The sequence below is a fragment of the Hyperolius riggenbachi genome, chromosome 2 (assembly GCF_040937935.1).
Source record: "Hyperolius riggenbachi isolate aHypRig1 chromosome 2, aHypRig1.pri, whole genome shotgun sequence".
Classification (NCBI taxonomy): Eukaryota; Metazoa; Chordata; class Amphibia; order Anura; family Hyperoliidae; genus Hyperolius; species Hyperolius riggenbachi.
The window spans coordinates 322,147,127-322,219,215 of record NC_090647.1 but is presented as its reverse complement, the minus strand read 5'-3'; the positions used below and the strand labels follow the sequence as shown (position 1 = coordinate 322,219,215).

The 72,089-nt window shown below is 45.2% G+C and overlaps 1 protein-coding gene across 3 annotated transcripts; it reads right to left on the bottom strand.

Annotated features, from left to right (window-relative positions):
* Positions 1–22,603: 22,603 nt before the first annotated feature.
* DHDDS (dehydrodolichyl diphosphate synthase subunit) lies at positions 22,604–65,125 on the bottom strand. 3 transcript variants are annotated; one of them, XM_068269230.1, is made up of 9 exons: positions 65,047–65,125; positions 60,998–61,073; positions 53,334–53,450; positions 49,562–49,704; positions 46,549–46,665; positions 41,313–41,414; positions 27,377–27,491; positions 23,633–23,740; positions 22,604–23,541 (listed from the first exon to the last, which is right to left on the bottom strand). In XM_068269230.1, the coding sequence occupies exons 2-9, from the start codon at positions 61,058–61,060 to the stop codon at positions 23,311–23,313; spliced, it is 996 nt and encodes a 331-aa protein (XP_068125331.1). In that variant the 5' UTR covers positions 61,061–61,073; positions 65,047–65,125; the 3' UTR covers positions 22,604–23,310. The 3 variants fall into 3 exon arrangements, with proteins under 3 accessions (XP_068125331.1, XP_068125333.1, XP_068125332.1); XM_068269232.1 differs by lacking the exon at positions 65,047–65,125 and adding an exon at positions 64,970–64,989; XM_068269231.1 differs by lacking the exon at positions 65,047–65,125 and adding an exon at positions 62,084–62,139.
* Positions 65,126–72,089: the final 6,964 nt, after the last annotated feature.

Below are 72,089 nucleotides of genomic sequence, written 5' to 3'. Positions count from 1 at the left end.
TTCATGTCTTTTTTGATGAATATAATAAAAAGTAAAAATCGGGCAGCAATCAAATAGCACCAAAAGAAAGCTTTATTAGTGACAAGAAAAGGAGCCAAAATTCATTTAGGTGGTAGGTTGTATGAGCGAGCAATAAACCGTGAAAGCTGCAGTGGTCTGAATGGAAAAAAAGGGTCTGGTCCTTAAAGAGAAACTCCAACCTAGAATTGAACTTTATCCCAATCAGTAGCTGATAACCCCTTTTACATTAGAAATATGATGCTTTTCACAAACAGACCATCAGGGGGCGCTGTATGACTGATTTTGTGCTGAAACCCCTCCCACAAGAAGCTCTGAGTACCGGGGTACTCTGGGCAAACTGCCACAATGTAACAATGTTCAAAGACAGGAATTAGCTGTTTACAGCTGTCTCTAACAGCCAAAACAGCTAGGAGCAGCTACATAACCTGCCCACAGTAAAAATGTCACCATGTAATAAATGTCAGAAAGTAAATCGGGGAGAGGAAAGATTTTACAATGAGCAAACACTGACTAAATCATTTATACATAATTATTGTAAAAATGAAGCACTTTTTTTACTACATTATTTTCACTGGAGTTCCTCTTTAAAAAGGGGTTCTTTCGTGAAAAAAGTAGGCAGTTAAAAAAATGTGACAGATGACAGGTTTTGGGCCAATCCATCTTTTTAAGGGGGATTCTCAGGGCTTTCTTTGTATTCAACAGCATTTCCTGAACAACAGTTGCAAAATCTAACTGACATAATAGTGTGCAAGTCATTAGGGAGCCCGGTTGGTATCTTGCTATTTTGGCAGTTAAACTGTTGTTTAGGAAATGCTGTTGAAAACAAAGAAAGCCCTGAGAATCCCCCTTAAAAAGATGGACGGGCCCAAAACCTGTCATCGGTCACATTTTTTAACTGCCTACTTTTTTCGCGAAAGAACCCCTTTAAGGCGGGTAAAGCCTACGGTCCTCAAGTGGTTAAGAAGGGCAAAAAAACAGATCCAGGAAATTATAGACCTGTAAGCGTAACATCAGTTGTATGCAAACTATTTGAGGGGTTACTAAGAGATACTATACATGACTTCATAGTAGAAAATAATCTCATTTCTCAGCATCAACATGGGTTTACTAAAGACAGGTCCTGTTTGACTAACATGCCCAGCTTTTAAGAGGTAGTGAATGCTAATATGGATATTGGGAATGCTGTAGATGTGATATACTTGGACTTTGCAAAGGCCTTCGACACTGTTCCACACAAAAGTCTGGTGCAAAAGTTGAGGATGCAAGGACTGGGGAAGAGTCTGTGTGCATGGATAGGGAACTGGCTAATGGACAGAAGACAAAGAGTTGTAGTCAATGGATCATACTCAAAATGGGTGACTGTAAGCAGTGGTGTCCCACAGGGGTCTGTACTGGGTCCAGTGCTCTTCAATTCCTTTATTAATGACCTAGTACAGGGGTCCCCAACCTTTTCCGGCCCAGGGACCGCCTTCTGACCAAATGGGGGGGGGGGTTTGGGTGCGGCAGCATGGCTAGTATAGTTGCCCCAGTATGGCTAGTATAGTTACCCCAGTATAGTGCCCAGCATGGCTAGTATAGTGCCCAGCATGGCTAGTATAGTGCCCCAGCATGGCTAGTATAGTGCCCAGCATGGCTAGTATAGTGCTCAGCATGGCTAGTATAGTGCTCAGCATGGCTAGTATAGTGCCCCAGGATGGGTAGTATAGTGCCCAGCATGGCTAGTATAGTTGCCCCAGTATGGCTAGTATAGTTACCCCAGTATAGTGCCCCAGCATGGCTAGTATAGTGCCCCAGCATGGCTAGTATAGTGCCCCAGCATGGCTAGTATAGTGCCCCAGCATGGCTAGTATAGTGCCCCAGCATGGCTAGTATAGTGCCCAGCATGGCTAGTATAGTGCTCAGCATGGCTAGTATAGTGCCCCAGGATGGGTAGTATAGTTGCCCCAGTATGGCTAGTATAGTTACCCCAGTATAGTGCCCAGCATGGCTAGTATAGTGCCCAGTATAGCTAGTATAGTGCGCTAGTATAGTGCCCCAGCATGGCTAGTATAGTGCCCAGCATGGCTAGTATAGTGCCCCAGGATGGGTAGTATAGTGCCCAGCGTGGCTAGTATAGTGCCCCAGCGTGGCTAGTATAGTGCCCCAGCGTGGCTAGTACAGTGCCCCAGCGTGGCTAGTACAGTGCCCCAGCGTGGCTAGTACAGTGCCCCAGCGTGGCTAGTACAGTGCCCCAGCGTGGCTAGTACAGTGCCCCAGCGTGGCTAGTACAGTGCCCCAGCGTGGCTAGTACAGTGCCCCAGCGTGGCTAGTACAGTGCCCCAGCGTGGCTAGTATAGTGCCCAGCGTGGCTAGTATAGTGCCCAGCATGGCTAGTAAAGTGCCCAGTATAGGTAGGTGGTGCCCCCGCGGCCGCCGCTTCTGTTACCTTATGAGCGGGGGGCCGCTACCGGATTCCCCCAGGCGCCGCTCTCCTTCAGTATCTCCGATAACAGCAGCGCGTCTTGTGGAGGCGGGGCAGCGGCTTCCTGTAGCGGCGATATGCTACGCCGCTACCATGGCAACCGCTGCCCCGCCTCATTCCCTCCTCCGCAAGATGCGCTGTTGTTATCGGAGATACTGAAGGAGAGCGGCGCCTGGGGGAATCCGTAAGCGGCCGCCCGCTCATAAGCCAACAGGAGCGGCGGCCGCGGGGGAGAGGGGCGAGAGGACTGACCTGCCGCGGCCCAGCTGGAAACTGCCAACAGACCGGCAGTGGGCCGCGGCCCGGTGGTTGGGGACCCCTGACCTAGTAGATACAGTAGTAAGCAATGTTGCCATTTTTGCAGATGACACAAAATTCTACAGAATCATTAACTCACAGGAAGATGGGGACATATTGCAACAAGATCTGGATAGGATGGCTATATGGGCACATAAATGGCAGATGAAATTCAATGTTGAAAAATGTAAAGTCATGCATTTTGGTCGTACCAATGGTCTAGCACAATACAAAATGAATGGGATACAGTTGGGGACATCAAACTTGGAGAAGGACTTAGGAGTACTCATCGACAACAAGTTAAATAATCGTACTCAATGCCAAGCCGCTGCAGCTAAAGCTAACAAAATTTTGGGATGCATTAAAGGGAAATAAAAACTCGAGATGCTAGCATAATATTGCCCGTTTAACTCTCTAGTAAGGCCACATCTGGAATATGGAATTCAGTTCTGGGCATCACATTACAAAAAAAGATATTGCAGTTTTAAAGCAGGTGCTGAGACGAGCAACAAAATTGATACGGGTCTCAATTGCCAAGAAAGGTTAGATAAACTGGGTTTATTTAGTCTAGAGAAAATATGCCTTAGAGGGGATCTAATTAACATGTATAAATACATCAGAGGGCAATATAAAAGCTTGGCGGATGAGCTTTTTGTCCCTAGGCCTTCTCAAAGGACTAAAGGACATGATCTGCGCATGGAGAAAAAAAACGTTTTAGCCATTTATTTACAGTAAGAGTGATTAAGATGTGGAATGCATTGCCACAGGAAGTCGTTATGGCAAACTCTTTACCTGCATTTAAAGGGGGCTTAGATGCTTTCCTTGCGTTGAAAGACATCCATGGCTACAATTACTAGGAATGCCCAATGATGTTGATCCAGGGATTTTATCCGATTGCCATCTGGAGTCGGGAAGGAATTTTTCCCCTTTTGGACCATGCCTTGTAAGGGTTTTTCGCCTTCCTCTGGATCAACAGGGATATGTGAGGGAGCAGGCTGGTGTTGTACTTTGTTCTCTGGTTGAACTCTATGGATGTATGTCTTTTTTCAACCAAAGTAACTACAGTATTTAACTATGTAACATTGTTATTAAAAAAGTTATCTTTCCACATCAACGTGTTGGCTGTTTTACATGACTCAGAGAGCGTGTAAGCTTAACCTCTCTGGCGGTAATACCGAGTGTAGCTCAGGCCAGCCACTGGTAGCACGATGCAGAGTATAGCACACAGCGGGTGCTTTTACCCACCTCCCGGGGGATCCAGACGTCGGTAGCTGTTCTGCTTCCTGTCCTCAGAGGCTCTGAATCACACTGATGACATAGCGATCATCAAACTCAGTTACAGCACCGCCTGGAGGACGGAGGTAAAGTTGCAGCGCTGGAGCCCAGGGAGGTGAGTGAGAGCAGAGGCTGCTGCAGAGACCCTGGCGGCATGATTTTTTCCACCAACAGTGTACCGCTAGGTATGCTATTAACATGACCCGTGGTACTGGAGTTCCACAAGCATTGCTGGGGGGGAAATTTGTGCTCAACAGAGCAGGAGTGCGCAGGGCAGACAATGCATCCGCCAGCCTGATCTCTGGCTGAGGTGTGGGATAGCATTGGGGTCGCCGCACATACGGTAGGTTCATCTTGCGTGTGCATGAGGCTTTTGCCTGGCTGAGTGACAGTAATCGCTTCAGATCAAGAGATGGAACTCTTTAAAGCCAACTGCTTTATTTGCAATTTACAGATTTTAAAATGGGGCAATTCAAAATAAGAAGTTTAATAATAATCTCAATACTAAAATGGGTTGTTTAGCTCTACTAATAATGTAATCAGATGCAATGTGCAGATCATCATTCGGATACATTATTTATATTTATAGGATGATTAAACTAAGCACACATCTGTATTTGATCTAAGTTAAAGATATTAATATTGACCATTAGTAATGCATCCCTTCTCTTAGCTTATGGTAGCCATACATCTAGCGATGCATGGGCAGATTTGACCAAGAGACAAATCTCTCTCTAATCGAATCTGATAAGAGTGAGATCTGTCAGTTGCCCATACACCATAGGCCGATTCCCGATCAATTTCATGCTGAAATCGATCCAGAATCAGCCTTGTGCGCCGCATCTGCTTCCCAACGCTGTCCCCCCTTATTATAAATGTCCCCCTGGGGATCAGTGAAAGGTATACATTACCTGTCCACGGACTCCGTTTGTTCTGCATACACGCACGCCCCACGTGGTTTCCTAGTAAGGGCGTGTGTGTGTGTGACATCACACGCGTGCCCTTACTAGGAAACCACGTGGGTTGCACGTGTGTGGACAGCGGAGTGTGCCCGGAGTGACAAGCAGAGGCCACGGATAGGTAATGTATACATTTCACTGAGCCCCAGGGGGACATTTATCATAAGTGGGGGGACAGCGCCGGTGGTTTTACCACAAAATTGCACGCTGTTCCAGCTGTGCACCCGATAGAGCAAGTCGGCCTAACATCTTGCAGCATGCGCGATCGACAATGCGACCAATTTTCATCCCGAAATTGGTCGCATTGTCAGTCGGGTATGCACTTGGCGGCATCAGTTTTCATCCAATTCAATTATAATAATCAAATTGGATGGTCAATCGGCTGCCAAGTCGCCTGATGTATGGCCACCTATACAGTCCTAGCCAAAACTAGTTATGTTTCGATTGGCATAAAGTGGGCTAGGTTCTGCCTTATTCCTGTCTCTATTGGGATGAATTCTCCTTTCGGTTCCAGTGTGGCAGATCAAGTAATTTTTTTCTTTTTAATTAATTGAGCCTTTGCTTAATTTTAGTGATGTACCTCTTAGGCCTCATTTCCACAAGAATATTAAATTTTGCATGTGTTTTTCAATCCTTGAAAGTTGGCGTTATTGTATGCTAATCTTTACGCAAATTTTAACATGCATCTAGTTACATCTTTACATGGGAAATGGAACTGTCCACATTTTTTTCAGAACAGCCTTCAAAAAACGCACTTAGTGAAAAATATTCCATTAAACGTTTATTGTTTTCAGTACTAATACAAATTCTTGCAATGCGAATTCACACTTGGTATAAATGAATCCTTTTTAGGGACATTTGCCATGTTCCCTCAGAAGACTCAAACAAAATCGCCTTTGTCTCCTGGACAGGAGGTGAAGTGTAAGAAATTTTGAACCATGGAGGACACAGTGAGCAACAGAAACCTAACAAAGGTTCTAATCCTTCCCAGTAATGAGCACATATGCAGATATCTGGTTAAAGTGAACCCGAGGTGAAATTAAAAACTGATGAGATTAACAATTGTATTTATCCTCCTACTTCTAATTATTTTTATTTTAGTTTATTTTTTTTAAGCTATCCCATGGTTTTATTTTATATTTAAACATTTAGGGCTCGTTTCCACTACACGCGGTGCGATCACCGCACCGCAGGTAAACTGAAGTCAGTGTTAGTCAATGGAACCGTCTCCATTGAAGCGAATTTTCGATCGCAATGCGGCTAAAATTTATGGATAGCATGTTGCAATTCCCATCTGGGTCCCATAGAGTCTGTATTAAGCAGCAGAGCACCACATTGCAGCGTGAAAGGAAGTGCCTCTGGGTGTGTGTAGTGCGATGATCACCACACGGCGGCAATGTGGCCAGTGGAAACAGGTACTCACAAAGTAGATTGAATGTTTTGTTGTCTCTGCTCAGTGACAGCCTATTAAGTGTCCCTAAATGAAAATGCATGATCTATTGACCTTTTACTATCAGTGATGTTTACTATATTCCCTACAAGGTACCGACAAGCTGTCACTTCCACACCTAAAAAGTAACTCTTTCAGGCACCAAAATAAAACAAGTAAAACAGCCTGGTTATTATGCGCAGAAAACATAAGTTCAATCCCGTTTTTATGAGAGTTGAATAACATTAAAGTCTTAAAGGGAACCCAAGGTGAGAGGGATATGGAGGATGCCATATTTATTTCCTTGTACACAATATTAGTTGCCTGGTAGCCCTGTTGATCTTCTGGTATACGTAGTGTCTGAGTCAAAACCCTAAAACAAGCATGTGGATAATGCAGTAAAATCTGAGTCAGCTGAGTCAGAGTACCTGATCTGCTGCATGCTTGTTCATGGTCTATGGCTAACAGTATTAGAGACATAGGATACGGAGGACAACCAGGCAACTAGTATGGTTTAGGAGGAAATCAATATGGCAGCTTCCATTTCTTTCTTCTTAACCTCAGGTTCTCTTTAACAGTCTCAGGCACATGAGAGCAGCTTTTAAAAATGTATATCTTAACCTTTAAATATAAAATAAGACTAAAGAATTTCAGAAAAGTCCTATTTAGTATTAAAGGGACCCTGAGCAGTGAAAAAAACCAAAAATTGGACTTACCTGCCACTTGTAGCCTGTAAGGTCCCCTGGCGGCTCCTGTAATCGGCGACTTCTTGTGAAGTGTGCACGCCCTGCCGTGTGGCTGCCGCATCATCCTGACGTTGTAATCATGACATCATCACAACTTTAAAGATTGAATTGCGTAAGTGCAGGACGCTTACGGCGAGTAAATAGCACATCGCGGGGGGTTGCGCATTAGGGGCGTTCACCAGAAATCGCTGATTACTGGAGCAGCTTGCAAGACCATGGAAGAGCAGAAGAGGATGCTGGGGGACCTCACGGGCTACAGGGCGCTGGGGGGAGCACCAGGTAAGTCCAAATTTTGTTTTTGGTTTTTACTGCTCAGGGTCACTTTAAGACTATACTGTATATACAATTGTTAACTTTGGTTTATTTTCACTTCAGGCTTGCCATAAAGCAGGATGGAAATAAGCATAGAAGTACATGTTGCCTTTCTGTATTTAGGAGCTTCATAATTAACATGTTAAACAACCACATTTGAATGTACCCATAGACATGATAGTTTGACCAAGGACAAACATGATCCACGGTTATTTTTTAGCCATACATACATGGCAAATCTCTGGCAATATAGAAACTCCAAAGCTGCATGAGCACTTTGTGATCTGAAAAACTCTTGCTAATGTAATGCTATGGGTGCGATCCCACTTGAGTGATGTGATTTTATAAAAAAACAAAACAAACAAACATAGCATTGCATCAGCAAGAGCTTTTTCAAACCACAAGTGCTTAGAAAAGGCTGCTAGTGGGTTTGAGCCCTTACTGCACCATCAGGAAAAGTAGGTGGTTACCAGCCTAACATCTACAAGCTGATGTATCCCATCTATGGCCAGCTTTAAGGTGCGTACACACATCCAACTTTATGCTTGATTGTTGTTTAAACTGGTCGTTTGAACGCCTTGAAGTGCAAACAGGAAGTCGTTCAAATGTCCTGTACACACTGACCAACAAAGCGGCTGATATGCTAATTTACATGTCATTTAACCAACTTGATAATGGACTGGATAGAACAATGGACTAGATTAAACGACTGATCAAACAACTGTATGTTTGAACATCTATTAGTTGGACAAACTACTAGAAGTGGTTTGTACGCACGTACGGACCTGACAGTTGTTTGAACAACAGTTGGTCCAACTGACCCGCCAAGCAGATCGGGCAAACTGGCTGTTATCAGTCGCTCGACTGCACGTACACACGTTCAACTTGTTGTTCAAACGACAAGTCTGAAGAAAAGTTGGGCAGGAAATCAGGACGTGTACGTACCTTTAGATCCTTAAGGCTGATTGGACTTGAAATTCTATTTACTGTAATAGAAATGGTGAGATACCAATTCCGGGCCTTCATGCAAAAAGAATTTGCCTTGGAACAAAACCATCCAATTGCCCTTACTAAGCTGTATGCACTTTGCATTACATTTATATGCAAGTCAGAATTATTAGCATCTTGTTGTCCACCTCTAGTTTCTGCTACATTTTACCAGCTTGAGGCCCATTCACATTTCTGAGCTTTCTTCACCTAAAAGCACCTTTATAGTCAACATAAAATGCATACAAAGCACACAAAACTAAATCTAAAATGCATATGCATTTCAAAGAGCGGACACATAAATGAGCTCCTAAGCTTTTATTTTTAGTACAAAAGTGTTAAAAAGAGTAGGAGGCATCAGGTTTGTTTCCCTGGCTAATAATCTAACTTTAAATTATAAAGGTGACCCTGTAGTGAAAGGGATATGCACTTGCCAAATGTATTTACTTGTAAACAATGCCTGTCTGTCCTGCTGATCCTGTGTTTCTGCCCCAGAAAGCCAAGTGCTCTGCAGTGCATGCTAGTTTCAGGTGTGTAATATAGGGCTGGATCACACCGGCTTCTGCATGGCAGTAAACGCAACTTTTTGGTGGGCGATGAAAGCAATGTTTAAAACTGATCTACTGGTGTTCCATTCAGATGGATGGAGGTTTTTTTTTTTTTTTTTTTTTAAACGAGCAGATACAACTTTTCGCAAAACCACTGCAGTAGACACCATCTCATCCTGTACACTACATCTGGTCTTGGACACTACATGTAACGTCCAAGATGGCTGTGTTCAAGCAGATCTGTGCCCCATAGGGGTCTCAAAACACAATGATCAAGCCCCGGGAACCAAGGCCAAATGCTATTCTAGCAGAAAAGCATTGAATTGGTTAAACGAGCCGCTGCTAACAGTACCCCCTGTGAACCAGCCACAATATTGAAGCCAAAAAGATCAGCAGAACAGCCTGGCAGCTGGCATTATTTAGCATAAAATACATAATGCTGGGCATACATGGACAGGAGGGAGGCTCATCAATGGAGCCTGATGGCTCGATTGATAAGATCCAACCTGTCCGATACCCCGCCGGATCGATACTGCGCTCGATTCAGGCGGGGAGAACAATGGGAGAAACGAGCGGCTGATTAGCAGCCGCCCGCGGGGACGAGCGGGGGATCGATCTGCGCGGATGAGCGGGGATGCGTCGGCATCGAGCCAGCGGCTCGATCCGGCGCATAATCTATGCCGTGTATGCCCGGCATTAGGCAGCCACAGCAGCCCTCTCACTAATGGGATGTGACGTGGTTGTCTCTCCGTAATGCTATCATTGCTTTTTCATTTATGTATACTGTGTGCAATTTTGCAGCAAATTGAAATACAATTAAAACCGTGCAAAATGTGGGGAAAAACAGAATCCAAATTAAAAAAAAAAAAAAAAGGCGAACACAGAACATGGGTGAAGGCAAAAAATGAAGCAGTCCATCGACTTTAATTACGTATGTGGTGGTGTGTGTTTCCCATAGTTCAGCAAAACGCATGCGATATGGCAAATGTAATCCTTGCCTATATCTCTGTTCTCCAGCCTGCTGGAGAAAAGAAACATTGCAGCAAACCTGTAGAAGAGTCACGAAGGCAGCCATCTTAAACAACTTTCTAGAATTTGTAGTTTCCTGCCTGTAATGCTGATCTTCTAGCTAGAATACTGTCTAAATCAGTGTTTCTCAACCTGGGGGTCCGCGGACCCCTGGGAGTACAAAGGCACCTGACAGAGGGTCCGCCAGGGGCCGCAGACAAAATGGAGGATCTCGTCCCCAGGAGAGAAGAAGTGGCAAGCAGTGTCTATGGCAAGGGGGGCAGTAACTTACTTAGCCCCGTTCCTGCGTGGACTCCTCTCGCTGCCTCGCGTCCTTTCTCCATGGTCACCCGGCAGCCTCTTATGGTAACAGAGGTGCTGCCGGAAGTAACCATAGCGAGGAGGAGGAGAGCCCAGCAAGAGGAGTCCGCGCGGGAACGGGTGTATGTAATATTATACTGGGGAACCTATAGCTTGCTACCTACACTGGAACAACACCTGTACCTTGCTATCTATACTGGGGCACCTATAGCGTGCTATCTATTCTGGGGCACCACCTGTACCTGGCTATCTGTTCTGGGGTAACACCTTTACATAGCTACCTATTCTGGAGCTCCTATGGCTCACTACACTACCTATACTGGGGCACCTATAGCTCGCTATCTATACTGGGGGCAGCTATGGCTGGATACTTGTACTGGGGCACCTATGCCTTGCTACCTATACTAGGGGACCTGTACCTGGATACCTATACAGGGGCACCTATACCAAGGTAGGACAGGGGGACAAGATGTGACAGAGGGACAAAAGAGGCACAGGGGGAACAGAGGGGGAGAAAATAGGCACAGGGGGTGACACAGAGAGCTAGTCCTCCCCAGGCTCTTTTAGCCGGGGGCTCCACCGGCTAGTTTTGGTGTCATTGGCTCACCTCCTCCTCTGTTGTAAGTTGTGCAGAAAAGTGCCATCGTTCCATTCTCTCATCTCAACTACTTTTTAATGCCACCCGGCTGGAAAAAATTTCTGGGGAGAATACTGGAGGGGGACAAAAGAGGCGCAGGGAGAACAGAGATAATACTGGGAGATGAGGTGACACAGAGGGGGCCAAATGAGGCACAAACTGAGGTGACACAGAGGGGGGAAAAAAGAGAATTACTTCAGTAACAGTTCCTATCTCATTGAACCATTAACCCGGGACTACCTGTATGTCGCTAGTATTTGGCTGCACGCACATCACGCCCACTTTTTTTTGCCAGGGCCCACTTCGCATACTACCGCTTTATTTGGTAGGGGGTACATTTGCTTAGGGATGACCCACAAAGGCTGAAAAAGTTGCTGAAAAAGTTGAGAACCACTGGTCTAAATCATTCACCCAGAGCAAATATACAGATCAGGCATTCTGTCTTTCCCAATTCCCACAACTGCTCTGTAGGAGTGATTTCGATGGTCAGGCCACATGATCTCAATACTTGCTCCAAGTGATTTTTTAATTTTATTTTATGATCAGGCAGTGTTGGTGATACACTTATCAGACCTGAGAAAAAGGTCTGCTAAGCTGAGTATAGTTGCAGAGAACTTTGTCATTCTGCCCTAATATATCAGTACATACCTACTGTCACAGGACCCCTAGTGGCCGGACCGCAAAATGCCTTCCAATCGGTTTTAGCACACAGACCATGCAATCTGTGGTCGCAATTGGTGCGCAGAAACCGCTGGAATTTTGGCAGCAGACCGACTAGAAGGGAGCCTGTGAGTTATGGTAATACAATTTACACAATTTCAGGGTATAACTGCCACCACTTCTGTTACCATGGGACAGAGGAGCCCACTGACTGGCTGATTCTAGACCTGCAAATAAAACGGTTAAACACACTCTATTCTGTCTAGCTATCAACAATAGTAGCGACTCTTCAGAAGTCAGGGTTCAGTTTGTGCGGCTGAATAGCAGGGTAGCTGAATAAACAAATGACGTTAGCGTTGTTTATTAAAGATCAACTTACCTTCGGTAACGTCTTTTCCGGAAGTCAAGAGGACAGCACCTCTCCTGAGACTTGTCTCCCTCCCTGACTGTGGACAGGAAGCTGAAAAATATAAAAATTTGCATAGCAAACAGGCAGCAGTACAAATAGGGAGCAAGTACCTCCATTCTTCAGTTATAAAAAATAAAAAAAAAGACACGGACAACCATTGATGCTGAACAAATAATTTTAATTAATGATAAACCCCAAAATAGGGTGAGTTGTAGGGGTTCTGTCCTCTTGACTTCCGGAAAAGACGTTACCGAAGGTAAGTTGATCTTTCCCGGAGCGTCATTCGGACAGCACCCCTCCTGAGATGATATACAAGATTATTCTCTTAGGGAGGGACTACGGCTTGTAACACCTTTCTCCCATAAGTTAAATCTGCATTTGCTAAAATATTAAGTCTATAGTGCTTGACGAAGGTGTTGTGGCTGGACCAAGTTGCAGCTCTGCAGATCTGCTCTATAGTGGCCCCTGCCCTCTCTGCCCAGGAAGTTGACACTCCTCTCGTCGAATGAGCTTTAATTGTAGAGGATAGCTGTTTATTCTGAGTCCTGTAGGTAGTAGCAATTGTCTGCTTAATCCATCTGGATAATGTTCCTCTGGAAGCTTTGTTTCCTTTGAATTTACCAAAAAATAGAACAAATATTGCGTCAGTCTTTCTCCAAGATTTTGTCATTTCAAGGTATTGAATGAGACACCTCCTCACATCCAAGCAATGTAAACGTCTCTCTTTCTCGTTAGTCGGATTTTCACAAAACGAAGGTAAGAAGATATCTTGACTTCTATGAAATTTGGATACTACTTTAGGTAAAAAGGTAACGTCTGGACGTAACGTAATCCCCATCATCTGAGATTATACAGTATGGTTCCCTTATATATAATGCTTGAATTTCGCCTATTTTCCTGGCCGTAGTGATGGCAATAAGGAATGCTGTTTTTAATGATAATGATTTCTCTGATATATGCTCAATCGGGTCAAATGGGGCTTCACATAGTCCTTGCAAGACCGTATTTAAGTCCCAAGATGGAATCTTAGATCTTACCACAGGTCTCAATCTCTTGAGTGCCTGAAAGAACCGAATAATGAATTCTTCTTGCACTAATTTCCTTTCCAGAAAAACACTTAGTGCGCATACCTGTACCTTCAGTGTACCTGTACTTAGACCTTTTCTTGTAGCCGCTTTGAAGGAACTCTAACACCGAGGATGATGACTTGACGTCCAATGATCTCTTTGTACACCATGTTTTGAACACTCTCCAGGCTTTCTGATAGATCTGTCGAGTGACCTTTTTTCTACTTTGAATTAAAGTCTCTGTTAACTCATTAGAAAAACCTTAATCCTTCAAGATGCGCCACTCAGCCTCCATCCTGAAAGGTGAAGGAGCTCCAGGTTCCGGTGCAAAACTTGTCCCTGATTCAATAGGTCTGTTTGAAGCGGAAGTATAATTGTTTCTGATACCGCTATAGTCCGTAGTAAGGTGAACCATGGTCTCTTCGGCCATAGCGGGGCAATGAGAACAACCCTTCTTCAAAATCCTTGGTAAAAGTGGTATGGGCGGAAATGCGTACATTAGAGGTGATCCCCAGTTTATTGAAAAAGCATCCACTTTCCATGGACTGTCTTGCGGATAAAGGGAACAGAACCAGAGACATTTCGTATTCATCCTCCTGGCGAATAAATCCACCTCTGGACATTCCCACTGATCCACTATTTGCTGAAAAACCTGATGGTTGTGAGACCATTCGTTTTGATCTTGCTTTTTCCGGCTCAAGAAGTCCGCCAGGGAGTTCGATGTGCCCTTTAGATGGACCGCTGTCAAGGACTTGACATTGTTTTCTGCCCAAAAAAGTATCCGAGAAGTCTGGGTCCACAAGGCTACACTCCTTGTTCCCCCCTGTCTGTTCAGATATGCCACCACACAACTGTTGTCTGTTCTGACTGTTACATGTGTATTCTTGAGATGAATACTGAAATGTTGCAGTGCCCGACCAACTGCTTCCAGCTCTCTGCTGTTTGATGATCTCAAACTCATTCTTCTGGACCACTGACCCTGGGCTGGCAAGGAATCCAAGTGGGCTCCCCATCCCCATAAACTGGCATCCGTTGTCAGAACTTTCTGAACCGGATAAGTCCACATGCGACCCTCTGAAAGGTGAGCCTGATCTTGCCACCACATTAGAGCAACCTTCACGCTGTGCTGTATTGACACTTTCTTGTCCAGCGCTGACAATCTCCTGTTCCAAGTTCTCAGAATCCATAATTGCAGAGGTCTTGCATGAAATTGACTCCAAGCTGGCCGTTAACAGGCCTAATAGAGACATGGCCTTTCTTAGAGAAATTGTCTTTGCATTCTGAAATGAAAAAATAGAGTCTGTAATTGCAGAAATCTTTCTAACAGGCAAAAAAAACCTCTTTCTTCTCTGGTAGAAATAGTGAATCCTAAAAATTCCATGAATTGACTAGGCTATAAAGAAGACTTGTCCCAATTAACCAGCCACCCTAAATCCTGCAGAAACTCTAGGGCTGCGTGAGACTGAACAACTACTGAATTAAGAGAAGGACCCCAAAACAGAAAATCGTCTAAGTATCCAACCACATTAATGGATCTTAATCTTAGGATGGCTAACACTTCAGCTATTACTTTAGTAAACAGCCAAGGAGCAGACGATATTCCGAAAAGGTATAACAGAAAACTGAAAGTGTCTTACCTTTCCTTCGATTGGAACGGCGAACCTTAGGTACTGTTGAGATGAGAGATGAATCGGTATGTGCCAGTAAGCATCCTTGAAGTCTAGGGATGCCAGGAAACAATCTTTCTGTAGGAGATGAATTACAGAGTGAATATTGTCCATTCTGAACTTTCTGTACTTTATGGAATTTGTTTAGGCCCTTGAGATTCAGAATGAAGCGAAAGCTTCCATGTGTTTTTTTACCAGGAATACTGGAGAGTAGAACCCGAGACCCTTTTGATATGATGGAACCTCTCTTACAACTTTTTTCTGTAACAGGACATAACTTCCTGATGAAGAAACATAACTCGCTTTGGATCCGCTGGGAGGGGAGTAACAAAATACTTTAGTGGAGAGGATTGATCGAACTCTATCTTGTAGCCTTCTAGTATGATTTTCAACACCCATTGATTTAGGTGTAGCTGCCAAGATTCGAAAAAATGAGCCAGTCTCCCACCCACCGGAATCCTGGCGTCATTGCTTGTCTGATCTATTGGGAGGGGGGGGGGGGGGGGGGGGGGGAAGGGGGGGAGTAAAGTTGGGCTTGAATTTCTGTGGCTTATAATGAGCCCATCTCTTTCTGTTCTGGGTTTGCTTAGATCAGGGATGTCAAACCGGTCCTACAAGGGCTGAGGTCCTCACACATTTTTGACACAACTTAAATTAATTGATGGGTCTGAATCAGGAAAGGCGTGGTCCATCAGGTAGAACACATTCCTCTCTTTCTCAGTCCATCCTAAACACTGGCATGGATCTGGCCCTCCAGGCCTGGAGTTCGACACCTGTGGCTTAGATCCTGAGTCAGACTTAGTGGGGGCTCGAAAGGACGGCCTAGACTGGTAAGGTCTTTTCTTATTTGGAAAGTTCTTTTTATTATCCGCAGTTCTATCCAGAGTTTCATCCAGCTTAGAACCAAATAAAGCACCCTCACATGGAATACCACACAATCTAGACTTAGATGAGTTGTCCCCATTCCAAGTTTTTACCCATACTCCCCTTCTTGCTGAATTCACCAGGGCAGTAGTTCTTGCTGTTAACTTTACTGTATCATCAGCTGCATCTGTAAGGTAATTTGTTGCATTAAATAATTTGGGAAAGTCATTATGGATTTAATCCCTAGGTACTCCTGTTGCAATCTTATTTTGTACATCCAGTAACCAAGATCTAAGGGACCGACTCACAGCCGTAGAGGCCACAGCAGGCTTAAATGTGAGAGAGGATGATTCCCATGCTCTGCGTAAAATATTGTCCATCTTTTTATTAATTGGGTCTCTGAGGTTACCAAAGTCTTCAAACAGTAGATCAGTCTTCCTTGACACCCTAGAAAGGGAAGGATCCAATTTAGGCGAAGGACCCCAAAAAGCCTGATCAGCAGGACTGAAAGGATATTTCTTAGATAAAGATCTGGGCCAAAAAGCCCCTTTTTCAGGATTACTCCATTCCTTCTTAATTAAATCTTTGAGAGAAGAATGGACTGGAATAACCTGAAATTGGGGATCCGCCAAACTAACTTACATCTCATCTAGTGGTGTCAAGAATCTCTGCTCACTCTTTATACCCATCGTATCATGCATGGCTGATAGACGTTCTTTCATCAAATATGGATAAAAGGCAAATCTTGGATGCTTCTCTGATTTAATAGCCTCCTCATCTGCTGAAATATCCTCTAACTCCGAAATCTCTCCTTCTGCTAAATCAGACCCTTCTGAATCCGCATTCCTCCTTTTCCTCTTTTGAACCAAGGGGGGAATCAATGATACTGGAGATCCAGGTGGATCCATAGCATTAACAGAGGTTGTATTATCTACATTCTCAGAAATCGGAGCTATATGCACATCTGCTGAAGAAACTGCAGACACAGAAGCAGAAGCTGAGGCTATTGCAGAGTCCTTAATTTCTTTAATCGCTGAGGCCATTTCTGCCCGCATCCAGCCCATAAATACTTTCATCAAGACAGGAGATTCATCTTTAACAACTTTTTCCGTACAAGCCTGACACAATTTTCTTGAGGAAGAAGTAGAAAACCGTGTATTGCAGATAGCACATCTCTTCTCAATCTTTACATGCTTATCCTGACTGGTCTGAGGAACATTCTTATCAGCCTTGTCTGTCTTCCTTATTTGACTGGTCTGAGGATTGAGCTTATCCGTCTTATTAGCCTTGTCTGATCTATTGGGCTAAAAAATAAAACCAAAAAAATGACTGTAAGACACAAAATTCCCTCCAAGAAAGAAACATATACTGGCTAAGTAGATAAACCCCAAATACTACTTGCCAGAGAGGGATCTAGACCTGGCTCTGCAGACTGCAGAGAGGAAGAACCTGTGGCGTCCTCCATGGTCAGAGATAAAGTGCAAAATGATGCATGGACACAAGAAACATTGTTTAAATGTGGATACTTATTACCTGATTTGTATCAGGTGCTTTTTGCCGCTGCCCCGGCCGCCAAATCAGCCATGCACTGATTATCTGTGCATTTCCAGGTGGACCCGCGTCATGCGGGACGCCGGCGCATGACGACTTCCGGTTTAGGAGACCGGAACTTCCTGTATCGCTCGCCTGCGCCCATAAAGCCGCTGCCTCTTCTGGAGTAGCCTCCAACACGCTGCAGGACTCCATATCGTTTCACTGAACGACCTCTCCAGGAGTCCTGCCCACGCTGCCCCCGCCGCCTGACCGGATAGCACTCAGAGGAGACTCTCCCATGCATCCTGACCGGTGACAGGAAACTGAACTGAAGAATGGAGGTACTTGCTCCCTATTTGTACTGCTGCCTGTTTGCTATGCAAATTTTTATATTTTTCAGCTTCCTGTCCACAGTCAGGGAGGGAGACAAGTCTCAGGAGGGGTGCTGTCCGAATGACGCTCCGGGAAATATGCAATATGAATAATTAATATATACAGAAAATCATTAAAATCAACAATTATAGAAACATTAGTAGCCAGTATTAAAAATAAAAGGAAGGATAAAATACTTAGGTTCGTGGAAATATGTCCTTTCTGGGAAAGAAATGCTAAGTCCTTGGTTTCAGAGTGGAGGACTCAGTGTCAAAGTCCAAAAAAGCCAGATGCCAGCATGTCCTCAAGCTGGCAAGGATGTAATCAGGATGATGTTTCACAGTGGAGGGCATTGATTTTGGGTCCTCTGCCATTCTTATACCCGATCCAGTAGGAGGGAGTGAGGGCGGGAACCACACACCCCCTTAGAACATGAGATGAGTCCTCCACCTTTCCTGGGGACCAAAATTCATATCTAACCATATGGGCTCTATCTCACAGAACCATACAGGTCAGGGCAGATTTACTAACATTTTCAGGACCGTCCCGATTTACCCAGTACCCTGATACCAAACATGCGGGGTAGGACCTCTGTGGTATCACCAGGGCACTTTCGAACTGCCTAAATGACAGCCCTTACCTTAGAATGTTCTGAAACTTTCTCAGTAACAGCGCCAGGCAAAGCCCGGCATGCGCTGTGAGTTTGGAGGGCCTGCCAGCCTTGTAACAAAGGATATATGACAAATATAGCAGTTTATAGATTATTATAGACATCTAGGAATTACAGCAGGTCAGTTCTAGGTGAAGGGCTCTTTGAAGCTAGGACAGCAGGCTACGTGTCAGCTTCCCTGCTGAGATCGGGGCCGAGGAGTCCCACCCTCTCTCCTCTAAATTGGTTCCGTCAGGCTACTTATCTGACTTCATCTGATGGATGGGCCCTTAGCACAGCTGGGTGCCTGGGACAGTTCCTGCTGAAGGCTTCCTGCCATTTGCTAAAAGAAAAAAAAAAACCTGTCTTTTAAAAGAAGGAATGTCATTCTGTTCGCTGCAATGACTGTGCAAATTTAACCAGGAAGCGATCAGAAAATGGTCTGCACGAATCCTCCCGATTCGCCTGCGCTTCTCACGCCTGTTCCGTGACACCTACACATATAGACAGAATGCTTTGACATGAAAAAAACAGTCAGACTTAGCAAAAGTCATGTTTCACAAAACTGAGCTCATTTCATTATGTTGGAAAAATTTAAATGCATACTTTACAGCTAGCCTGCGACTAAGGCCTCTCTTCCAAAAGCAGATGATGGCAGTGAGTTCACGGCCTGTCAGCTGCTCCCCCCCACCCAGAGCTATGCAAGCACAATAAGGTGCCCGAGTCATGTCTGTACCTTTAAAACTATGTGGTTCACAATCTCACTGCATTGCATTGTCTGTTTTTAAGGTAGAGACTTTTACTTTAGCTTAAAAGTTTATACTGTATAACACATATCTTTGCTAGGCAAACAATTTTGTGTTATTAGAATTACCTTTCCACTTCTGTGTGCAGCCAGCTATTATATTCCAGCCATTTTAAAGTGGTTTAAAATACACTTACCTGCAACCATGGCAGTATACGATGGCACACTTAAAAGTCCTCTTTCAAACTTGTCTAAGGCAGGGTTGTCAATCTCGTAAAGGACCCAAATCTAAAACACAGTCTAAGTCGTGGACCAAATTGTTTATTAGGATTTAACATTTATTGAACAGTCAAAAATAAAGTGGCATAACTATGGTGACCGGGGGCGGGCTGGATCCCTGCTCCTTTCCCTTCTACAGAGTAGCACAATGGAACAGTTTAATATTTACCTACTCCAGTGCGGCTATGGGTCTACTCTAATTTTCTGGACAGACACATGCTCCATCCTGCATACCTCTGAGTCCTGTGACAGGTCACATGATCGGGAGCTGGAAGTACAGAGTGTGCAGCTGCTTGGAAGAAAAAAAAAAAATCAGAAGAGCCACAAGGCAGTGCTGGAGCAGGTATTACATTGCTCCACTACTCTGTTATCTGGGGAGAGGGTCCCGTGGGAAGAAGGTGTTTAAGTATTTTACCAGCCACACAGGGGTAGATTTGGATTCCAGGAAGGAGCGCCACGCTAATTTCCAGGAGCGTTTCTAGCCTTTTTGTCAATCCAGGCAGGAAGCCCTGTGACACCCCCCCCCCCCCCCCAAAAAAAAAAACCCAACACACTAGAAAATATAAACCATGTGCTGTATAGGGTGGATGTATAATACATTGGATGATAATTGGGCATGTGTACGCCTGGCAAATGACTAAACGAGCGATTGATAACAGGCGGTATGACCGGTCCAACTCACACGACTGTTGGGCTGATAACCTGCAAGTGTTGGCCTCGCGTGTGCATTTGAACGACTTGTACTGGTTTTGCTTGCATGCATGAGTTGGTCACTTGCTTGATTTGGGCGTGTGGAAATACAGTGTCAATGGGTTGTCGAGCGGTTGCTCAATGTCATCGAGTTGGTTGTGTGCTGTTGGACATGTGTATAAGCCTTAAAGCTCTCGAGGGCCACCTTTGACCTGCAGGCCTTAAGTTTGCCGCCACCTGTGGTCTAAACACACACTCAACAGCGGTCTTTTATGCTGGGCATACACGGTTAGATCCTGCGGCTCGATTAGATGCCGGATCAACTCCCGCCGCATCCCCGCGGCCGCCCGGATCGATTCCCGCTTCTTTATCTTCCGCTCAATTCCCCGCTATTGTCCGCCCGCGGGTATTGAGTGGGGAATCGAAACGCGCGGTGATCGGACCTGTTGGATATTATCAATCGAGCCATCAGTGGCTCGATTGATAAGGCAGTGTCGACCAGTGTATGCCCAGCATTAAGGTGGCCATACACTGGTCGATTTGCCATCAGATTAGACCAACAGATAGATCCCTCTCTGATCGAATCTGATCAGAGAGGGATCGTATGGCCACCTTTACTGCAAACAGATTGTGAATCGATTTCAGCCTGAAACCGATCACAATCTGTGGAGCTGACTCCCCCCCCTGCATACATTACCTGTTCCGGCTGGCTCGAGTCCCCGCTGTCTTCTTCTCCGCTCCGGCTACTGAACTTCCTGTCCAGGGGAAGTTTAAACAGTAGAGGGCGCTCTACTGTTTAAACTTCCTGCTGGGACAGGAAGTTCTGTGTAGCGCTGGAGCCCGAAGCGGAGAAGACCAGGGGACTCGCGACGGCTGGAGCAGGTAATGTATTACCGCTGTATTGCGTCGGTCATTTGAACGCCGCTAACGACGCACTCCCAACCCGCCGGCGACTGAGAAAAATATTCCGCACGGATGGGTCGACGGGAACTATTGATTTCGGATGGAAATCGATTGTTCTGTCAGCGGTGTGCGTGGCGATTTCACAGCCGTTTCGATCACTGTGACCGAAACGGCTGTATATCGGCGGGAAAATCGGTAGGTGTATGGGCTCCTTTAGGCTCTCACAACTTTTCTTTTGAAACACCTAAACAACTCTCTTGCTATTCTTCAAGCAGCTGATAAGACGTCAATTCAACATTTGGATTGACTTCTTATCAGTCTTATCAGCTGCTTGAACAATAGCAAGAGATTTTTTTTTAGGCGTTTCACAAGAAAAGTTGTGAGAGCCTATTGAGTGTGTGTATGGGGCTTTAAGGTGTTTATCTGCCATTACAAGCCAGTTACCACTTTTATTCAGGTACTCAGTCAGATCAGCAGTTTCGCAATAAGAGAAGACTGTACAATGACAAAATATAAAAATAAGTGCCCTGGATGTTTATATACCTTTTAAAATGGAATGTATGGTTTTACTTTATTTATTTCATACATTATATTTCAATTTTGAAAAAACTAATAAATATAACAAACATTTTTTTTTTAGATCAAAGTATGGCCAGGAAGAAGATCTCCTTTTACTGTTTCAACACACTAGTCTCAACACCCCCCACCCCCAAACAAAAAAACAAAAAAAACACAACCTGATCCTGTGTATGGTGATATTAAAATGTAATTTCTGAAGCAAATTTGTATTTGATATCTAACTGTAAATATCAAATGAGCAGGCTGCATTTATAGAAGCCTTGGTCACAGCTCCTTAGCGTAATATTTTACAGAGCATTCCTACACTCCAGTGGGTCCCAATTAGGCCTCTTGCACACTGCAAGCAATTCAGATTCAGATTCCGCTTTTTAATCTGTTTTTACTTCCGATTCAGATTCAGATTTGCAGTTTGCTCCTTGCACACTGCAAATCGTAATCTGAATCGGAGGTAAAAACTGATTAAAAAGCGGAATCTGAATCTGAATCGTGTGCAGTGTGCAAGAGGCCTTAGTCAGGGAATTGGGGTGTGGCTTTAGAGATGCTGGCGCTGCCCTTCCCTTTGTGGCTGTGCTCCAGCTGGGATTGGAACCCACAGAGTCATCATATAGTGGAATGGGGCAGTTGCCTCACATCAGCACTTCTATTACCTCAAAATGCAGGCAAATAGGAAGACTGGTGGGTTGCTCACAGGAATGCCATTTTTTGTTTTATATATATATCTGAGCCCCAGCAGAAAAAAACAAGTCTGGCATGAATGCAATCTGAATTCTAGTTTACAGATAACAGAGTTTAAACCGCACATCCTTGGTATATGCCAAACAAATATCTGCGTGCTCAAGCCACATTTTAGTATCCCATAGAAAATATGATCAAGCCTGGCACTTGCCAAATTATATGGGTTTATTGATGCAGACACAAAGCTGATGTTTCAGGACACAAACGTTTCTTCCTCAGGGCAAAACAGGGACATCAGTCCGGGCAGCAAGCATGTGTCCAGTCCAGCAACTGTTGTATACTGAGCACATTGCTTGCTGGCGAGTTGTATAGGCATGCTGCCTGCACTGATGTCCCTGTTTTGCCCTGAGGAAAGGTCCTGCATGCCCAGAAATGTCAGCTTTGTGCCTGCATTAATAAACACATGTAAACTGGGAAGTGCCAACCTTTTCCATATGGTCTATTAACTAGTTTAGTCTGAAATAAAGGTTTGCTTTAATAATTTCCAAAAGTAACAAAAAGTGCAACAAGCTTAATAATGAAAACACAAATCAACTTAACCATACATTCCCTTTAATGTAAGGATGCGGTCAGTTTCCAATTTAGGCACAGCAGCAGGGATCTGTTTTATGAAACTCGAAGTAGAACCGCTGCCTGGACTTGTCAGAATATTTGTTTCATCTGAATCCTGACTCTGTGTGGCGAATGGCGATCTCATCTACAAAGTACAGCAGAAATCAAGTGCAGAAACAAGCTGCAGCGTCTTTTAAACCCTGTGCAAAGATATTGGTGGCAGGCCATGGGGTTTGTCTATCCAAACAGTTGGCACAATTCCTGACCAGTCTCTGAAGGATCTAATTTATCCAGGAAGTGCCCACAGAAAAATATGGTAGTGTCAATGTTACCTTTTTGTGTTGTACAAGACTTTCCTTCAGTACAAGAAACTACTTCTGCAGCTCAGCTGTGGAGAAGGGATACCCATAGCAAGTGAATTATCCAAAAATAGAAATGTGTGGATCTTCATTCACCTCTGGCGAAACATCTTCTAGATCATGAAAAGCTGTCCAGTGAAATTACATTATTTTAATTTGGATACAGCAGCTATAAATTGTGGGAAGGTTATCAAAACCAGCCCTGCTTCTCATACTTAAACTTGCTCCAGATAAAGACAGTCTTCTCTAACTAGTGCAAAGTGTCAGCAGAAAATCCTCTCTTTTCCTCTCCAATGCTCGCAGAAAGTTCTGTGTCCTTTCCTCCCTTTCAGTTCTGCATTGCTGTAGTAGTCTCTGAAAAGCTTTTATCTTCTCTTCATCAGTTTGTTCTGCACCCCACATTTTATTATGCACCAAATGCAGGTCATTTTCCCTCTGAAGCCTGGCTTGCTCCTTGCTATACACATCTCTGGCATTCTGCATTTAGAGAACACAGAAAAAAAAATGTATGCATCGAAAGCATAATAAATACAGGAATTGCACAGCTGTTTTGGAAAAATGTTCTCACCTGGATAGCACTGTGATTGTACTGATATCTCAAAATGGCCTCACATAGGTTCCAAAATGTGTACTCAGGCCACAAGACTGACTGGAACACCAAGCAGGCATGTGAGGTCTGTAAGAGAAAACAGGAATCCTTTTCATGGAGTTCAATTACGTCCCACAACCGCAATATTCTGCCTCCGGGGATCAATAAAACAAGATGAATGCAACAGGTATAGATAGCTAAAGACTACACCATAGAGCAGGGCTCTTCAATCTTTTCACTAATTGTACCACTTTTATCACCTGAAAATTTATAAGTACCACCCGTGGGCCTGCGCAGTAGAGCGGACCTGATCAGGCTCGGCTGTTTCCACAAAAATCAAAGCGGAGAGCTGCTACGGCGTATGCGGGTATGCTGACAAGGAGATCTTTGGGCGTCCTTTTGCTGGATCCCCTCTACTGTGGAGGAAGGTGGAAGCCTCTTTAGCACCCGAGGTCCTCGCTGTGCTGCCCTGCAGAATAGTTCAGACCTCAGATCCGCAGTAACCTGACTGTCACTGTGACTGTGCACCGATTGCCTGGCTGTCTCTTCACCACTGATCTGAGGTCAGAAGTATGCTGCAGGGCAGCACAGCGGGGAGCAAACGAGGGGAGATGAACTTTGTGGAGGCAAGATGGGATGATGACAAGTGGCAGACAAACCTGGTGTGTACCAACTGGCCAACAGCAAAGTACCACCGGTAGTACGCGTACCACAGGTTGAAAAGCCCTGCCATAGAGGATTTAGAAGATAGTAAAAGCAGCAAATCACATGGAAATCTAAAACGGATATTATACAATTAGAATAGATATTTCATAGTTGCCCAATAGTGGCCACATGAAAAAGCAAGAAGATCTGCCAGACCCAGCAAAAAGCCAAACAGAAAAAAGGAAGCGTTTTGTAGGTGCTCGCCACTTCCTGTCTGTCAGTGTGCAGTCTTGTCCTTAACTGCATGCTACGCAAAGTGGTATGAAACTCAAAATGTCATCACTGCTCTAAAACATTAAAGAGAGTACTTGAGGTTAAATTGAGAGAGCCTGTCAAATGAGATGGTATGGGGGAAGGGGGGCGTGTGTCTCAGGGTTAAATAATATGTACCTGTCCTGACGTCTTTGGGGAAGAGGCAGTGCGTCGGCGGTCATGACTCCGGAGGCTGCCAAAAGTCTTAGGAAACTTCTACGTGTGGCCGCGGCCCTCCCCCAGCCACCAATCATGACATGGCTGCCAAGCTGGAGGCAGGCATGGCGGCTGCACTGCCTCTGTAGCAGGGTTTAGAGTAGCCAGTGGAGGCAGCAGGGGTTGGGGTAGCTGGGCAGTGTCGTCTAGACAGAGACAGCTTTAGGGGGGTCCATAAGCTGTCCCTGCACTATAAACGGGGTATAAAATGAAGATTGGGGAGCTTTCTTCTTGGTACAGCAGAAACAATTTGTAACTTAAGGGTTAACTATACTGAAAAGATTAGAAAATTAGCTTGTACATATACATATATACAGTATGTGGCACTGTACAGTACAGATTTACTTAATGTAAAACTTTTTGTTAGGTCTCTGTGATTGTTTAATCTTTACATTAAAACGAGAGGCTGCAGCTCTTCCGATGGACTTGATGTTTGTACAGCAGTGAAACCTGAATCTGCCAGGTGGAGCAATGTGTGAGCAGTAATTCCTAGGCTCACCCATTCTGCCATTACACAAGGTACTCCCCTCCCCATACAAGCCCCATCTGCCAGGCTTAGGATTCACTGCTGTAGGGGACTTGCTCCTTTACACACACAGGCAGACTGCCACTGTGTTTATATGGAGGTGTGTTTAGCTTCTAAGGGTACAATGGTTAATTTGCATATATTCAGCAGTGGTGCTCTGGGGGACATCTCGAGCTCACTCCAACCTGAATTATCGCAAATTCTTTCTGTTTTAGGAAAGCAATTTTTTGTTTATATGATGGGATACTTAAAAGGTACTTGCCAGTATTATTAGATGCAGCGTTGTAACTTCTGAAAACAGGAGTCAGTTGGGCTGCACCACTGCACCTTCACAGATACAACAATAAAAAGCTCATGGAGCAGCTGTCAGGCTTGCCTGCTTCTACCTGTAGGGTGCTCTGTGAGGATCTCAGGCAGATCACTTCCTCATTCAGCTTGCAGCGGTTAGTGATAATGGCAGTGATTAGCGTGCTACTAGAGCCAGCACCACATTCAAAAGGTATGGAGTACTGGATGTTTTTTTTTCTTTTCAAAAACACATTTCTTTTATGTTCCCCATTAAGCTGGTAGTGCCTGCAGTCCAAACATGAATGCTATAATAAAATCTCTATAGAAAGTCAATGTAGGATACCTATTATCTTCAAACCATTTCATTACTATTTAAAATATGTATTTTATTTTTTACATTTTTCACCAGGGATGTTCTGTAATGGGTACCTGAGAAGGGCTACCGTGCTCAGGAGCGTTCTGCGCCTGTGCAGTACTACTGCGGAGGCAGAGAACACTCTCGGCTGTGGGAGCGTGATGGGTGGTGCACACGCGCCCGGACTGCCGGAATGATTTGCAAGAGAACACAGAGGCTGGAGAGGGACCCCACACACCTCATGGGGCTGGAGGAAGCCCCAGGTAGATATAAATACAGCTACAAATTCCCTCTCAGATTTACTTTAAGCAACTGCCAAGCCAAGTTCATAGTAAATTTGTTTTCAAAATTAAATAAGATACTGATTTTTAGGATCCCACGTTGAATAGTCGGGCTGCAAATCCATTTGCAAAGTCAGCATGCGACGTCTCGCCGCTAAAGAGCTCGCCTCCCTACCATCACAGCTCGCCTCATTATTGGCTGCTCGGGGTTCTTTAGCGGCGAGACGACGCACGCTGACTTTGCACATGGATTTAAGTCAGCCCACGCCAGTCCCCCCTTGCAGCCTCCGTAGAAGCGCATGAGCGCGAAACGGCCGTAAGGCTCCTCACCCCCTGTACCCACCGCATCAATCCACAGTCTTCCTAGTATGTATTATGATAATTATTTTATATGCACGAGACTGCTTTGTATATTATACTGAAATTTTGAATAAAGTGAATGACAGCAGTGCCGGCGCTCTCCTCCTTCTCATTGCATATAGATAGCACTTTTTGCCTGAGCAAGCTGAAGAATCGCACCATCCATACCTGGTTGCCTGTGACTGTGCCACCCCTTCCTCTCCCCTACAATACTGCAGTGCCAGCGTTTCTGTAGCTTTTCTCTATGACATCTTGAAAATAAATTGAGATTCAGGAATTAAGAAGCCAGTAGGAAGTTTTCAGGAGCCAAAGACTTGAAATACAGACAACTCAAATGCTGAGTGCCAGCTACTATTTTTAAGAAGACCTGTCTGCCTGGCTCCTGGGGCTTGTGCAGCCCTGTACAAGCCAGACTAACCCTGGCGTTGGAACTTTATCTTTACTGGCCTGAAGAAGCGGGACAGCCCCGAAAACACCTTGTCATCCTGATTTTTTTGTACAAATAAATCGAAACGTTCCACCTTATGCACCTGGTGTGTACAGTATCTTCAGAGGGAGGCAGCCAGCATTACCTGTCATTTTATACTGCTTTCAATTGTTTTATATCTTTTTGGGTGTCTCCACCCATTGTATATCTGTTATAACACCTGTGTTGGTAGGTTGAAAGCAGCTGGATCAGGTCAGGGTCATCTGTATATAGGTATATTAATAGTTGTCTGAGAAAAGCAATAGATACTGACTTGCCACAGTAGGAAATCACTGAGCCGCACTTCACCAGATGTACGTATGAGGAGGTCAGGATCTGGAGAGTGTGAGGTGTACAGGCAATGATCCAGGAGGTTTTCAGTCACATCACTGGAAAAAAGACAAAAACAAAACAAAATAAAGTTGTGAACTCTTTAGCTACCACACGGTTTCCCCGAAAATAAGACCCGATTTTATATTAATCTTTCTATTAAAAAAAAAATGTGCTAGGGCTTACGCTACATACACACGGGCTACAACTGTCACCGCAACCACCTGGCACGCGCGTGTTGCGGCGACAGGTCGCCCGTGTGTATGGCGCGCGCGCGCCCAATCGCCTGCCGACAGTTGCCGACCGCAACTTCGGAGCAACTGTCGCTAGTCCGCGTGTGTATGCAGACTAGCGACAGCAACCAATAGGCAGTAGACGGAGGTACCGGCTGGGGGGGGGGGGGGGACGTCGGCGACAGCTTCCGTCGCATCACTAATCCCTCTTCCGCCGCGTGTATGCGGAGGGACCTGGCGACGAGCTGTCGCCGGTCTGTCGCGCACACGCTCCCGTGTGCTAGCGACCAGCTACATTTGTAGCTGGTATGTACGCACCATTATTTTCAGGGAGGCCTTATATTTTGTGGGGGTAGTGAGATCCGCCTTGTGTATAGCGATACCCCACTATCATATATTGCCAGATTCCTCCTCCCCCCCCCCCCCCCCGTGTATAGCCAGACCCTCCCTTATGTATAGCCACATCCCCCACGCATAGCCAATCTCTCCCCCCCCCCCCCTCTCTTCCAGAATGACTGATCCCCAAACTCCGCTGCATTATTATTCAAAACACAGATTAGCGGTGAACTGTAATGAAGGCAGCTGGAGTATCACTATAACAGTGCCGTTACACTGTAACAGCGCCAACTTCGTGTACAGGAAGTAATGTCACTTCCTGTATACGGAGGTGCTGTTACAGTGATACTCTAGCTGCCTTCATTACAGTTCACCGCTTACCCTATTTTCCGGACTATAAGACGCACTTTTTCTCCCCCAAAAGTGGGAACAAAAAGTCCCTGCGTCTTATAGTACAAATACAGGGAATCCCCGACCTACCATCGCCCGCCGATTGGAACCGCCGACCCGCCGCAAAGTCGGAGATTCCCTGTATTCACTGTGTCTGCACAGGGGGATAGGAGGCAAACAGGTGCTGCCACTAGGTCTTATTTTAGGGGGAGGGCTTCCATTTCGAACAAGCTCGAAATATATGCTAGGGCTTACCCTATTTTCCGGACTATAAGACACACTTTTTCTCCCCCAAAAGTGGGAACAAAAAGTCCCTGCGTCATAGTACAAATACAGGGAATCCCCGACCTACCATCGCCCGCCGATTGGAACCGCCGACCCGCCGCAAAGTCGGAGATTCCCTGTATTCACTGTGTCCTGCAGTCAGCCTGTGGGAAGGAATCAGCGGCAGCAGTCATCACTCACCTCATCCAAAAAGGCGATCAGCTGCCGTTTCCTCCTCGTCGCTGGTCTTCTCCGGGTCCCCGATGTCTTCATCACCACCGCACTGCAATTAGAAATCAGCGGCGGGTAGCCGCAGGCATCCTCACCTCATCAAGTGAGCCTGCGGCACTCGGCTGCTTCTGCCTCACTCACTCCTCCTCCCTAGCGTCAGCACCTCCTGGTCAGACGCAACCAGCCGTTAGGGAGAAGGAGTGAGTGAGGCAGAAGCAGCCGATCGCCGCAGGCTCACTGGATGAGGTGAGGATGAGGTAAGGATGCCTGCGGCTACCGTCGCTGATTTCTAATTGCAGTGCAGGAAACAGCAGCTGATCGCCGCAGGCACTCTTTGAGGTGAGTGATGGCGGCTGCCGCTGATACCTTCCTGCAGGCTGACTGCAGGACACAGTGACATGGAGGGGGACTGGAGCCAAGTACAGAGGGGGGCCACCTGGAGCCAGACAAAGAAGGGGACAGGACACAGCCACAGGTACACAGGGGCAAACACAGATGGACAGGAGGCAGGCACAGGGGGATAGGAGGCAAACAGGTGACAGACCCCGATGGACAGGAACCAGACACGGAGGGGGACAGGTGGCAGCCAGAGGGGGACAGGCAACAGACACAAGGACAGGAGGCAGACAGGTGACAAACACAGGGTGGACAGGAGGCAAACACAGAGGATGGCAGGAGGCAGAGGGAGAGAGGAGGGGACACAGAGGGAGAGAGGAGGGGACACAGAGGGGGACAGGAGAAGAACAAAGCGGGACAACAGGAGGAAATCAAGGGGGACAACATCTATAAGACGCACCAGGTTTAGTATATTTGTTTTTTTCCCTGGTTTTTGCCCTCTAAGCCTAGGTGCGTCTTATAGTCCGAAAAATACGGTACTTTCAGGGGATGTCATACTTTCGGGGAAACATGGTACTACTATATTACAAATACAGTGGTTTGCAAAAGTATTCGGGCCCCCTTGAAGTTTTCCACATTTTGTCATATTATTGCCACAAACATGAATCAATTTTATTGGAATTCCACGTGAAAGGCCAATACAGAGTGGTGTACATGTGAGAAGTGGAACGAAAATCATACATGATTCCAAACATTTAAAAAAAACAACTGCAAAGTGGGGTGTGCGTAATTATTCAGCTCTGAGTCAATACTTTGTAGAACCACCTTTTGCTGCAATTACAGCTGCCAGTCTTTTAGGGTATGTCTCTACCAGCTTCGCACATCTAGAGACTGAAATCCTTGCCCATTCTTCTTTGCAAAACAGCTCCAGCTCAGTCAGATTAGATGGACAGTGTTTGTGAACAGCAGTTTTCAGATCTTGCCACAGATTCTCGATTGGATTTAGATATGGACTTTGACTGGGCCATTCTAACACATGGATATGTTTTGTTTTAAACCATTCCATTGTTGGTCGTTGTCCTGCTGGAAGGTTAACCTCCGCCCAGTCTCAAGTCTTTTGCAGACTCCAAGAGGTTTTCTTCCAAGATTGCCCTGCATTTGGCTCCATCCATCTTCCCATCAACTCTGACCAGCTTCTCTGTCCCTGCTGAAGAGAAGCACCCCCAGAGCATGATGCTGCCACCACCATATTTGACAGTGGGGACGGTGTGTTCAGAGTGATGTGCAGTGTTACTTTTCTGCCACACAGAGTTTTCCATTTTGGCCAAAAAGTTACATTTTGGTCTCATCTAACCAGAGCACCTTCTTCCACATGTTTGCAGTTTGCCACAAGCCATGTGGGGGACACAGCAAACGGGACTTCTTATGTTTTTCTGTTAACAATGGCTTTCTTCTTACCACTCTTCCATAAAGGCCAACTTTGTGCAGTGCACCTCTAATAGTTGTCCTATGGACAGATTCCCCCACCTGAGCTGTAGATCTCAGCAGCTCGTCCAGAGTCACCATGGGTCTCTTGACTGCATTTCAGGTTTACACTTGTGCCATACTCCTTACATTTCTGAATGATCGCTTGAACAGTGCTCTATGGGTTGTTCAAGGCTTTGGAAATCTTTTTGTAGCCGAAGCCTGCTTTAAATTTCTCAATAACTTTATCCCTGACCTGTCTGGTGTGTTCTTTGGACTTCACTGTGTTGTTGCTCCCAATATTCTCTTAGACAACCTCTGAGGCCGTCACAGAGCAGCTGTATTTGTACTGACATTAGGTTACACACAGGTGCACTCTAGTTATTAGCACTCATCAGGCAATGTCTATGGGCAACCGACTGCACCTAAACCAAAGGGGGCTGAATAATTACACACACCCCACTTTGCAGTTATTGATTTGTAAAAAATGTTTGGAATCATGTATGATTTTCGTTCCACTTTGTATTGGTCTTTCACGTGGAATACCAATAAAATGGATTCATGTTTGTGGCAGTAATATGACAAAATGTGGAAAACTTCAAGGGGGCTGAATACTTTTGCAAACCATTGTATTAAGACAATTATATTACTTAAAGGGAGTCGGTACAAAAATCATCCGACTCCAACTCAGATATATATACCTGTACCTATGTACCTATATACATACATACATACATGCCTAAGGAGAGGGAAGGCTGTGGGTCCAATAAAGCCTTCCCAGTCCTCTCCTGGTCCCTGCGTTCTCCCATAGGCTACCCCCCTCCCCTCGTTAGCAGTTTTCGACCCATAAGTTGGAGACTGCTCTCTTCCGCTTTGGGTGGGCTTCGGAAGTCTTCAGAAGCACTTGGGCTCTTGGTGACGGGCCGCTCCATACCGCACACGTGAGCACCCTCTCTTGCACACTCGCATGCGCAGTACAGAGGCTCCCAAAGACTTCTGAAGTCTACCGTGGCAGGAGAATTGAAAAGAGGCGCCTCCGGAGGAACGAGTAGGTGAGAAGAGGAGCGGGAAGGCTCTATAGGACCCATAGCCTTCCTTCTCTTTAGGTGATTTTTTAAAAAATGTTTTTAAATATCGCTTCAGATTCACTTAATTCAGTTTTCTATGGCCTTAGTGAAACTGTTAATGTCACCAAGATGAAGCATGGCATTGCCTGACTGTCCCCACACAGTAAGATTAGGTTTACACTGGCAGTGAAAATGGACAGTTCACAAGAGGGAGCTGTGCAACCTGTTTTAAATACACAGTTCATTCAATGTACTCAAAAGCCAACAGTTCTCCAATAGGTTAGGGCACACACAAAGTTCAACCCTTTTCCAATGTGGGTTCACGGACATACAGTTCCAGAAATTACAATTATTTACCATGTTCTTGACTGCGCACTCCACCTCTATAGCATCATCCTAGAAGCAATAAACACTGCACATAGTGCTTTACCGGTTCCTTCTCCTCCTCGCTTTCCAAGTCCTCTCCGTGTATTGTAATGTTGGCACGAGCGCAGCCATGCTGCAGCTGCGTGAGCATTGCTGCACCTGCGCAGTAGCATGGAGCAGTTCATGTATGAGTGCCTCCAGCTTACTGCGCAGACATGGTTGCACTTGTGCCAGCATAGGTGTGCAGCCCCGACCAGCAGGAGGGTCCCGGCGAACAGTGTAGGATGCAGAGGGAAGCCTCATTAGAATTATGCACAGTACGGTCATGTGTGCTTGAAGAGGAGCGCAGCTTTGATCAGATTACCAGCAATCTTTGGAGTGTCTGTGCTCAGTGACAAGGAACCAGAGTGTGCAGAGGTACAGGTGGAATCTGCTGCATGTCACCCCCTCCCCCCCATGGCCCTGTGGGCAACCTCTGATAAGTTTCCTCTTAGGCTTTTTATCCTATAATCAGACGTGTCCAGTTGTGCATACGCCCACTGTATATGTAGGATGCGGATGCATCCACTGTTCCACTGTTAGCGTAGGAACCCCTCTAGGAGATTGGCCTTGACACCAGCAGAGGGGCTTAACCTACATGCCTGTTGGATATGTGGCGCCAACAATCTCGTTTATTTTTGGATATTGTGTTAACTGCTAGCTATCTGGGTTTTGAGCCCAGGTCCCTTTAAATTTTGCATTGTGGATTTGCCCAGCCTTGTGAGCTCCTCATGTGCTGGTTATCGGTCTGACTGAGTGACTACCATTGTTTTGTAGGGAATTGGAGGATGCAGAGGAAAACCTGATTAGGATACAGAGCCTTCCCTCTTCTTATACAAGTATGTGATTTTGTACCTGAACTTCGGCTCAGGTACACTTTAAAGTGGGACTAAACTTCCTAAACTAAAATGTAAGTACCTACTGTTTAGGTACATAGAAAAACATTTCAAAGCATTCCCCAAGTGTAAAAACTTTTACTTTCAATGCAGAGAGCAGTACAAGTTTATACTGCTCTGCTAATCAGCAAATATAATCATTGGTGGCTAGGGTAAGCCTGGTCTCTTCACTCTGCTCTCCCTCCCTATGCTGATTAAACGTGTAATCTAGGCAATGGCTAAAGGTGCCCATACACTTACACGATTTCCCGCCGATAGGCAGCAGATTCGATCATTGTGATCGAATCTGCTGTGAAATCGATGTGCGTCGATAGCGACATTCGAATGTCCGACAACCGACGCTAGCAGCAATACATTACCTGTTCGACCAGCGTGTGTCCCCGCGGTCCCTTCTCCATGCTGGGCTTCAGCTGGCTTCACTTACTTCCTGTCGGGGGAAGTTTAAACAGTAGAGCGCCCTCTACTGTTTAAACTTCCCCCAACAGGAAGTAAAGTGAAGCTGAAGCCTAGAGCGGAGAAGAGACAGTAGAGACCGGGGAACTCGCGCCGGCCAGATCAGGTAATGTATGCAGGGGGCGGCGGCAGCTCCACAGATTGCAAATTGATTTCATAGTGAAATTGATTCAAAATCTGTTTGCAGTGTAGGCAGCCAATAGATCCCGCTTTGTTCAGATTCCATCACAGAGGGATCTCTCTGCTGGTCGATCTGGTGGCAATTGTCCAGTGTATGGCTGCCTTAAGTCACTTTAGAAGAGGGAGGAGCAGCAGAGTAAAAAGAGGCAGGTAGAGAGTTTCTAAAATCGTCTGAAGTCCCATTCCATTTCCCTGCTTTTCCTAAAAACTAAAACGCTTGTGGTAACACATGGTGCAATGCAGTCCATTGTCCTGAAAAGTAAACAGATGGCAAAAGACTAATGCTCTGCATTACCACTAAACAGGTACAGTAAAGCATTATTTTCATTATTTATTTATTGTATTTATAAAGCACCAACATATTACACAGCACTGGACATCAGTTTAGGTTACATACAATATTTAGGGTGACTTACAGCAATACGACAATACAGGAAAACAAGAAAAAAACAGATCACGCAACACAGTACCGTGTTTCCCCTAAAGTTAGACTTACCCCGAAAGTAAGGCCTCCCTTATATTTCAAGCGTGCTTGATATACAAGACCTACTCCGAAATTAAGACCTAGCTGGGGGGATGCTTTGTGTATGGGGAGGTGTGTGGTCTCTTATCGCACCTCCCTTGTGGCTGCGTTCCCCTCCGTTCCTAGTAATTCCTCCGGTGGCAGCGGTGGCGGCATTGTAATCAATCTGTGAGGCTGCATTTTGACCCTCACTCAAGTACGCTAGTTCGGGCTCTGCGCAGGCGCTCTTTTCCTGTCATCATGTGCGCCCGGCTGATTCGTCCCAGGTGCACATTGATTAATCAAAGTGCACCCTCACAGATTGATTACAATACCGCCACCACCGGAGGAATAAGTTGGAACGGAGGGGGACGTAGCCACAAGGAAGGTGCAGTAGGAGCCTCCACATACACATAGCGTCTAGCCCCTCCCACCCCCAAAAATAAGCCCTAGCACTAATTTCCTCCTCAAAAAGAATATAAGACAGTGTCTTATATTCGGGGAAAGACGGTATGAGTACAAGGTAATGCTTAGTCAGTCACTGGATGGGACCATGAAGATAAGGTAAGTGGAGTTCACTCATATGCATAGCATGGGTACACAGTAAGGGAGGTGCATGATCAGGTAGGACACAAAAGGAGGAGGACCCTGCCCGGAGGCTTACAATCTAGATGGAAAGGTAGGGACACGAGAGGTAGGGGACCAGAGTTCAGCAGCGGGGTTAGAACACTTGTGAGGGGTGGTGGGCCAGAGTAAAAAGGAGAGTTCTGAGGGCCTTCTTGAAGATGCTGAAGGAGGGGGCTGCCCTAATGGGTGGAGAGAGGAAGTTCCATAGTGTTGATGCAGCTCTTGAGAAGTCCTGGAGGCGTGCATGGGACTGGGTGATGCGGGGGGGGGGGGGGTTAAGGAAGGGGCAGTCAGGCGAAGTTCATTGGAGGAGCGGAGTGAGCAGCTAGGTGTGTACCTCTGAGTGCGATCGGAAATGTAGGTGGGACAGGTTTTGTGGACAGATTTGTAAGTCAGGCACAGTATCTTGAATCGGATTCTGGACTGGATAGGAAACCAGTGGAGGGATTCAGAGGGGAGCCGCCATGGGGGAGCGATGGGAGGAGTGAATAATTCTGGCTGCCGCATTCATGTTGGACTGCAGCGGGGCAATTCAGGTCATAGGGAGACAGAAGGGCATTGTAGTAGTCAAGGTGGGAAATTATGAGGCCATGGAAGAGGAGTTTGGTGGTGACAGAGGTCAGGAAAGGGTGGATCTTGCAGATGTTACAGATGTGGAAGTTACATGACTTTGTGAGGTTTTGGATGTGGGGAGTGAAGGAAAGTGCGAAGTCCAGGGTGACACCCAGACAGCGGGCTTGAGAGGTAGGGCGAATGGTAGTGTGGTTAACATGCACATCTGGGAGGTTTAGTCATGGCCGGGGTGGGAAGATCATAAATTCCGTTTTGTCTAGATTTAGTTTTAGGAACCTAGCGGACATCCAGGAGGAGATGGCTGATAGGCAGGAGGAGACCTTGTCCATGGCAGTGGTGAATAGGTCAGGGGTGTGGAGGTAGATCTGGGTGTCATCCAGGCATGCTCAAATTCGGCTTCGGGAGATACCCGGATTGTTGCTATCCGGATATCTTCCAGGTTAAAGGAGGAAGTGTTTGTAATCACGTGACGCGTGTGGAGCGCTTCGGGAGAGGCGCCGAGGGACGACCGAAGAAGACGTCAGAGGTGTAAGCCTGACCCCCCCCCCCCCCCACATAACTGGGAGATATCCGGATAGCAACAATCCAGGTATCTCCCGAAGCAGAATTTGAGCATGCCTGGTGTAATCTGCATACAGATGATAGTTAAAACCCATGGAGGAGATAACCTTGCCAATGGAGGATGTCTATAGGGCGAACAGTAGGGGGCCAAGGACCGAGCCTTAAGGGACTCCCACCGAGAGGTGGTTAGGGGTGGATGAGGACTCATTGAAGGAGGTCGTGAAGGAGTGGTTGGAGAGGTAGGAAGAAAGCCAGGTCAGGGCGAGACGGTGAATGCCCATGGACTGGAGGAGTAGGGGATGGTCTACTGTGTCAAAAGCTGCTGAAAGATCAAGGAGGAGTAGAATGGAGTATTTACCTTCAGATTTAGCTAAGGCAAGGTCATTGACCACTTTGGTGAGAAATGTTTCGGTTGAGTGGGCAGGCCAAAATCCAGATTGCAGTGGGTCTAGCAGTAAGTTGGCATTGAGGTACTGGGTCAGGCATTTGTGAACCAGATGCTCAAGAAGTTTTGAGGCAAAGGGAAGGAGGGAGATAGGGCGGTAGTTGGAGGGCAGTGAGGGATCGAGGGAGGGTTTCTTGAGCAGGGGTAGTACAGTGGCCTGTTTGAAGTCTGAGGGGAAGGTGCCTGTGGATAGGAAGAGGTTAAACGGGGTAGTGAGTACTGGGGCCAAATCCATGAAGTGAGGCTGGAATAAATCAGAAGGGATGGGGTCAAGGGGGAAGGTAGTGGTATGGGAAGTCTGCAGTAGGTGGTTAACTTCCTCAATAGTAGTAGGAGTGAAGGAGATGAGGGGAGGAAAGGGTGGAGGAGGAGCTGGATGGGAGGTGAAGATTGAATATTTCCTGACGAATGGTGACAAATTTGTTGGTGAAGTGGGTGGCTAAATCTGTGGCAGAGAGGGAGGAAATGGAGGGTGGGGGGGTTTAAGCAAGGAGTTGAAATTGGCAAAGAGACGCCGGGGGTTGGAAGTTTGTGCTTCGATGAGCTTGGTAAAGTATTCCTGCTTCGCATCAGCAAGGGCAGTGGGGAACTGCAGCAGGTTAGTCTTGTACTGTAGGAAATCCTGGTCAAGTCGAGTTTTCCTCCATTTCCATTCAGTGGAGCTTGTTACCCTCTGGAGGTTGCGAGTATGGGTAGTGCGCAAGGGCTGGGGGGTTAGGGGGGCGGTTGCAGCAAAATATTGGGGGAGCAGCTTCCTCTAGGGCTGATGAAAGTTTGGAGATACTGAGCTGTAGCAAGATTAGGACAGGTTAGGGTGGGGAGAGTGGAGGAGAGGGCATGGAGGGGGTCAGCAAGGACACTAGGGTTGAGCTTGCGTAGGTCTCGCTGCCATTGACCAGGTGGGTGGGCAGGTAGTTTGGAGGTGCCTTCCGTGAGGAGGTTGAAGGTGAGAAGGTGATGGTCTGAGGGTGGGAAGGGTGCGATGTCAAGGTCTGCAATTGTGGTGGATTTAGTGAATATAAGGTCGAGAGTGTGTTGTACCATGTCAAGGGAGTTGGCTATAGTGAGTAGCCGGGTCACGACAGAGTTGTTGGGTTGGTGGGGAGGTCAGAGGAGAGGATGTGTGGGAGCCAGGAGGCAAGGTTGACAAGAAATTGTGGTTTGGATCCCGGAGGGCGGTATAAAACCACGACAATGGCTGGGAGGGGATTGTGGAGGCGGATAGTGTGAGCCTCGACTGATGTGAATTGTAGAGAGGTAGGTGGAGTGAGGACTTGGGAAGGTGCAGGATGGGGAGAGGAGCAGACCCACCCCTCCCCCAGTCCTGTTGTCTGGTCTGGGGGTGTGACTGAGGTGAAGCCCACCGTAGGATAGGGCAGCCTCTACGGCAGAGTCAGAGGGGGAGAGCCATGACTCAGTGAGTGCGAGGATGGTGAGGGTTTTGGAGAGGAAGAGGTCGTGGACCGCAGTAAGTTTATTGCGGACGAATCTGGCATTCCAGAGACCATAGGATAGGGGGAGCATGTGTTTGTGGGTGGGATGGATGGAAATAAGGTTGGGGCGAGGAGGGGTGTTGAGGTTAATTATGGACAGAGGGCTGTGACGTGTGTGAAGCAGGTGAGCAGGTGATGCTTGTCTAGCAGCAGGTTGTGGCCCTGGGTTAGGTGATATATCACAAGCTGCAAGTAAGCAGGAGGGAGAGAGTGAGCAAATGTGAATAGGATTTTAATGTTTGAGAGTTTTTTGAGCTGCTGGGGGGAGAGAGAGATTTCAGGAGAGCAAACAGTTCATAAGAAGCTGAGCAAGGTGAGGAAAGCAGAGCAGGTGAAATTAACCAGCTGAGCGGTCTGGACGAGCTCAGCTCGTCCAACACCGCCAGCGGCTGCCGCTCAGGCCCTGCTGGGCCGATTTTAATGAAATAAAAAGCAGCACACGCAGCCGGCACTTTGCCAGCCGCGTGTGCTGCCTGATCGCCGCCGCTCTGCGGCGATTCGCCGCGAGCAGCGGCGAAAGAGGGTCCCCCCAGCCGCCTGAGCCCAGCGTAGCCGGAACAAAAAGTTCCGGCCAGCGCTAAGGGCTGGATCGGAGGCGGCTGACGTCACGACGTCGGCTGACGTCGATGACGTCACTCCGATCGTCGCTATGGCGACGATATAAGCAAAACAAGGAAGGCCGCTCATTGCGGCCTTCCTTGTTTATTCTGGGCGCCGGAGGCGATCGGAAGATCGCCTCCGGAGCGCCCTCTAGTGGGCTTTCATGCAGCCAACTTTCAGTTGGCTGCATGAAATAGTTTTTTTTTTATTTAAAAAAAACCCTCCCGCAGCCACCCTGGCGATTTAATCAGAACGCCAGGGTGGTTAATATGACGTGTGGTACATTGGGAAGATGCATGTAGCAATGAAGCTTGTAGATGTTTGCCGACAGGCAGAACATAAGAAAAAGTGCAGCAAACATGGTGTCTCTGATTATAACCAGGAGATTTCCAACCACTAAACAGTTTATATGAGTATGCAGGTAGTGCAAGCAAACCTGTGTAAATACAGAAGCAGATTCTACTTGGCTGTGCAACATATATCCAGCAGTGTATGCGATGCAATGCGGCTGTAATGTGTGGTATGACTTTTTAGTTGTTGCGCTCATGTTATACAGGGAACACAATGGGCTTAATTCAGAAAAGAGTGCTAATTGATAGCGCGAATGTTCGCATGATCACAAATTTTCGCACGACACGATAACGTTTTTGCGCGTAAACACACATTTTCTCGCGCAACCGATATTGTTTGTGTGCAAAAATCCTCATTTGCGCACAAAAATGATCGTTTCGCACGGAAATTCGCGATTGCGCGAAACACAAAAATTCGCGTGAAAACAGACGTGCTATCAGTTAGCACTCTATTCTGAATCAAGTGTACATAAAAAGTAGACTCTATTCTAGGTTACCAATGTTCTATTTACCATTAGTACTAAGTGTACATTTCATTATCTCAGTTTTAATATTTTTTTTTTTTTTTTATGTTTTTATTGAATAAAAAAAAAAATTCTCGTCAATGAACAGGCGATTACAAATTTGTAACACATTCACGGACATGAAAAATGTACCATATAACATCCGTCCATTGAACAATATTACTTATCAAAGTTGACAACATTTTTCTTTAACGCCCCCTCCCACCCTCCCTCCCCCCCCCCCCCCCTTTCCCACACAGCAATAACTTTAACATTGTAACATCCACAGTTTTCACGGGGAAATCCAACACTGATAGATCTGTAATTTTCTCTTCTCCTGTGCATTACAGGTTAAGAATTTGTTCCGCTTTTCACTAAGTGCTTTTGAAAATAAATATATCCCTGAGAATCCTCTATGAAAAGATGGACTAGTCCAAAACCTGTCATTTCTGTCAGATTTCTACTACCTACTGTAAGTGACAGCAACATAGGAGAAAAATAATTTATGGTTCATTTTACTCTGGAAAAAATGTACTTCTTATTTGTATATGTTTGCACATATTTTAAATTTTACAGTTTTTCGCTGTAGTGCCCCTTTAAGGTCTCCTAAAGAAGGAGTTGATGGATAAATCCACCTATTAAACACCACTTTCCTTGCTGCAATCAAAATTATATGTACTAAAATTGGTTGGTTTAGTTTGTTTTTGTTCATCCGATTCAACCTTATGATAATTAAATAGCAACATCCATGGATCCCTTTTTATAACCCGTTTAATCAATTTGCGCACTTTGTTCCAAAAAAGTACAACAACAGGACACTCCCATACACAAAATAGATTAGCATTTGAAAGCTTACATTTGGGGCATTGAGGTACATAGGTAGAATTGGTAGGAGGATTTCTATATCTAATATCAAAGGCATACTTGGCTTTATGAATAAACAACAAGTGTGATTCTCGCCAAACCTCATATGTTATCAATTGCCTTACAGCGATATTCCCCTCAAATATCTTTTTAGCAGATAGTTTTAATTTTTAATTCAGGTCTGCTTTAACAGTAATCTTTTGCATGGTACTGTAGATATTTTTCCAGAACTATTCAACTCAGTCTTGATCAATAAACAGTTTCAGATCGAGTGATATTAACGATCGCTAGTGCCGCTCAATGCCAAATGTCACCTTAAAGGATACCCGAAGTGACGTGACATGATGAGATAGACATGTGTATGCACAGTGCCTAGCACACAATAAACTAGGCTGTGTTCCTTTTTTCTTTCTCTGCCTGAAAGAGTTAAATATCAGGTATGTAAGTGGCTGACTCAGTCCTGACTTAGACAGGAAGTGACTACAGTGTGACCTTCACTGATAAGAAATTCCCATTGTTTACCTCTTTCTTGCTCTCAGAAGCTATTTTCTGCTAGGAAAGTGTTTTATAGTTGGAATTTCTTATCAGTGAGGGTCACACTGTAGTCACTTCCTGTCTGAGGCCTGGGGCACACCCGAGGAGTTTTTCTGAGCGTTTTGAGTTTTTAAATCTGCTGCTAATGTTATCCTATGTGTCTGTGCACACTGGAGCAATGAGGTTTTGTAAAAAAAAAACCCATAGCATTACATTGGGAAGAGCTTTTAGAGGTTTCAAAAGCTCTTCCCAATGTAATGCTATGGTTTTTTTTTTTACAAAACCTCATTGCTCCAGTGTGCACAGACACATAGGATAACATTAGCAGCAGATTTAAAAACTCAAAACGCTCAGAAAAACTCCTCTGGTGTGCCCCAGGCCTGAGTCAGGACTGAGTCAGCCACTTACATACCGGATATTTAACTCTTTCAGGCAGAGAAAGAAAAAAAGGAACACAGCATAGTTGTGTGTGCTAGGCACTGTACATACACATGTCTATCTCATCATGTCACATGTCAGTTCGGGTATCCCATAAACCTAAATGTGCATATTTCCTCCTGCTTGAACAATTACCTGCTATCTAGAAGCCCCTCTTGGACTCCCCAGGCTGCCTCTTGGACTGCATTGCTAATCTCATGTCGGGATGTGTAAGCAAAGCAAACATTCAAAAAACACCTGTAGGAAAAAAATAAAAAATAAATAAGACAAAATTAAGGAATTATAAAAAGGCATAAACGCCCTGTATCAACTTCGCACCCACAATACTGTACAGTCACTATAAAAAGGCTTCCTATTTGTGCATCAAATTATATCATATATGTCAAAATGTTTAAAGAGACACTGAAGGGGGAAAAAAATATGATATACTGAATTGGTTGTGTAGTATGGATAATTACTAGAACATTAGTAGCAAAAAAAATATTCTTATTTGTATTTTCAGTTATACAGCTTTTTTTTTTTTTTTAAACATTGCATCACTCTAATATTTGCAGTTTACACACTGCTCAGCATTCTAAATGTTTTTTTTACAGAACAGGCTGTGAACTTTTGACCTGTCCTGAACTGTTCTCTGCAAAAGAAAAAACAATACAGTTAATTATTATTATTATTATTATTATTATTTAGTATTTATATAGCGCCGACATATTACGCAGCGCTGTACAGTGTATATATATATATATCTTGTCACTAACTGTCCCTCAAAGGAGCTCACAATCTAATCCCTACCATTGCCATATGTCTATATTATGAAGTGTAAGTACTGTAGTCTAGGGCCAATTTTTTAGAGGGAGCCAATTAACTTATCTGTATGTTTTTGGAATGTGGGAGGAAACCGGAGTGCCCGGAGGAAACCCACGCAGACACAGAGAGAACATACAAACTCTTTGCAGATAGTGCCCTGGCTGGGATTCGAACCAGGGACCCAGCGCTGCAAGGCGAGAGAGCTAACCACTACGCCACCGTGCTGCAGTTAAGATAACAACCTTCGGAACACAGAGCTCTCTAGGAATTTGAAAGTCTGGGGCTGGTTCAGACGGGCATTTTTTTGGGATCTACCGCCGTTCCATGCAAGTGAATGGGAGCGTTTAGAGCTGGCTTTTGCAGGCTTTCATAAAAGCCTGGCGGTAGATCCCGGCGTTGCGTCTAGTCTCGAAAGCAACATGCTGCTTTCAGAGGTGGTGAACGCCAGGAAACAATAGCAGAGACCAGAACTGCTAGCCTTGAACGCTTCCCAAAAGCCTTCAAAAGCTAGCTTTTAAACGCTGGCGTTTGAACGCGACGCAAAGCAAAAGCTCAGCAGACGCCCGTGTGAACCAGCCCTTACAGGGAACCTTAACGAGGGGTTAAAAGTTTCACTTACCTGGGGCTATTACCAGCCCCCTGCAGCAGTCCTGTGCCCTCCGAGCCGCTCTTGAATCTTCCAGTCCCCCGCTGTCACTTAGTTTCATTTTTGACGTCTCACCAGTCGGCCAGCCACCATGCGTATTATTGGACGCATTCCCTACTGCAATAAGCACTGTTGCGGACCGCATAGCGTACAAAAATATGCGTTGCCACATTCCGCACGCGTAGATATGTGGCAACGTGCGCTAATTGCAGTAGGGAATGCGCCCAATAATACGCATGGCGGTCGGCCGACTGGTGAGTCGTCAAAAACAAAACTAAGTGACAGCGGGGGACCGGAGGATTCCAGAGCGGCTCCGAGGGCACAGGACTGCTGCAGGGGGCTAGTAATAGCCCCAGGTAATTGAAACTCTTTACCCTCTTACCCCCCGCCCCCCCCCCCCCCCGTTAAGTTAAGGTTCCCTTTAAAGAGAGTCAGAGATGAAGCACCCTCTTGTATTTTACCTTATAAATCAGTGGGAACATGACAGTAAACACCTCATGTGCTCTTTGTTTCATTGTTCTCTGTTTACTCTGACTGTTATCACCTCTGATAAGAATCCCAGACTGAGCACTCAGTCTAGCTTTGCTATGGAAAGATTATAGCTGAGTCTGTCTTCTCTCATGTCTTTTCAAGCCCAAGCCTGCCCCCTTGTGGCTCTGTTATAATGACTCAGCTATAAATCATTCCCTGCAAAGCCAGACTGAATGCTCAGTCCGGGATTCTTATCACAGACACTTTTAGCAGTGAGGATGAAACAAGAGAGCAGGGTAAGTGTTTTCTCTAATGTTCCCACTGATATATATGGTAAAATACACAAGGGTGCTTCGTCTCTGGTTCCCTTTAAGGCAGCCATACACTGGTCGATTGCCACCAGATCGACCAGCAGATAGATCCCTCTGTGATCAAAGAGGGATCTATTGGCTACCTACACTGCAAACAGATTTTGAATTCACAATCTGTGGAGCTGCCGCCGCCCCCTGCATATATTACCTGATCCGGCCAGCGCGAGTCCCCCGGTCTCTGCTGTCTCTTCTACGCTCTGGGCTTCAGCTTCACTTTCCTTCCTGTCGGGGGAAGTTTAAACAGTAGAGGGCACTTCCCCCGACAGGAAGTAAGTGAAGCCAGCCGGAGCCCAGCACGGAGAAGGGAGCGCGAGGACACGTGCAGGAGGATCAGGTAATGTATTGTCACTAGCGGTGGACATCGGACATTCTAACGCTGCTATCGACGGACTCCCGACCCGCCGGTGATCAAGCAAAATTTTCCACGCGGATTTCGGACGGACGATTTCACAGCAGATTCGATCACAGTGATTGAATCTGCTGTCTATCAGTAGGAAATCAAGTAAGTGTATGGGCACCTTTAGAGCTCAATGGCAATTTGCATAGATAACAACGGGAGTTTCTTAACTCTTCCTGTACTGGAAACAACATTAGACTTATGTCTCTGCATCTAATGCTTTATTTCTTAGCAGTACTACACATACAAATTATATCATAATTATTTTTTTTTTCGCTTCAGTGTCCCTTTAAGAAAAAAAATATTTGTTACGCTTATGCGCTATCTTCATCTGTGACTACTATTATGCCTAAATATGATAAATGACAGTAGAGATGGTCAATGAGATGCTAATTAGTTTGGCTTGCCTGCAAATTGTATGATTATTAGAAATAAGCCAATAGGATCCACTTCCTGATAATTTTGGCAGGCCAATTCCAAGCGGCATACAATTTGAATTCAATTTGCAAGTAGGCCACAACTATTAGCTTCTCATAATTACATAGTTGCATAGTAATTTGGGTTGAAAAAAGACATACGATCATCGAGTTCAACCAGAAAAAGTACAACACTAGCCTGCTCCCTCCCATATCCCTGTTGATCCAGAGGAAGGCGAAATATAATTATCATAGTCTATATCAAATAGTGGGATGCCTTACCAGTAGGTATGTATCCAGAAGGCAGCTCTTATGCAATTATAAACCTCTTAAAGCGAACCTGAGGTGAGATTGATATGGAGGCTGCCATATTTATTTCCTTTAAAATGTATTGTTAAAATCACACAAAAGTAAACATACCAGTGCGTTAGGGGACATCTCCTATTACCCTCTGACACAATTTCGCCGCTCCTCGCCGCATTAAAAGTGGTTAAAAACAGTTTTAAAAAGTTTGTTTATAAACAAACAAAATGGCCACCAAAACAGGAAGTAGGTTGATGTACAGTATGTCCACACATAGAAAATACATCCATACACAAGCAGGCTGTATACAGCATTCCTTTTGAATCTCAAGAGATCATTTGTGTGTTTCTTTCCCCCTGTTCTCATGCACTGAAGTTTCAGGCTGCTTGTTTCTTCCTGCAAACAGCTTTGCCCTTGTCTGTAATTCTTCAGTATGTGAAAGCCCAGCCAGCTCAGGGGACGATTTATCCAGCTTGTAAAAGATAAGAGAGAAGCTGCTCTAATCCTAAATAACACACAGGCAGTGTGCATAGAGGGGCCTGGAAGGGGAAGTTCATAGCAGAACCACAACACTGAAGAACTTGGCAGCCTTCCAGACACAGGCCGACAAGTCTGACAGGGGAAAGATACATTGATTTATTATAGAGACAGTGATAGTATAAAGTGCTCCAGTAAGCCAGAACACATTAGAATAGCTTTTTGAACTTGTAGGATGATAAAAAACAGGATGCAATTTTTGTTACGGAGTCTCTTTAAAGCAATACCAGTTGCGTGGCTGCCCTGCTGATCCTTTGCCTCTAATACTTTCAGCCTTAGGCCACATACACACATCAGACCATAGTCTTTTGAAAATGAAAGATCACAGACCAGTTTTACCCCCTTCCATGTAGTATGAGAGCCATACCTTCACAGTCTTTTCTATGGAGCTTAACTCTCCATCAGAAAAATATTTGCAAGATGCTGCACAGACACAAAAGATCAGTATCTGCAAAAGATCTGTTCCTGCCAAAAATCCGTTCCTGCAAATTGCATTCATAGTCTATGAGATCTGCAGATCATCATACACACCATGTTTAACTGACATTCATCTGCAGATCAGACAATCATCTGCAGATCTGAAAATCCATCCTGGTGGGTCTGATCTGCAGATGAAGGTCTGTTAAACAAGGTGTGTATGATGATCTGCAGATATAGACTATGAATGCATTTTGCAGGAACGGATCTTTTGCAGGAACAGATCTTTTGCAGATACTGATCTTTTGAATGTCTACAGCATGTTTGCGTGCAGCATCTTGCAAAGATTTCTGTCTGATGGGGAGTTCAGCTCCATAGAATAGACTGTGTAGGTATGGCTCTCATACTACATGGAAGGGGGTAAAATTGGTCTGTGATCTTTCATTTTCCAAAGACTATGGTCTGATGTGTGTATGTACCTTTAGACCCTGAGCAAGCATGTAGCAGATCAGATGTTTCTGACAATATTGTCAAGCTTGTTTCTGGTCTACTTCAGATGCTACTGCAGCCAAATATATCAGCATGGCTGCCAGGCAACTGGCACTGTTTACAAGGAAATAAATAGGGCAGCCTTTTCTCGCAGTTCGGGTTCCTTTTAACCTGGATTGGGCAGGATTTTTGCTGTAAAGGGCACAGTGTAGGCACAAAGGTTTCCGTTATGTACACAGAAAAGCACCCACTACTTCCCTTTATCAAAATCCAATTTGCCTTGAACTTTAGCTGTACACTTGCACATGGGCTTTAGGAACAAACCTGAAGTTTTTCACATGTACAATAGCAGACTACAGTAATATGAAGCAAGTAAATATGGTTATAACATAAGAGTTAACAGCAACCATGCCAAGGTGGCATGATTGACCAACACAAAAGAGTTCAGGCAAGTGGAGAAGGTTATCCAGCCAGTGAGGTAAGTATGGTGAACAGCACCAGATTGATTGAAAATACTCACTTAGAATAGTCCTTGGTTTCAAGAACAGCTTGTGCAATAAGTTTCTGGATGTCCAATGGAAGCAAAGTCAAGTCACCCAACACTCTAATACATACTTCATGCTTCTGAAGCTTATCTCTGTGCACAAAGAATACAACAAAGACATTACAATGAAAAATGACCATTTTCTGGTATATTTATGCATCACAACTAAAACAGTAGGTCTGCATATTGAACAAGGTACAGGCATACACTTGACAGCACCGATTTTCATCAGTTTTGATAATTATCGGATCAGATGGTCCATTGGCTGCCAAGTTGCTAGAGGTCTGGGCACCTTAATTATCTTTCCCTACTTACTCCTGCCCAGGAATCCCATCTCCCCACTGTGCCTTCTGAAAGTTAACATATTAGGTTTAAAAAAAAAAAATGAATGAATGTAAACAGCCACCATATAAATGGAACCTGAAGAACTACTGTTTGAATGTATTAGACAACAAACATGACCAAGCGCTGAAATTCTGCTTTGAGAACCAAACACACGTCAGACATGTGGCTTTTGCAAGCTCACTGCATACCACCAGCAGGTTGCTAGAATTTGCCACCTGTGTAGGGAAAACGGGCTGGTCCTCAACACTGCAAAAATAGTTGACTTTAGGAAGCACACCCCCAGCCCACCTCCAATCCACAAGGATGGCGCGGAAGTTGAAAGAGTAACTTCTGTCTGCCTCATGGGCACTACCATTTCCAATGACCTGAGTTGGAAGGCCAACACCACTTCCACCCAGAGGAAAGCCCAACAGAGACTATTCTTCCTCCATCAACTGAAGAAGTTCAGTATGGCCCAGGAGCTTCTATCGAGCTTTTACTCTGCCATTACTGAATCGGTCCTCCGTTCTTCCATCCTGGTCTGGTATGCTGGCTCCTCTGCCAGTGACAGACACAAACTACAGAGGGTCATCAGATCAGTGGAGAGGTTCACTGGGAAACCATTTCACCCTCTGGACCTCTTCTACAACATAGGTTCTCAACGTGCGGTACACATACCCCAAGGGGTACTTCAGATGGTTCCAGGGGGTACTCGGGCTTGATATACTTAACCAAGAATAACACATTTATAGTTTTAGAAAATGATAAATCTTATTTAAAACAAAACCAAATTAGTATTTTAGCTAATTAAAAGCAATATTAAATGCTTGGAAATTGTTTAGAACCAATTATCATGTACTACGATTAAAGGAATACTATCGATTCACATATTTTCAATTGACACAGGAATTGTTTGGGAAGTGCTGCTAAGTGCTGGTGTATAAATTTTAGTAGCAACTTCTTTGTTTACTGTTATCAATATACATTCAAACTTTACTGACGCCAAAACTGACGGCTGACTGAGCCATGAGGAGAGGGGAAATTCCCCTCACACTTGATCAGTTAACTCTATGTGTAGCTCTGTGTGTGACAGAGAGAAAGCTGCAGCTCCTGTGTCCTGTGTTTCTGACTGACCTGTCTAAAGAGAGCAGAGGAAATGTAACTAATTCTCACAGCTTTTTCATACTGTTTTTGCTTTCAGAGTTTAATATGTTTGATATTTGCTTTCTATAGTCTGATATGCAACTCTGGCTGTGCATTGAAGCAGACACCCCTTCTGCAATGGATTTGTCCCAATATAGCTAAATCCTACCCTCAATCAATTACAGTTTTTGCCTCTGATATTTAACATGAAAAGTAGGAAAATGTTTACACAGCTACTTAGACATTATTTGCACACTGTCATTTTAGAACACTTGGGTATCGATAGTATTCCTTTAAATATATATTTGTCAAGGGGTACTTGTGATAATGTTTACTATGCTATGGGATACTTGGTGAGTACAGGGTTTTAAAAGGGGTATATGACAATAAAATGTTGAGAAACACTGGTCTACAACACCAGTCTGCGCTCCAGAGCACTGAGGATCACCAACCATCCATCACACCACTGCTTCTTCAGTCGGCTTCAGTCAGGTCGAAGGTTTCAGTTCATCTCCACCAGGACCACAAGATACAGGAATAGCTTTTTCCCTTGGCTGTCAACTTACTTAACTCTCTTCACACACTACCCCCTTTCCCAACCTCAGCGCTCCCTTCCTCCCCCTAACTTAGGGTCCCTTTTTGTTTTTCCTTTTCGATGCTGTAACAGAAAATTCATGTTTCAGTCTGCTGTATATTGCACTTAGTAGGGGTAATTTTTGGTATGAAATTGCTGTATTTGTAAATTATGCTACTCTGCTTTGTTTGTCAAATGGTGTTCCTGTTGCACACTGTGTGTCTTATCCTTTACTTAAGCCCAGTAGGTGCCAAGTCCAATTCCCATCACATGCTTGGCAAAATAAAAATGATTCAGATTTAATCAATCGTTCATGATCATTTTAACCATAAATGATGTGGCAGATAGACCTGCACAGACACCAAAATGACAGCATGAAATGTTGAATGTAGTGCTCTGTGCATCACTGCTGTTTAGGCTTGGAAAGTATTGCACTGAACAGTTAAAAGGGAAACTGAAGTGAGCAAGATACAGAGGCTGCCATCTTTATACTCTATTAAACCATGACAGTTTTCTGACTTCTATGCTGATGCTCTGCCTCTAATACGTTAAGTCACTGTCCCAGAATGACCGTGCATATCCTTGGACTCCACTGGCTATGCACTCGTTGCAGGTGTGTGACAAACATGAAAGAATGAAGATAGTAGCCTTCTTATTGCTCTCAATTCATGTTGCCTGTAAGTACTGCACAATTTGAGACTGGTTAGTGAGAGCTTGTAGTATGGTTTGAGCTATCTTTTTTCATTATAGTTCCAGTCACAGGCCCAGGACGCCACCATATGTTTGGAGAGAATTCTGCCTTTATCTCACTCCAAACATAGAATATCAGTAGTGTAGGTACAAACAGTGCACAGCAAATAGGTTACTTAAATAAGCTTCAGTTTCCTCTGTGATGCTTAAGATATTTAAATGTAGTCTTTATCTGTAATGTATTTTCTTAAATCTTACTTTTCTTCCAGAAGACGGGCAAATTTTTGGCGCGCTAGCTCCATCAAGCCTTCTACCTCCTCCTTGGAACGCTTGAAATTCTCAATACTGAAAGCATAGACCGTCACTTCACAAATACCAAGATTTAAACACCAACGTAGTGTCTACATGCAAAGAGAAAAACACAGGAGAATTTGCATGTAACTGTTCATGTTAAAATAGGAGTCCATGGCAGTCACCCGTGTGAGCCAGCCCTAATGCTGTCCTTTCTCTGTATAGATTAACTTGTTGAAGCAGAAATTGCCCACAGAAATAAAATTTGGGATGCTTGGGTGTCCACTCATGGTGTAGACATGACAATGTGAGAGTGGCTTCTTTTTCCATCTCATTTAGATAATCAAAGATACTGCTCATCAGCAAGGAGACATACCTGCCCACTTTTTTTTTTTTTTTTTTTTTTAAACCTTCTCCGTATCTCTTACCTTCTCTTCTTCTACTCTTAGTTATTGGTAACATATACTACTTAAGGTGCATGCACATACACAAAGGATATTGCCTGCAGGGATTGGTATTTGGCCCATTGGGCGACAGTTTGGGGCAAAGTGCTGCACGGACTCATCATTGCTATGGGTGCGCGGGGAGGGGGGCCAATGGTGCGGCACATAATGTAGCAGCTTCTGTGGGAGCTGTGCCAAAAATGTGCGAGGACCTCGGCCTTTCAGGACTGGAGATAGACAACAGTTGTAGGGTGTGTACGAGGCTTCAGTTAAGCATAGACATATGCAATTCTTTTTGTCACGATAATTAAATATTTTGAATATGGAAGAGGTCAGGACTGAAATGTATTATCTGCTAACCATGCTTCTGGGTGTAACTGTCTGCCAACTGTTGTCGATTGCTGGTCACTGACACCCTGTACTTGAAGGGGAAATCTATCCAATGGGGACACAGACACTAATAAAACTCTCAAAACATTGCTTACTCTTTCCACACTTTTCAGAACTGAATAATAATAATAAACAAAAAATTTCCCATCAGATCCTTTGCTTCTCATTCACATTAAAGAGAACCCGAGGCGGGGTTGTGACAATGCAATCCAGGTACAGAGGCTGGGTCTGCCTATACTGCCCAGCCTCTGTTGCTATTCCAATCCCCCCTAAATTCCCCCTGCACTCTGCAATTCTCCATAAATCACAGTTGCGCTGTGCGGGCTGTGTTTACATCTGTACTGTCACTCTGCATGCTCCCCCCGCCTCCTGCATAGCTCCGGTCCCGTCCGCGTCCCTTCCCTCCAATCAGTGGGGAGGGAAGGGATGCGAGCAGGGACCGGAGCTATGCAGGAGACAGGGGGGGGGGAGCGGCAGACTGACAGTACAGAGATAAACACAGCCCGCTGCGACATGCTGTGTGTCGACAGCGCGGCTGTGATTTATAGGGGATAGCAGAGCGCAGGGGGGGCTTAGGGGGGATTAAAATAGCAACAGAGGCTGGGAAGTATAGGCAGACCCAGCCTCTGTATGTGGATTGCATTGTCAGAACCCCACCTCGGGTTCTCTTTAAGGATTAAATAGGAATCATAAATAGGCGTATTTGGACAACAAAGTTGTGGTCACATGATCCCTGCAGCCTGCTGCTCCATTTTCCCTCCTGGAAGTGGATACAGTGGCTTGGCCTGATGAGGATGATGCAGTGCCATCTAAACTTCTGCAGTGTGGTCAAACTGCTGGACAGGTTGACTATTGAATAGCTAGCCTCAGAGTCAACAATGAAGAGAAGGGGTGCAGGGAGCATGTAACCAGGACTTTGTGTCCTGAATTCGGACACTTAGTTGATCTTCTATATATTCCACCTACTGTTTCTAGCAAGGTAACAGGTTTATGTGATGGCAGACTCAGTAGGGTTCTTATCACGTGTGCTTTAAAGCAAACCTGTGATCAAAGAAGTAAATAAAAGTTAGCTACTTCAGTAGTGGGAAGCCTCTGGATGATCCAGGGGCTTACAATATTTTCTCATCCCCACCCCTGCTGGTCGGACCCTCCTCTTTTTGGCATCCAGGCTCCCCTCAAAGTACAAGCATGGCCACACTGCCCAGGTACCAGTTTAGTCAGTGCCTGCGCAGTAGCACAAAGCCACCAGTGCACAGAGGAAAAAACATGTTCAAGAGCTGCTACTATGCATGTACAGTACAGCTGCGGTTGTACATACTGGGGGGGAGGGGGGGGGCACATGAAAACACACTCAACATGCTCTTGTTCAACATGTTCAGAGGGTCCCAGCATTGGATCGGCTTGGTTGAGGAGGATCAAGGAAGCCTATAGATTATCCAGAGGCTTCTTTCTACTGTGGTATGTATCTAACTTTTACAGGTTTTTTTTAGCTCACAGGTGTCCTTTAATATAGAAGGAAAAGATTAATTTGTCTCCAAACAATGGCTGTGGAGTCAGAGTCGAGGAGTCAGAACAATGTTTGGGTCCTGGAGTTGTTGGGGAAAAAAAAAAAAAAGAGAAGAGAAGATGAGATAACATGTTTTATTTCTGAGATAATAGTCATCATAAATACCAGTATGTGCAGTAATAGCAGTGCAAAAATGAAATAAAAAACAAGTTACTTGTGCTGCTGCAATAAAGCAGTCACCACATTTTTAAAATCAGATATCCACATCTGTATCTGATTGCGTAATATGTTGGCGCTTTATAAATACAATAAATAAAAATAAATAAATCTGGTTGTGACTTATAGCTGTTGTGAATCCACTGAGAATGTTGCGCACATTGAACACAGAGGTGTTGTCTATCACCCATAATAGGGGAAGAATTCCCTCATTCCCCTACAGAGTACCTACACATCACTTAGAGACGTACCCAGTTAGATTGCCTAGGGCCTGATCAATGTTCTTTGTTCCTGTCTGCACTCTCTACATGTACTCTTACAAAGGACTAGTTTTGATTTCTATTCAACAGCTATTCTATACCTATATCCTAAGTTTAGTTAAAGTGCTTCGCTGGTGTACCAAAAAAAAAAAAAAAAAAAGGTATGCCAATTCTTAAAAGTTAGAATACCACAACACATTGTGTTTATTAAATATTCACTGGAACCCCATATCAGCTGTGTTTCGGTGCAAAGTTCCACCCCATTGGCGAAAATGCCCCTTTGTTTTGTTCCCAAAAGCAGATGCCATCTTAATACAGCTTTAAAATTCCTAAGCTTTGCAGTGATGAAATGCCTTTTGTGTTACATACTTTCAATCAACAATCAACAAGATTATTATATGCAAATAAGAGGAGTCCGAGTCAGTGATCCTACTTCAACTCCGACTCCTCTGTTTATGATATCATAAATAGAGGAGTCGGAGTTGAAGTAGGATGAATTTTGTTCTGACTCCATCCTACCTCAAATCCGTCCTCCATCCTACAGTCAACAGCATGTGGCAGTCTTCATAGTGTTATAATGTAACATGTAGAAATCTATCTTCACTCATATCTTTATGCCTGGATCAAGCGATTACTGAAGGTTTATTGATGCACAGGATTGAACAGGCTTGCCTGCTTGCACACTGACCTTTCATGAGAATGATTTATGGTACTTGTATGGGGCGCAGCAAATCTGATTGCCACTGAATATCTATAGGTTACGTTACATGGCCTCACTTTTGCTCTTCAGAATGCTGTGCACACCCACTGTTGAGGACAGACTGGAAATACTAGATTTAATGTCCACGTAACTACATCCTGAGATGCTGGTGTGTGTATGAGCACGTGTATATAGCTGAACAGCCAGAAGCAAAACATCTAACCTCTGCAAGCTTTTCAAAGCCCTGAGAATGTCCCTCTTGTCTTTCCACATGACATTTTTGTGCATATCTGCGGTTTCCATCCATGATAAATGCAACATGTTTTGGCATAGGACCAGCCTATTATACAAAAGAGAAATTAACATTGTATTTAATTAGCAGTCATCACTTTTAGTAAACACACAAACATTGGACATGCATATAAAAGAAGCAAATTATGACATAAAAATGGAGTTTATTTTACAGGGCTGTGGAGTCGGAGTGGAGGAGTCTGAGCCATTTTGGATACCAGGAGTCGGAGTCGGTGGTTTCATAAACTGAGGAGTTGTAGTTGGATTATTTTTGCACCGACTCCACGCCCTGTCATTTTATAAAGCGTGCCATACTTGAGCCAACAAGAGCTAAGTGAGACCTACAAATGTAGCTCCCGAACCTAAATACTGATTGAGAACGTTAGCTGTGCTATGCAAGCGTATGTATGTACGCGTCGCTGGCAAGTTGGCCGCCAGGAGAGCCTAATGATGGCTCTCCCTGCTGTTGCAAAACTCCCCGGCGGCGTTAAATACTATTCTGCCTCCGAGTTGGAGGGAGATGTAATCGGGGTCTGGAAACCGCCAGTCCCTGAATTACATTGCTGCTATGGGGTGTCTGGTTTTGGTGCTCAATGGTGAGCGCAGTCCGCCAAAAACACCTGCTTCGCTATGCAACACCTGCTGGTTTCAATCACCCAAAATGCCATGGAAACTACACTAAGCATAACTTTGTACTGCCAAAGGTAATAAAATAATGCAGCTGCTGCTTAATACACTGTCTGACAGATCCAGATTTTCTAGCACTCAAAAGCATTCTTTTGATTGATTCACTACTGAAATTTAGTTGAAAATGTAATATACTTCAGAAATTTGCAGAAATTATCGGCACTTGCAGTAAAAAATGATCACGTGAGTTAAAGAGTACCTGAGACAAGATGCCTCTCAGGTTCCATATTTACATGGGGGTTTCTTAAGCCCTCCCTGGGGTCGCTCATCCCTCACCATCTCCCCGGGTCACTCCTGTCACCTGCAATACCAAGTACCATAAGTAAGTACCATACTTACCTGGGGATTCCTTAAGTCCCCTTGAGACCGCTCGTCCCTTGCGGTCTCTCCAAGTGGCTCCTATCACCCGCAATAGTTCCCGAAAGCCTGGCTGAGTCACGCTTCGTCGCATATGCACAGCCCGGCCAGCTGCGCTCCCGTTCCTGGGAGTGTTCTGCGCCTGCTCAGTAGTACTGTGCAAGTGCAGAACGCTCCCAGACGTGGGAGCGAGAGGAAAGGACCGCGCCTGGCCGATCTGCACATGTGCGACGAAGCGTGACTCGGCTAGGCTTTCGGGCACTATTGCGGGTGATAGGAGCCACTTGGAGAGACCGCAAGGGACGAGCGGTCTCAAGGGGACTTAAGGAATCCCCAGGTAAGTAGGGTACCCAAGACGTTTCTCGTCTCAGGTACACTTTAATGTTGACGGATCCACAGATCATGAGTGTTAGGCTACGTTCACAGTAGGACCGCAACAGATCGAGAAATTGGCGCTGCGTGATGCCTCGCATACAGTGAAGCATGCAGTCAATGAAAAGTATGCTTCACTGTCACTGCACACTTTTTGTGGTACACGCTGCATGCAGTTATACCGCAATGCACCCTCTGCACTGGTGGTACATTGCGGCAAGCCACATTACTTATATAATAGCAAATATATCGGCGCCAAGGAACCGCCACCGAGAAGAACAATGTCCAAAAGTTCAGAAGTCAGGCATACATCAAAGGTCAGCGCAGGTTTAGAAAGTGATTGTATGTAGGGGATGATAAATTCTTCACCACAATGTATCATCCATTTACCTCCATAATCGGTATGGAGGTAAAGTTTCAGGAATTTATATAGGAATACAAAAACGTCATTATCTAAGCGTAACCCGTTTATGTAGATAACATTTCTTTAACCTCCTCAGCGGTATGGACGAATATATACGTCCATCACCGCCGGAGGTCGCTGCTCAGGCCCTGCTGGGTCGATTTTTGCGAAATAAAAAGCAGCACACGCAGCCGGCACTTTGCCAGCCGCGTGTGCTGCCTGATCGCCGCCGCTCTGCGGCGATCCGCCGCGAGCAGCGGCGAAAGAGGGTCCCCCCAGCCGCCCGAGCCCTGCGCAGCCGGAACAAAAGTTCCGGCTAGCGCTAAGGGCTGGATCGGAGGTGGCTGACGTCAGGACGTCGGCTGACGTCCATGACGTGTAAGCAAAACAAGGAAGGCTGCTCATTGCGGCCTTCCTTGTTTATTCTGGTCGCCGGAGGCGATCAGAATCACGCTTCCGGAGCGCCCTCTAGTGGGCTTTCATGCAGCCAACTTTCAGTTGGCTGCATGAAACAGTTTTTTTTTTAATTTAAAAAAAACTCTCCCGCAGCCGCCCTGGCGATCTTAATAGAACGCCAGGGAGGTTAAAAGGCAGTACATATAAAAACAATAACTCACATACGGGGCCCATAAACTGGGAACCCCGGAAGATTAGCGAACATGTAATGCTCAATCGTAGATCAATAGACAATGGTGCCGCCATTGTACCAAGCGGCACCATTGTCTATTGATCTACGATTGACCATTACATGCGCGCTAATCTTCCGGGGTTCCCAGTTTATGGGTCCCGTATGTGAGTTATTGTTTTTATATGTACTGCCTTTTAAAGAAATTTTATCTACATAAACGGGTTACGCTTAGATATTGCCGTTTTTGTTTTCCGATGTAAATTCCTGAAACTTTACCTCCATACGGATGGACCGACGTCTGATGTTCCCTGGACGTTATCTGTGACCTGAGCCATTTTACAACCTTATAATGTGGGTTGTTGGGAGCTGGTAAGCCTTTTCTAGTTTTTATGTTTGGCGGATACCTACCTCTGAGCATCTGATATATTGTGAAGAATTTATCATTCCTTACATACTATGACTTTCTAAACCTGCGCTGACCTTTGATGTAAGCCACATGACTTAGCAGCAGTTATGCCGCATCAATTCACTGTGAACATAGCCGAAGGCTTAAAGGTAAATCCCACAATTTAAAAACTTCCTCACTAGGGGGTTGATTCACTAAAGGAAACAGTGCGAGTAATCTCCTGTTACATGCACCATTTCCACAGTGTGCTTTAAATGTAATGTGGTGCGCGCTAATAGCCGCATAGCGCACGCATACACATGAGCACATGTTATGCTGCGGGAAGTGCAGCGTAGTGAACACTATTACCTTAAAGAGAATCTGTATTGTTAAAAATCGCACAAAAGTAAACATACCAGTGCGTTAGGGGACATCTCCTATTACCCTCTGTCACAATTTCGCCGCTCCTCACCGCATTAAAAGTGGTTAAAAACAGTTTTAAAAAGTTTATAAACAAACAAAATGGTCACCAAAACAGGAAGTATGTTGATGTACAGTATGTCCACACATAGAAAAATACATCCATACACAATCAGGCTGTATACAGCCTTCCTTTTGAATCTCAAGAGATCATTTGTGTGTTTCTTTCCCCCTGTTCTCATGCACTGAAGTGACAGGCTGCTTGTTTCTTCCTGCAAACAGCTTTGCCCTTGTCTGTAATTCTTCAGTATGTGAAAGCCCAGCAAGCTCAGAGAACGATTTATCCAGCTTGTAAAAGATAAGAGAGAAGAGAGAAGCTGCTCTAATCCTAAATAACACACAGGCAGTGTGCAGAGAGGGGCCTTGAGAGGGGAGTTCATAGCAGAACCACAACACTGAAGAACTTGGCAGCCTTCCAGACACAGGCTGACAAGTCTGACAAGAGAGAGATAAGTTGATTTATTACAGAGACAGTGATAGTATAAAGTGCTGCAGTAATCCAGAACACATTAGAATAGATTTTTGAACTTGTAGGATAAAAAAAAACAGGATGCAATTTTTGTTACGGAGTCTCTTTAAGCCTCCTTTCTGTTAATACGTAGTGCTCTTCTCCTCCCGCCCTGAGCCCCTTCGCATCCAATCACTATAAAGGACGTGATCCCCGCACTCGGATTGGCCCAATAGGCTGCCTGTCACCTGACAAGCAACCTATTGGGCCAATCAGAGTGCAGCATATTAACAGAAAGGAGGCTTAAGGTAATAGCGTTCGCTATGCTGCACTACACGCAGTATAGCGTGCGCTCATGTGTATGTGAGTGCTACGAGGCTAATAGCGTGCAGCGCATTATTTAAAGCACGCTGTGGAAATAGCGCAAGTAACAGGAGATCACTCTGGCTAAACTCCATACACTCTGCCCATCCCCCTCAGGGGAAAAGTGGTAAGCTGACAAGATACAGTTAGTTTTGAATATCTGTTAAGATCACACATTGCAGTTATATGATCCTATAAGGCCTGGGAGTTTGGTGATGCAGGCAATGCCCCATCCCATAAGAGGCACTGGCCTCAATTCACTAAGATCATGCTGGAGATAATAAGGCAAGAGATAAATTACCTCCACACAGTGAGAGAGTTATTTTATCTCTTCATTCCTTAAGTTACCTCTTCTGTAGTTAATTTACCTCCTCTGTAGTTAATTTACCTCCTCTGTAGTTAATTTACCTCCTCTGTAGTTATTTTCACACAGCAGTTAATAAACAGCCTTGGCCATATGCAATTCACTTTTTTACCTGGGTTTTCTCCTAGGAGATAATTTTTCATCTTCGATTTAAAATAACTTCCCAGAACTTTTAAACTAAAAAAGTACCAACAAGTAGGTGAAAAGGACTATCAAAACTATTTTGATTATTTTCTTGCTTTCTGGTGTCTTAAAACGCATTTTATTTACAAGTTTAAAAATATCACCTAGGAGAAAACTCAGGAGAAAAAGTTAATTGCATATGGGCCCCTGTCTTTAACTCTGGAGTTATTTTAAGGATTGAAGAGTTAACTTAAAGACAGAAGAGTTAACTTTAGGTTTGCCTGATGTAAAATGTTTCCTGAATATGACATGCCTTATCACCATGGTGATAACTCTAGAAGAGTTATTAAAGACATGAGATAAGCTTAGTGAATTGAGGCCACTGTTTTATTAGGATAAGTTGGAGCACCATTTCCACAGACGGGATGGGTATGGTGGATAATATTGCATAAATTGCATGACGATGTGGTCTAAAATAAACTGTACTTATACCCCCTATTGCTTCTCATATGTAAAGGTAGGAGAGATGACCCAGTTGGAGAGAATTTTAACTTTCAGAAGATTTCTCTTTAGGCCAAAATCTGTTGGAGCAAAGTATTACCAATTTATCACAAACTAACTGCTAAATTGGAAGCTTCAGGCAATTCTCTAAACAGATCCGATCAGGTCAAAATGTTAGTACATGCTCTTATTATAACTCGCTTGAACGACTGGAATATATTATTGGAGGTATATCATTGTCTGTATCATTATGTACCCCTTGTTTGTTTTCCTACTTTGTACAGCGCAACGGAATATGTTGGCGCTTTATAAAGCAATAATAAAAAAAAAATCATTGACTTTTAGACAGAATGGAGAAGGGTTAAAACCACAGTCAGATTGTTAATGCTGTCACTAAGGGAAATCTATGCTTGCCTGTCTTCTGTGACACTCATAACAGGGAATGGAAGCGAGTAATGGCAGGTGCCATAACCCTTCTCCGCTTTACCTTCCTGTGTACATCCATGAGGACAACAGGAAGTGAATGACATTTTCCCCAAAGTGGGCTCAGATATCACAAGAAAAATCCTGGCAGGGGTTCTTAACCTTTATTGGTTAACTGATCCCAAATAAAATCTTCAACTCCCTTCTTAAAAAGTATAATTGTAATTATACTTATTGTATATATTGTGGTTAAAATGGATTTGGAAAGACATACTTACCTAATGAGAGGGAAGCCTCCTCCAGAGGCTTTCCACACTGTCCTCTGCTAATGCTTGCTGGTGGCTTAAAGGCAAATTTTTAATAAGCTGTGAAAATATCACCTAGGAGAAAAACTTAGGACAAAAAGGCAATTTGATCAGGCTCTTTGTCTCATTCCAGAGCACTTTTGTAAGTGTTTGGGCCCTTTCCCACTAGCAATCGCAAATGCCAGCGATTGCGTTTTTTCATTTGTATTGCATTATCCCTCTTAAAATCGCTCCAAAAAGCGAATGGGATTTGCAAATCGAATCACTAAAGTGGGAAATACATCTCATGATTTCTATGATAAAGTAGCAACCGTAGCGATTTAAAAATCACTAGCGATTTGCGATTTAGCTGTGTAGTGGAAAAAGGCCCTTTAAAAGCTCAAACCATGCTTACTGGAGGTAGTGTGTCAATTGCTTAAAGGGAACCTGAAGTGAGAAGCATATGGTGTCTGCCACGTCTCTTTCATTTTGAACAATACCAGTTGCCTGGCTGTTCTGCTGATCTCTTAGCTGCAGTAGTGTCTGAATCAGACACCTGAGAGTAGCCTGTGGCTAATCCAGTTAAGGTAGCCATACATCTAGCAATGATGGGCAGATTCGACCAAGAGACAAATCTCTCTCTAATAGAATCTGATTAGAGAGAGTTCTGTTGGCTGCCCATACACCGCAGGCTGATTCCTGATCAATTTCATGCTGAAATTGATCCAGAATCTGCCTTGTGACGTCGCATCCGACCGCCTCACCACCCTGATACTATCCCCCTAATGTTAAATGTACCCCAGCCGGTGCAAGTTATTTATTACCTCTCCGCAGCCTCCACTTGTCTACCGCTGGCTCCGGCCGCACTCTGTTCTCCCTACATGCGCACCATGTGGATGCCTAGCAACGTGGCCACGTGTGACATCTGATGTCATACGAGTGCCCTTACTAGGCAACCACGTGGGGCGCATGTAACACTGGGCACCAGGGGGACATTTAACATGGGGGGGGGAGTGGACAGTGCCGGGGGTTTTGTCGCATTCATCCGAAAACTGCATGTCTTTACTGCCGTGCACCCGTTCGAGCAGGTCGGCCCAACTTCTTGCAGCATCTGTGATCGACTTATGGGACCTATTACGTCCCAAAATTGGTTGCAATCTCATTCGGACATGCACTTGGTGGCACAGATTTTCACCAGATTCGATTATAATAATCGAATTGGATGGTCGATCGGCCGCCAAGTTGAATTGCCTCATGTATAGCTACCTTTCGACTAGTGTCAGAGCACCTGATCTTCATGCTTCAGTGTTCTCCCCAGTTTTGGTGACCACCCGGCTGTCATTGGCTCACCTCCTTCTATGCTGTAAGCATAATTGCTCATAGAAGCACCGTCCCTGCATTTTCTCCTTTCACCCCACCCGGCTACTTTTTCATGCCACCCGGCTACTATTTCATGCCCACCCAGCTGGGAAAAAATTCTGGGGAGAACACTGCGCTTGTTCATGGTCTATGGCTAAAATTATTACAGGCAGTTGATTGGCAAGACAGTCAGGCAATGTGCATTGTTTAAAAGGAAATAAATATGTCAGCCTCCACATCCCTCTCACTTCAGGCGTGCTCTAAAATGGGGATAAGACACAATATAAAACAAAAGTGGAGGTATATTACAATATTTATAGAGATTCAATTTTAAGCACATTTTGGTATACCGTAAGTACATTTCATACTTAGAGAGATTGAAAACTGCTTAAGTAAATAACAAATTTAGATGATTTCACCTTTAACACATTGGCACATATTCTTTCAATCAATGACAGTTCCTTGTCACGAATCCAAGACATGGTTGCCTGGTCTCTAGAAATAAAAATCAGTTCATTACTACAAAATACAAGATATCAAGGAAGATTGTTGGGCGCTAGGCTGCCAACCAGCGGCTGCTCTGAATTTCTCCCACAGAAAATTCTACTCTCAGATAGGATAGCAGCTGATTCATTACAAAATGGACAGCTGATTTATTCTATGGACAGCAGCTTGGTGCTCTAAACTCTAAAATTGCACACCAGGACCTTTTTGCCGAGCATTCCTTCAGCTACTGCCTCTGCTTGCGCAACTTTACGAATCATATTCGGTTGGTGGCATGGATAGTGGGTCTCTGCACCCTCAGGCAGCACTAAGCTGTTGTCCGTGGAATAGATCAGCTGTTCATTTTGCAACAAATCAGCTGTTATCCCACCTGCCACTAGACTTTTTTTTGCGGGAGAAATACAGAGCTGGCGCTGGTCGACGGTCTAATACATAAGAATTGATTGTTGAGATTTAAAAAAATCTGAATGTACAGGGATGTGGCGAGTAAACACAAGTAGCAACTGAAAAGTGAACTGCATTATTATTTATTTACTAGCTGAGGACCCGGTGTTGCTTGGGTATGTATTTGGTTGCTGTTGGCTCCACCCACTTTTTGTAACCTTGACACACACACAGTCACTCAGTGACCAAGCTTTGAGGTCCTTGGCATCAATAATGTGAGAATGGAAGCAGTTATTCAATCAAACAAATCAATTGGCTGTTTGTGACACCGCCCCTTTTCTGAAATTGAACACCAGTCACCCAATGACCAACTGTAGCAGGTTTACTACCATTGACAGTAGGAATAACATCAATTGCTTACTGTATGTGCTGAATCAGCTATGCATCCATCACAATTTAACCCTTGTTAAAGTGATTTAGGTTCTTATGTGTGCCCATTTTTCCAGCTTCTAACATGACATCTTCACAAACTGATTATTCACTTGCTGTTTAATATATCCTCTCACCTCTTCTCCCAATAGGTTCCGTTGTAATAAGACAATCAATGTTCAATTTACCTGTTAGTGCTAATGCGTGCAGAAGGTTCAAATTTGAAACCTCGTTCCAAATTCTTCTGATCAGTTGGAGGGCAGCGCAAAGAGACAGCAAGAAAGGTGAGTTGACACTCTCTGATGTGGTGCACATGTACAAAGATACAGGTTCTAATCAGAAGAATGTTCTAAATCCGAATATTCCGAACACGTCAATACTACTGTTTATTGGTAAACAACATAATAGATTTTCTTTTTTAATTGCAAGATCTACATTAACCACTTGAGGACCGCAGTGTTAAACCCCCTTAGTGACCAGGCCATTTTTTTTAACTAAATTGGCCATTACAGCTTTAAGGCCTCGCAGCAGGGCCGCACAACTCAGCACACAAGTGATTCCCCCCCCCCCTTTTCTCCCCACCAACAGAGCTCTATGTTGGTGGGGTCTGATCGCTGCCCCAATGTTTATTTTTTTTAATACATTTTTTTTTTAAAACAAATTTGTTTATTTATTTTTATTTTGCCCCCCACCCTTCCCCCATCAGCCTATGACAGCGATCAGCTGTAACAGGCTTCAGCCTATCACAGCGGATTGCTCCTGTGTCCCCCAGGGGGGCAGCCGTGTCACACGGTTGTCCCCAGTACAGCTCTGCCTTAGATCGCAGCGATGTGCATAGTTATTAGATGGTGGTTTTGCCATCTAATAGTTTCCATGCGGCGATCGCTGCTGGGAGACTGAAGGTGGAGTGGAGCTCCGTCATCAGAGTAGAAATGCGCGTGCGCTCTCCTGCAAGCCCCATAGGAAGCCATTTACACCAAAATGGCGTGAAGTAGTCCTGGGGCTGCTGCAGCGTTCACACCAATTGGCGTGGAGCGGTCGGCAGGTAGGTAATATCCACCAGAGGCACTGTCAGCATAGAAGTTGTACTGTGTGTGTGTGTGGGTTCTGACATAATCCAAAGTGGCTGCTTGATGTTTACTAGAGTAAAAAAAAAACACACCACACAAAAACTTATTACAAGGCTCTGTGTGGCTGATATTGTGGTGAAACTCCCCCCACAGTGTAATGTCATGACCATGGTCCTGGTAGTTTGCTGTCTGTGAACCTTATTAATGTGTGTGTCTCAACACCTTCAAGAAGGCCCTCAAAACCCACCTTTTCACTCTGGCCTACCACCCCTCACAATTGCTCTAAACCCACAGCTGAACTCTGGTCCCCACCTCTCGTGTCCCTACCTCTCCCTCTAGATTGTAAGCCTTTGGGCAGGGTCCTCCTCCTTTTTGTGTCCTACCTGATCATGCACCTCCATTACTGTAAACCCATGCTATGCATTTGAGTGAACCTAACTTGCCTAATCTCCATGCTCCCATCCAAAGACTGACTAAGCATTACCTTGTACTCATACTGTGCTGTGTGATCTGGTTTTCTTGTATTCCTGTATTGTCGTATTGCTGTATGTGACCCCTAAATATTGTCTGTAACCTAAATTAATGTCCAGCGCTGCGTAATATGTTGGCACTTTATAAATACAATTAATAATAAATCAAATCATAAAAACATGATAAAACAGCATGGGTAAATGGCAGATGACGCACAGGTGTTTCGGACCATCAGGCCTGGAACCCACTGAAAACCGCAAACGCAAAACGCAACCGCTAGCGTTTTGTCTGAGCGGTTTGCAAGCGGATTCATGCGCGTTTTTGGTCGTGTTTTGCAACATTGTATTTTTTTCCCCAGCGGGTGCCTAGCGTTTTGCGTTTTTATCCTGATTGGTCCTGTGAATTATTTTTCATTTTGTTACAGTGTGCTGAACCGCAAAACGCTAGCAAAACCGCTCAGTTTAGGTTTTGCTGAGCGTTTCCGCTAGCGGTTCAATACTTTACATTGAAGCGCTAACGCTCCCAAAATGCTGCACGTCCTGCGTTTGCGTTTCTGAGAAACGCAAACGCTCCTGTGGAAGTTGCCCCATCCATTAACATTAGCCCAGCGTTTTGGCAAACTGCTAGCGTATCGCAGTGCTGCCAAAAGCGCTCCTGTGGGTTCCAGCCCTGACAGTCCTTTCTCAAACCATCAAAGACCCAGTCATTATTTTGTTTACTGTATATCTCTATTGCACCTTTGAATGCTCTTGTCCTTGGCTGCATGATGATTGGGCAATCTTAGCTCCTGGGGATCACCTGATTGGTGGATATTTTCTCATACATATGCGGGGAGAATAATTAGGTAGTTCTCTATGTGGTCCTCTTGTGTGATTATAAACATGATTTTAACTGGGGAAAGTCAGTGTGGGTCTATGATAATTTGAGAAAGGACTGTGATGGTCTTAAACGCCTGTGCGTCATCTGCCATTTACCTATGCTGTTTTATCATGTTTTTATGATTTGATACATTAATAAAAATAGACTTTTGATGGTGCGGATCTTGAGAAATCGCTGCTGACACTCATTACTCCAGAGTGGATACTTGTACATCATATTGTGACCATTGGTGCAGTAACAAATCTGACTAAGAAGGAAAATCAGGGACAGGAAAGATTTTACAATGGGCAAACACTGCAAAGGCTGACTAAATAATGTATAATTGAATATTGTAGAAAATAAGTAATATTCATTGTTACTTTCACGACAGTTCCTCTATAAGAAGGCACATTTCTGTTTTACATAGCATTTTAGTAAGTTGGCTTTTTGGTCTCTTTCAACTCCTTACACACTCCTAGGAGTTCTGGTTCACCATAAGCTTGTTGGGTAATCTGTAGCACTTATTACAAAGTCCGAGACAGCCATGAACCCTGTGTTAAATGTGCAACTGTTTAGGTACTTGGAAATTCTCCAGTCACTTTATTTTTTGGCCAATATTCTATCTGGAGCGTTCTCTAACAGCAAATTAACGAATAAAACGATGCGTTTATATACCTTTTGTGTGATATGCTTGACCTCCTCCACAGAACGCAGGTAAATAAACACGCTGAAAAGTCATATAATTCACTTACCAGACTGCTGTCATCACCTTGCTCCTCACACACTTCCGCATTCGCCAGCCGTGTACACACAACTCTGCGACTTCCGCTGTCTTTACCTGATGACGTAGGGCCTTCCAGTGTGCAGCCTGCGAATTGGGGGTGGGTTCGGGTAATCCGCTCATTTGAAAACGTGTCTGACTTTTGCATTTCCTTGTAATAGCGGAGTATGGACAGGAGACGGCGCTGTAGGTTCATGGACGCTGTACACTTATAATCCGAGAGTAGAGACATGAGGAATAAATGGCCCATAGGATAGGTAGAGTGATAGAAATTATGCAGCCGAAATGAGTGCAGGAAATGCTGCTATAGTCCAGCCACAGTGTATTGAGTTATGAACTGGTAAAATATACAAGAGAAGTGAGGAAAATATTTTGGTTTCTAGATAATAACATTCTAATGTTGGTGATATGCTACAGCTGCAGTCATAGCTTCCAACAGTTGAAAGCTAATCCTTTTTCCCACTTTCTGCTTCTTAAGTCCCACTTTCCAGCCTGATATTTAGATTTGTATAAATATAAACATACCAGGTAAAAAACTGATATACTATGCTACAAATCTCTAAATGATTGCCTTATTTCCAAGTGTTAGCATCATTAACCCTTCCCAATCCACTTTTGTTATCACCCCCTTCTGCCTTCCCCCCAGAATTTACTTCTGACATTGGGCCTATACAGGAAAATGGCCTATACAGAAAAATACATTGTTTGAAGCAGCAGAGCAGGATCGTCCACCAGGCAACCTAGGCAGGTGGTTCGGGCCTAGTGGATGTCAAGAGACTCACCTGCCACCTTCTTTGACCTCTCTCCCCTTCAGCTTACCAAAAGGACCACAAGGTGGCCCTAAATCTACTAACTTGCCTAGGGCTCCATTACATCTTAATCCATCTCTGCAACACAGGATTGGGTTTGTGCCCCGGATCTATTGTAAAGTGCCCCAGATATACTGTTGCCAGTGTGCGTCGAACGTAAGCAGAGCAGCGCCAGCCCCTCCATCATTTTGGGCATCACATGGCACTCCGAAGCCTTCCTTCCCACCTGTCATCGAAACACATTGAATCCTGGAACCACCCCCAGCAGCAGAGCGGCCAGATCAGTGACAGCAAAGTGCCCTGACCAGCATCAGCAGAGTGGCATCAGTAGAGTGGCCAGACCAACGTCAGCAGAGTGGCCAGACCAGCGTCGTCAGGGCAGCCAGATCAGCATTGGCGGAGCAACCATGAGAAGTGTCATCAGAGCAGCGTCAGCAGTGCGGCATAATCAGAGCGGCCAGAGCAGCTTCAGCAGACGGCCAGACCAGCACCAGCAATGGGACCAGACCAGCGTCAACAGTGAGGGCACACCAGAGTCAGCAGAGCTGCCAAACCAGTGTCCGGAGAGCGTCCAGAACAGTATAGCGTCACCCCCAGGCCAATTAGACAGTCCAACATTGAAGCCAGGTAAGGGAACTCTGTATTGTTATATTTAGGAGACACTGTATATTTATATGAAATGCTGTATGTATGTGTGAACATTTTCTGACTTTGGCCAGCCAGACCCCGACCTGGCCAGAGGGGGCCGGCCAAGTCGAGAAAATCAGTGCAAGTGCTGCAGTGGTGTCTGCAAGTCCCCAGGCTCATTTAACCTCTGCACTCTGCCGCTCCGTCCCGACATCCAATCTGGCTTCCACTCCCCATGTAGTCTCTCAGTGACAGGGAAATAGACAGGACAGCTGCTCCCTGCAGCGCACCCGTTTGTGGCTTCTTACTGCAGCCCCATGTGTTGCAGGTAAAGCTGCCTCGTCTATTTCCCCGTCGCAATGAGAGGACACAGGGAGCAGACGTTGGGACAGAGCAGCAGCATGCAGCGGTTAGACGAGCCTCAAGTAGTGCAGCTGCCACTGAACTTCACTGATTTAGGGATTTGACCGCCCAGCTCTGATCAGGTTGTGTTCTGGCTGGCCAAAGTTCTTATTTACAAGCATTTCCCATATTGGCTGCAGCCAGGGCCAGTTCTAGAATTTTTGCTGCCTGAGGCAAACTTGTGAGGATGCGCTGCCCCCTCCCCAAATTGGAATGATCGCAAAGCACCCGACAATTTGCACTGCACATTATAGCTGCGGTGAGCCCCCAAAAAACACCCTCAGTATAGGTAGGTAGCCAGGTATAGGTGCCCCCAGTATAGGTTGGCCAGGCAATCTCTTCACTTCCTGTTTCTGCCTGGTGCTGCCCCCAGCCTTCTGACGCCTGAGGAAGTTGCCTCACTTGGCATCATGGGCGGACCGGGCCTGGCTGCAGGAGCTGGCCACTTCTAACATTGGCCAGCCAGACCCCAAAGTGGCCAGACTTCGGGTTCTGGCCGTAACATATATCATGTATTTTTCTGAGTATGATTACCAGGAGAGACTGAGCTTGTTTCCGCAATGTATTGGTGTGCAATACACAGGTACATAGCCAGCACTGTCTGAAGGACACAGTTATTGGCTGCGCAGAAATACATACAGACAGCACACTACTGCATGTACAAGGTAGTGCATTTATAACTGGCCCCAGCTGCCTGCCACCAGCAAGAGATCCTATAGTCAGAGGTCGGCCAGCCTGTACCTTCGCACCTTTTACGCTCTCCATCCCTGGTATGCGTGGTTTCCAACTTTACTGCAGGAGACAGCTAATTTCAGTGCAGAGCTGACACCTAACCCTAACCTCTCATTGTAATAAGAATTACTGCTCAGATTAGAAAAAAATGAGGTGATTTGGCCATTACCAATAGCTGGTGCCCGAATTATATGTCCCTCCCCGAGTTGCTACAACTCAGAGGAGGAATAGCATTAACGCCACCCTCGATTTTCAGCGGGCACAGGGTGAGCCGTCTTTCGGCTTTACCTTGCGCGAAATGTTACTGCAGTCTGCCAGTATTCACTGGGCAACGTTACCCATGGGGCAGGAAATAAAGGCAACACAGGCTGCAATGAATCCAGAGACCACACCCACAGCAGATAGAGAGAGTACAGGCTGGCCACCTGTCACTCTTACCACTTCTGGAATCCAGCGTTGACTCTTCAATTGCCAGTGGACACCGTCATGTTGGACTTCCAGGATCAGAGTCCTCTGGTGGCATCTTGCTAGGCGTGTGTGCGCCCTTTGTTCTATTATGCTGGTGAGGGGGGCGTGGCCACAGCACTGGCGCAAAGGTCAAGGAATTTAAACCCTGGCCTTTCGTTGCACAATGCTGTTGCATCTAGACAGTTGCGATGTGTGTCCATACGCCGTCTTCTTATGCCCTGTCACGCCAGTAGAGCCCTGTCAGTCCATCCTGTCCAGCCCTGCCCATCCAGTCAGGTCAGTCCATCCTGTCCAGTCGGTACTGTCTAGTTCAGTCCTAGAACTTCAGCTATTCTTCTCCTTCCTGATAGGCAGAGTAACATCTTCTGTTCTTCTCATCTCCAGTGGGGTAGTCCTAGGGGTCGTGACCTGGTGAGCACCAGGCAGCAAAGTGATCTGCCACCCATTGGGGGGGGGGGGGGGGGGGTGGCATCATCCCTTGCTGGTGCGCTGGTGAAAATCTGTGCTCACTTAGACTCCACGCCCTGGGAGTATCCATATCTATCACCAGCGCTGAGATCAACAGGACCCTGACACCACCTTCTGCTTAAATACATGCTGGAGGCAGGTAGCTGGGGCTAATTTTAAAGGCAACCTGAGGTGAGAGGGATATGGAGGCGGACATGTTTATTTCCTTTTAAATAATACACATTGCCTGGATTGTTAAGCTATAGACCCTGAACAAGACTGCATATCAGATGTCTATGCCAAATCTGACAAGATTAACTATATGCTTGTTTCAGATGTGTCATTTAGACCCTCCAATCCAATCCAAAAAAAGCTTTATTGGCAGGACCAAATACATTTACCAAAAAGATCAGCAGGACTGCCAGGAAACTGGTATTGTATAAAAGGAAATACATATGGCAGCTTCCATAGGTCTCACACCTCAGGTTGCTTTTAAATACACCAGTCTGTCTTTTGAGCATAATGCAGAGCTGTTCCACTCAGTATAGCAATGTAGGTGTCCAGCGTTTTCAGAAAACACCTGTTTCGCAGTTAGGCTACCTATTTTTGCCCTGCACCCACCGCCATCACCCTCTGATATGGTAGGACATCTATCTTATTCAGAAATATTGATTTCTGTCATCTCAGCACGAGTTGGTTGCTTATGACTTATGCACCTACCTTTGAATGAAACAAGCCCACATGTTGTGGTTCACACTGTGCTTGAATTTGGAACACATTTGAACTGCAGTGCCTGATGGAACTTTTCTCTCTCTCCATTGATCCACCTGTTACACAGTAATGCAATAGAGTACCCATGCCCTTATGTTAATTGGAGCCAGCACTCTATACTGTGTGAATTTGGGGTAAAAGACTTAAAGAGACTCAGTGTTGAATTAAAGAAAACCTGAACTGAAAATTAAAAGTCAAAATAAGCATACACAAGCCATACTTACCTTCCATGTAGTCTACTCCTCAGTGTCTTTCTCCTGTCCCGCGTCCTGTTTGTTCACTGTGATCAAGGGAATTTTCCGTCCTCCATTTTGAAAATGGCCATTACCCATAACGGCTTTCTGGTCAGCACACAGTTAAACTGTAACATCGCCCACTTGAGCCATAGGGAAACATGGACATTACCGGGCACTTCAGTTGTCCTCTCAGCTATAACTGACAGCAACTGATATATTTCAGATCTGACTGTAATGGATAGCGGAGATGCCGCCGCAGAGACAAGCGGCATGGCGGCTATCTCCGCGTGTCAGCCGGCGGCTTCGGCCGTGCAGTTACATGCTGGTGCTCTGCCTGGTCCTTCTATTGCACATCGATTGAGGGCTGCGCCCGCGCGCCAGGAGACAAGACCTTTATGCGAATAGAAGGGGAGTCAGCTGATCTGCCAGGTCAGCTGACTCCAAACGCTATCTCGGATTGGCTGAGTGACTGGGGCGGCGCTGCGGAGCTGCTATGTATATATAGTGGTAGTCTGTCAGTTGCTCCGTGTCTGCTGTTGCGAATGCTAACATGTGAGCGCTCAGACCTAGTCAGATCCCAAAGTGTGTTAGAACCAGCCAGAGCTGGGAATTCACACTTAGCCAGATTCTGTTGATAGCTTAAAGTACTAGTTCATTGTATTATCTGTTATGACCTTCTGCTTCCGTTGACTATTCTCTTGCTTACTGACTCTGTACCTCTGCCCATCTGATTCATGTTGCCGACCCTGCCTGTATCTAACACTGAATCAGTCTTCTGTCTTGGTACCTTATCTGTCCGTACGTTGCCTACTCTGCTTGTCTAACCTTTCTTACCTCACCAGTGGGCCTAGCCACTGGCGAGGGATCTGGGGCATTTCACCTGCTCCTCAGGTGAAGCCCAACTGCAGCACTGTCTGTAACACCTGCTCCTCAGGTGTCCCTTGGCTGCAGTGTAGTCTTATTCACCTGCTCCTCAGGTGAATATCCTTTGCAGCACAGTCTGTAACACCTGCTTCTCAGGTGTCCACTGGTTGCAGTATAGTCTTAATCACCCGCTCCTCAGGTGATCATTCTCTGTAGCTCAGTTGGTGATACCTGCTCCACAGGTGGCCACCGACTACAGTACAGCCTGACTCGCCTGCTCCTCAGGTGCTCATTGGCTGCAGCATTGTCTGAATCACCCGCTCCACGGGAGACTTCCTATTCCTCATTACTGTTGCACCAAACACTATCTCACATTGGTAGTCCTCCTGTGTCTGGCTATACTAGCATTATTAGTGATTCTGCAGATCACCACATAATCAGGTATAGCGTCTGTATTATTGGTGATACTGCAGATCACCAATAATCAGAAAATCTGTTTAGCTGACACCAATTGTTACACTGACAAAATATTGTCAGAACTGGAAGGGATTTTTGTCCGAAGAAAATGGTGAGCTTCTGAGAGGAACTGATGGCAAGGTAACTATGTAATGTTCATTTGAAGTTACCTCATGTGTTTATTTTAAATATTTTACTCAGTAGTTTCTCTTTAACATAATAGCTTTATACATACCTGGGGCTTCCTCCAGCCCCATCCGCATGGATCGCTCCCACGCCGCCATCCTCAGCCTTCTCTATCGGCATGTGCATAGTGCATAGTGCATGTGCATAGTGCATGTATCATAGTCTAGGGCCAATTTAGGGGAAAACCAATTAACTTATCTATATGTTTTGGGGATGTGGGAGGAAACCCAAGCAGACACGGGGAGAAAATGCAAACTCCTTGCAGATGTTGACCTGGCTGGGATTCGAACCGGGGAGTCCAGGGACCCAGCGCTGCAAGGCGAGAGCGCAAACCACCGTGCTGCCCTTTAACCTCACTGCCGTTCAATTTCCCCAGGATTTCTGTGCAAAAAGTGATCTAATTAATTTCTATAACCTTTTTTTTCCTGTAACTTGCCTAAAAGTGTCAAGCAAGGGTCTAGTATACAGTGCAGGAGAGTATTTATGCACGTCAATACTGTTCACAGCATATTTTGTATTGACGTGTATATCCATCAATACCGCCAGGAAGGTTACAATATCTGCTGCCTGGCAGCCCTGCTGATCTATTTGGGTGCAGCAGTGTCTAATCAACACCAGAAACAAGCATACAGCTAATCCAGTCAGATCTGACAATAATGTCAAAAACACCAGATCTGCTGCATGCTTGTTCAGGGTCTGGTGGCTAAAAGTATTATTGGCAGAGGATCAGCAAGATAGCCAGGCAACTGGTATTGCTTAGAAATAAATAACTATGGCAGCCCCCATATCCCCCTCATTACAGTTGTAATAGGGAGCGTTGCTAGCACCAAAGATCAGTGGCACGTGCCCTGGATCTATTCCGGGGTGCCCTGTATGTCCCCCAGTCAGAGTAGAGGCACCACAGCATCCAGCATGGCACCACACAGTACCCATCATGCCTCACAGAGGCACCCCAGCATCCAGCATGGCATTACAGCACCTAGCGTACCCCATAGAGGCACCATAGCACTCAGCAT

Bases quoted from the DNA above. Each gene is read 5' to 3' on its own strand.
- DHDDS (XM_068269230.1), bottom strand. From the start codon at position 61,060: ATGTCTTGGATTCGTGACAAGGAACTGTCATTGATTGAAAGAATATGT. The intron at 49,705-53,333 runs GTTAGATGTTTT...CTTTGCATGTAG, and splicing joins GCTTTGAAAAGCTTGCAGAG to ACACTACGTTGGTGTTTAAA. The intron at 46,666-49,561 runs GTAAGATTTAAG...CTTTGTGCACAG, and splicing joins GCCCGTCTTCTGGAAGAAAA to AGATAAGCTTCAGAAGCATG.